Source organism: Homarus americanus, unplaced genomic scaffold (genome assembly GCF_018991925.1).
Source record: "Homarus americanus isolate GMGI-L3 unplaced genomic scaffold, GMGI_Hamer_2.0 scaffold25827, whole genome shotgun sequence".
In the NCBI taxonomy this organism is placed as follows: domain Eukaryota; kingdom Metazoa; phylum Arthropoda; class Malacostraca; order Decapoda; family Nephropidae; genus Homarus; species Homarus americanus.
Window position 1 is genome coordinate 4611294 of NW_024738300.1, and position 72089 is coordinate 4683382.

The 72089-nt window shown below is 40.8% G+C and overlaps 1 protein-coding gene across 1 annotated transcript; it reads right to left on the reverse strand.

The window, feature by feature from the left end:
- Nucleotides 1-11801: 11801 nt before the first annotated feature.
- On the reverse strand, nucleotides 11802-54656 carry LOC121873941. The gene is made up of 10 exons (XM_042377820.1): nucleotides 54566-54656; nucleotides 53276-53367; nucleotides 47765-47869; nucleotides 44171-44403; nucleotides 31903-32031; nucleotides 17728-17914; nucleotides 16828-17064; nucleotides 13366-13631; nucleotides 13105-13242; nucleotides 11802-11862 (listed from the first exon to the last, which is right to left on the reverse strand). The coding sequence occupies exons 1-10, from the start codon at nucleotides 54645-54647 to the stop codon at nucleotides 11802-11804; spliced, it is 1530 nt and encodes a 509-aa protein (XP_042233754.1). The 5' UTR covers nucleotides 54648-54656.
- Between the last annotated feature and the right edge of the window lie 17433 nt (nucleotides 54657-72089).

Here is a 72089-nt window from a genome sequence, read left to right on the forward strand (position 1 = left end):
AAGGCCTTTGACTCAGTCAACAGGGAAGCCCTCTGGCGGATCCTCAGCCGTTTTGGCTGCCCACCAAAATTCATTGCCATTATGAGACAAATACATGATAGCATGAACGGCAGTGTTGTTTTACAATGACACTCAGTTTTTCCCATTCAAATGCCCGTAAAACAAGGATGTGTACTGGCCCCAACTCTCTTTTCCAATTTCTTTGCCAGCGGGGTGGACATCCAGTACTGGATCAAGGGTCTTTTGAACATAAGACGACTCCAGGCAGGAACACAGGTGTCGACAGTTTCCATTGCTGAACTTTAATACGGAGACTACCTCACCTTTGTTGCTCATACTGAACGCGACCTACAGGAGATCCTGAACACCTACGCAGATCCGTCCGCAGCAGCCAAGGTCATCACGTCGATCTATAGCTAATTTAAGGCAGTTTCAGTAATTTTATGGAAAGACAGAGCATATTTTCAAGGTGTCAGTGACTGTGAGTGCTAGACTTGCGAATATATGCGTTCCAGTGGCACGATATCGTCGCACCGACCTGTTCCGGCTGAAGTCTGGTGCTGGATATCCTCCACACCACACCATCACTCTACTAAAGGCGCTGAGAATCTTTCACAACTGCGGCTGCAGACGGGGTCGCCGCATTCTCAGACGAATCCCTATCATCACGCTGAGCAAGCATAAGAAAGTCAAGCCAGTGCCAGAAAGACAGTGTGCTCGCTATGAAGTGCCGCGACTATGGTACAGCCTACCATCCGTATTGCTGTCCAATGTTACATCTTTATGCAAGAAATTGGAGGAGGTCAGTGTTACAGTGAAGTCAGTTGGTGCTGGTATTGTGGCGATTACCGAGGCGTGGCAAATTGTTCCTGAGATCTGTGCCATAGAAAACTATGAGTTATTTCACCACCTTAGAAAGGACAGGAGAGGTGGGGGTGTGGTAGGGGTGTGTCATAGGAGGAAGATCAGCTAAAACTAATGGCCCATCACTTTTTGGTAGATTTTAGTGTATATAAACAGAAAATAATTTCAGTTTCAATATTTTGCAACCTTTGCTAGGTAAATTTTAGCGTGAAATTTATCGAAAATCTAACGTGCAGCTGCATTAGTGCATTACACAATTAAATAGTGAACATTTTTTTCTGACTTCATTCTTTAACAACCCAACTAACAATATTTTTTTCTGTTTCAGATTCTGATGCATTTATAAGTTGATAATATTTGCGATGGCTGCTTGTGTCAGGACGAGGAACCAAAAATCCAGCCATCTCAGTCACTATCTTGGGTCTGGGAGAGAGCTCCTGAAGTCGGAGTTGCCTACATTGACAGATGCTTTGAGATACGGTGTTTTAATCAGGCAAATCAGTGAAAAGAACCAAAGAACTTACACAAACAAAGACATTGCCAGTGATATGACCAAAGCTGTCTTGGCACAGTACACCCTGGCTAACGCTCAGTTCAAGCCTCCAGTCATAACAAGTCAGAAGAAGATTAGTGAGAGACTGCTAGCCAGTTGGGAAAAGGCAAGAGATATCTCTCTTGGGAGAGGAAAACTTGCAGTTAAGGACAGCTTTGCCAAGCAACTGGACCAGTTATTTGATATAATTACTTGCAAGTGCCCAATTGTTCTCTGTCCTGAGTTTGGATGCGATCGTGACTGTAAATCCGAGGCCCACATCTCCTGTATTTGCAAGCATGAACTGAAGATTCCTGTGATCGAACTGGCATTTGTCAAAGCACAGAGAGAGAAGACTGGCAGTATAGGGGTTCTCATGATTTCTAGCCAAGATATTCCGGAGTCCAAGAGACAGGAGGCTGCCACAGAGAGACAGAAGAGGAGAAGAGTTGCCGAGGAAAAGAGACTTGAGAAGGCCCAGGGTGAGGTAAAAAAGGCCGATGATTGGAGTCAAGCTGATTCAGAGTTTAATGACTTCCCCATGGCTGATCCGAGTGTTGACCAGGAGAATGGTGACTTTGTCCCTAACCCAGAAAATAATGATCCCAAACTCCTTCCAGGCATAAGATTCGAAGGCCAGGGAAAAGATATCCCGAGCATAGCTCTGGCCAGCATGCGACACCACACTGGTCTCAGAGAAAACTGCAAGATAGCAACAGCTGCCTGGATTGGACGGTGGCTTGATAACACCTGATGATGTTCACCTGGTGATAGATCATAACAGTAAGGAGAGCTCAGAGAAACTTGTCAGTAACCTAGAAGAGGAGTTTGATATGATAAGAGAAAATGGAATCAATGTTTGTTCTTTGATGGGAGAAGGGATGACACTAAAGTGTTCATGAAAGTTGGAGATTCTGACAAGTTGTTCCCTCCCATGGTGAAGGAGGAACACTACTCCTGCTGCAGTGAACCAGGAGGGAAGTATTTGTGGCATTTCACTCCAGAGAAAGATGACATCAGGAAGCCAGCTGAGATAGTGGCAGATAACATTGTGAACTGGCTCAGAGAGAGGAACGTAGACCAGACCCTGCAGGCCATTGGAGGGGACAGCACCAACACGAACACAGGGTGGCAAGGGGGGTCATACAATGGATAGAGCGGAAGATTGGGAGGAAGCTGGTCTGGATTGTTTGTGACCTCCACACCAACGAGTTGCCACTCAGACATCTGATCCAGGAGCTGGATGGCAAGACTCTTTCAAACAACAGATGGTCTGGTCCTCTTGGCAAGATGCTGGACTCTGCCACTGAGTTAGAAATAAATCCGAGCTTTGAAAAAATCACAGTTGGCCCTCCACTCGTTGAGCTTGCACATACTGTCATTGACGACCTGAATACTGACCAGTACTATGGTTACATGATTTGCAATGCCATCAAAACTGGGGTCATGCCTGATAGACTTGCTTACCTGCAGATAGGTCCAGTCTCACATTCTAGGTGGCTCACAACGGCTCTCAGGTTCTGCAGAATTTGGTCGCTCATCATAAACTGAAAGGGAACCAGCTTCACAACCTGAGACTTATTGTCCAATTCATCGTGAGTGTCTACTTGCCAAATTGGTTCAACACCAAGGTCAAGTCATCGTTCTCCGAAGGTCCGAGGCATGTTCTCTTCCAGCTTGAGCTCCTGAGGAGTCAGCCAAGGAAGGTTGTTCAGATTGTGGAGCAGACTGTGAGGAGATCTTCCTGGTATGCTCATCCTAAGGCAGTTCTGCAGACAATGCTCTGCAGTAAGGCTGAGGAGGAGAGAAGAGTGGCAGTCAAAAAGATCTTGGATATGAGACTTATGAGAGGATCTGGGCATGACGAATCAGTTGGTGACGATTCCTTCAGGGTCAGGAAGACTCCTGAAGTCAATCTAGGTGCGAAGACCCTCACTGATCTCATAGATCTGGATAACATCCAGGCTGGCAGTGAGCCCCCTCTTACCTGCAGCCTCACCAATGTTCAAGTCAGAGCTTTCCTGGACAACCCCATGCATGTCCCTGCCTGGCCTGCACACCCAGAGTATAGAGCGTTGTGTGGCAGCAAGTGAGCGAGGCCAGCAGTCACGGTACAGCCAGGAGAGGAGGGAAGGCTACATCCGAGCTCAGGTGGTCAGCAGGGAGGTGATGAAGTAGAAACAGAAGCAAGAAAGACATGTTCTTTATGGTGTGCAGCAACACCGGGTCGTAGTAGTAAAACCGGTTTTGTATTTGATGAATTTGTTTTCTAAAGGAATATTAAATTTAATAAATGTGTCAAGATCATTCGTTTCACTATTCTGGATCATTTTCATCCTAATAAATTAACCTGATACATTTACTTTACTTTAAATAAGCTATTTAGTGGTGTTGGTAAAAGGGTGGGAATACTGAATTTTCATAAGATTTCAAGTTAAAATTTACCTAGCAAAAATGAAAACTTTTCAAATCTGAAGATATTACATGATTCTGCACATAGAACTACATCATTAATACTATGGGCCGATTTTTCAAACTCAAAAAAAAATTTGCCTGCATATGACACACCCTAGTGGTGTAGTGCTGTACTGTCGCAGTGACCTTAAACCATCACAACTAGGGGTTAATGTACCTTAGGATGTAGAAGCTTGCCTCCCTCATTGTTCATGTGGCTTATCACCTCCCCCCCGCCCGCGCTCACCTACCGCCATTGTATTGGTTACTCTTATAATAGACACTGCTGACTCCCTGAGATCCAGATTTCCATGTGCTAAGCTAGTGATACGCGGTGACTTTAATGAGTTAGACATCAGCAATATCACCCAACAGTACTATCCTCTCTAATGTTATCCACTTTCAGTATGTCAGTGGACAGTGATGAAGAGATTCAGCATCGTATCAGATGTGCATTTCAAGCCTTTGGCAGACTCTGTACCCATGTCTTCAGCTGGGGAGCTGAAAATTTTTACAAAGTTACACGTATATTGAGCAGTGGTCCTGCCCACCCTGCTATATGGCAGCGAGAGATGGGTCACATACAGGATGCACCTCAAGGAACTTAAAAAAACTTTCACCAACGTAGTCTACGTTCCATCCTCCGAGTTCGCTGGGAAGACAAGAGAACAAATGCCAGTATTCTTGCTGACACCAACTGTAGGAGCATCTAGACTACCATTATCCATGAACAACTCTCTGACTGGCCATGTTACCCGCATGGACGACAGTAGACTGCTAAAGCAGCTACCTTATAGTCACCTAACAAATAATAAACGTAACGCTAAGGGCAACTGAAAAGGTATAAGGATAGTCTTATGTCAAACCTGAAAAAAGTACCAAATCGACCCCCTCACCTGGGAGATGATTTCTCCACACCGTAACGCTTGCAGTAACACCACACGAGTAGGTGCCAATACATTCGAGTTAGCCCCACTGCATACCCAGGCAGACAAGCACTAATGCCGGAAAGATGCTGCCACCACCCCTCCCGCACTATATATACCCCTCCACACGTGTAGTATCTGTGGACGACACTGACAGTCCCGTATCGGCCTCTCTTGTCGCCTTTCAGAGCTCACCAACGAAGGTGAAATCCCTAAAAACTCATATCATTGTCTCATAGCTGGATGATCGTCATACTCGATTACGAGTGTCAGCAAAGTAGTAGTAGTATGTATTGTAAATTCAAAACAAGGACAGGGCTAGGATATGAAATTGAAACCGAAATAAATTTTTAGTTTTGTTAGAGGGTGACTTTGGTGAACAAGGATCAGGACAATAATTTAATAATTAGAGAGAAGTATTGTTAGAGACGGGAAAACTTATAGGACATGTGAGGAACTGGGCAATGAACAAGTGGATGACAAATGAAATTTTAGAATAAATGTATAGAAGAAGTGAGGCTTACCTAAAAATTAACAAATAAATTCAAAGGCAATACAGACAGGCCAAGAAAGGAAATGCAAGGATATTGCAGATGGTGACAGAAGGCAAATAAATAGGAAAATATACAGAAAGATTAAACAAATCAACCAGGAAAAAAAAGAAATAAATGGGGTGAGACAATTAAAAGCAAGACAAAAAATCCTATTTGAATCAGAAGAAGTAAACGAGAAATGGGCAGAGTACGTTGAAGAACGAGATTGATAAAGATAGAGTGGAGGTAAGAAACGAAAAGGATATAAAGATCGAAATGCCAATTCTGGAAACAAGTTGAGGCAGCTGTGAACAAAGTGAAGAATGGTAAAGCTTGTGAGGTTGATCAGTTTCCAGCAGAATTGATAAAACTAATGGACAAGAATGATTGACAACGTTGCACTAAAGTATGTAATTCTATATACTTCAAATGAGACCTTCCCAGTGATTTCAGAAAAACATTATTAGTATTATTACCTAAAAGGCCAGGAGTATTAGAGTGCACCCAGTTTTAAACAATAAGCTTCATAAGTCATACCTAGAATGTTTCATTAAACATAATTTTAAGTAGAATAACATTTAGAACAGAAAGATGAGTTATGTGAAGAGCAAAATGGAATTAGAAAGGGAAAATTAACTAGAGAAGATGATAATTTTAGTTTTAAAATTTTAAATGAAATGGCTTTAGAGGTCCAATTTTTTTCTTCTATTTTGTTGATTTTGAACAAGCTTTTGGTAAGGTAAAGCGCAATAAACTTAAAACGACCTTAGAAAAAAATAGGCATTAATGAAGGAAATATTAGAATTTTGAAGAATCTTTACTGGTAACAGGAGGCTGCAGTGTTAGTAAATAATGAACTTACTAATTGGTTCACCGTTAGACAGGGTGTCAGACAAGGCTGTGTTCTATCTCCAACATTGTATTATATATATATATATATATATATATATATATACTTCATTTTTAGTCCATATAACACGCGGACTTTGAACATATAATCAACGACCTCACCAGCAAGGAATGAACCCTCGACCTACTGGGTGTGACTAGGGAATGCTTACGGCTAGGCCACAAGGACACTAAAAGCAGTTCTAGACTCTGTTATATTTCACACAAAAGCCTGTTCATCGAGCTGATGGCGCCGTGAACCTCAATGGGAAACTGCCCGTGCCTCTTATGTGGTAAATGCTACTGACACCACATAGAGGCGCAGGCTGGTACAACCAATTCACAGCATCGCTCCTTGATAATGAAATATAACAGAGTCTGAGAACTTCTGTCACTATATTTAACCGACCAACTATCACACCAGCAGGTCGAGGGTCGGCTCACCCAGCTGAAATAGAATGATATATATATATATATATATATATATATATATATATATATATATATATATATATATATATATATATTCAGAATTCGTAATGGGAGAATTTATAAGTGATAATGAAGGACTAAAGTTAATGGTAAAATAATATCAATAAACGCTATGCATATTACACTGCTCTTATCACAGATAGTGACGAGGTATTACATAAACTCGTTAACAGATTGGTGAACAATGTAAACAAAAATATGGTTTAAGAGTTAATGCTGTAAGGACTGAAGTAATGGTTGTTTCCAAATTGGAAATAAATTCTAAAATACAAGTTATGGTAGGCAACAGGGAACTTAAACAAGTGAAATTTGTTTGTGCATTTGGGAAGTAACATTAGCTGTGATGGTAGATGTACGAAGGAAATCAAATCAAGAATGGGGCAAGCAAAAACAGCTTTGAATAATCTCAAAACCGAATGAAAAGGGACATTAATTTCAAATTGAGAAAAAGGCGGCTGGAAGGCTTTATATGGCAAGGAATGATGTATGGGTCAGAAGTGTGGGCAATTTCAGCAGACACCAAAGAGGAGATTGGAGGCCTTTGAAATGTGGTGTTATAGACGAATGCTTAGAATAAGCCTCACTGATAGGAAAACGAATGAAGGCGTACTAAGATTAGCAAAAACTTATAGAGAAATACTTGAAAAGTACAGACAAAATTGAGATAATTTGGTCATATAATTAGGGATGAGGGAATAATAATAACATTAATGGGCAAAACTGAGGATAGGAGGGACACGGGGAGGAAAAGACTGGGATGGATGAATGAAATTGAAAAATGGGTCCCAGAGAGATACAAAACCTTGGAGGAATGATTGGTAAAAACAGCCCGAGAACGATTAAAGTGGGGGACTATGGTGGCCAACCCTCACATACGAAGAAGGTACTCTGATTGATCGACTGTATGCGTGCGTGTGTGTTTGTATGTGTACTCGTTTATGCTTATTTAGTATATAATTATTTATGTGAGTGTGGACACGAGAACAATGCAAACAAGTTGGGCAAATTTAAGAGTTAAATCTTCTCTTCTTGTTTTTTTTCGGGGGGGAGGGGTTATAAATATATCCTGTTGGTTTTATTGTAACGCCCAGTCACATCTTTACAGACTCCCAGTTTGGATTTAGAGCTAGAAGGTCGACTGAGAGTGCTCTGCTATCCTTTACTAATGACATCTTAAATTCCTTTGATGACAGTCAGTTCACAGTCGGTATATTCTTGGACCTCTCTAATGCCTTCGATACTGTCGACCATACCATCCTACTTTGAAAGCTTGAACATTACGGCGTTAGGGGCCTGTCCCACAATTGGTTTACCTCATATCTGTCCAACAGGATGCAGTATGTCTGTTATAATAACCACCAATCTGACTCCTTGCCTATCTTGTATGGAGTCCCCCAAGGTTCAATTCTCGGTCCAGTACTGTTTTTGTTGTACATAAACGACATAGTCCACGCCAGCCCACTCATAAAATACAACTTATTTGCAGACGATAGTAATCTCTATGCCAGCAACTCAGACCTCCATTCCTTGATGAGAACTATGAACACTGAATTAACTAAAGTCGGGACCTGGGTAATACGTAATAAACTGACCCTAAATCTTGAGAAAACCCACTACACGATCTTTCACAGAAGAAAAAACTTACCTCCAGACTTGAACCCCCTGTACCTTGGTAATATAGTCCTCAAACGCGAACAAAATACTAAATTCCTCGGAGTTATTGTTGATGAGAAACTTAACTGGAGAAACCACATACAAGCCATTCACAGTAAAATCAATAAACAGTGTGGTATCATGTATCACACTCGACAGTCACTCACTCTCACAGCAATGAAAGAAATCTATCATGATCTTGTTTACCAACACCTGATACACTGTCACACACTATGGGGGGCCTCTGGCTCTTCAAAAACACAATCTCTGGTTACTGCACAAAAGAGAGTTGTACGGACAATGACCTACTTGAAAAAAACAGATCACACAACGAAAAATTTGCTATATTGAAATTTTTAAAATTCGAAGATATTAACACTTACTGCTGTGCCCTCTTTGTTTACAAATCTATCAACATAAGAACATAAGAACATAAGAATGGAGGAAACTGCAGCGGGCCTATTGACCCATGCAGAACGATCCGTTTACACCCAACCCCTATTGCTCATATAAGCATCAAACCTATGTTTGAAGCTATTCAGCGTATTCGAGTTAATGATGATATTTGGTAACTTGTTCCATTCATCCACTACTCTGTTTCCAAACCAGTGTTTACCTATTTCACGCCTAAATCTAAATTTGTCTAATTTAAAACCATTGTTACGAGTTCGCACCTGGTTGGATAGTTTGAGTACCTTTGTAATGTCCTCTTTGTTTAGCCCTGCCTTCCACTTATACACCTCTATCAGGTCGCCCCTCGCTCTACGTCTCTCGAGGGAGTGCAAATTAAGATGCTTTAGCCTGTCTCTATATTCAAGGTTCCTAATGCCCGGGATTAGTCTTGTCATTCTCCTCTGAATTCTTTCCAAGGATTCTATATCCAATCTGTAATACGGTGACCAAAACTGAACTGCGTAGTCCAGGTGTGGTCTCACAAGAGCAAGATACAGTTTTAGGATGACCTCGCTAGTCTTGTAACTAACACTCCTTTGTATGAACCCAAGTACTTTATTAGCCTTGTTACGAACAAAAACACATTGTTTACTTGGTTTAAGGTTCCTACTTATCATTACTCCTAAATCTCTTGACAATAATTACTTCCAGTTTCGGAATAATCAGAGTTACAACTTAAGGCACCCTGAGCTACTAAGACCACCCCCCATACGGTCCTCTCAGTCCCAGACCTCCATAAAATATCATGGTGTGAAGGTATGGAACAACTTACCCCCACCCATCCGAGCAAAGACTACGCTCCCTTCCTTTAAATCATCTCTAAAAAAATATCTATTGTCGAAGTATTAATATTTCTTGCAACACTTACTATATTTACAGTACCTGCTTTTATTGTACCACCAAATCCGTTTTATCGGAAATTATCATGTAAATAAATAAGTAATTACCATTGCAATACACATAATTGCTAACTAGACATAATCCTGAAAACATACTCTTATTTCAACCTTGTTACTACTGTAGGTTGTGCCTCCCCATTGCCTATAAGAACATAGAACATAAGAATGGAGGAAACTGCAGCGGGCCTATTGGCCCATACTGGGCAGTCCCGTTTACACCCAACCCCTATTGCTCATATGAGCATCCAACCTATGTTTGAAGCAATTCAGCGTATTCGAGTTAATGATGATATTTGGTAACTTGTTCCATTCATCCACTACTCTGTTTCCAAACCAGTGTTTACCTATTTCATGCCTAAATCTAAATTTGTCTAATTTAAAGGCAATTGTACAGGTTCGCTCTCCTGGTTGGATAGTTGAGTACCTTTGTAATATCCCCTTTGATTAGACCTGACTTCCCTTATACCTCTATCAGGTCGCCCCTCGCTCTCATCTCTCGAGGAGTGCAAATTAAGATGCTTTAACCTGTCTCTATATGGGACCTGTATTGCGGGATTAGTCTTATCATTCTCCTCTGAATTCTTTCCAAGGATTCTATATCCATTCTGTAATACGGTGACCAGAACTGAACTACGTAATCCAGGTGTGGTCTCACAAGCACAAGATACAGTTTTAGGATGACCTCGCTAGTCTTGTAACTAACACTCCTTTGTATGAACCCAAGTACTTTGTTAGCCTTGTTATGAGCAAAAAAACATTGTTTACTTAGCTTAAGGTTCCTACTTATCATTACTCCTAAATCTCTCTCGCAGTCAGATTTCTCAATGGCATCGTTGTTCATCTGGTAACTGGTTTCCTGTTTTATCCTAAATGTTTTAAATTCCTCTAATTTATATGTGTGTGTGTGTAATAATATATATATATATATATATATATATATATATATATATATATATATATATATATATATATATATATATATATATATATATATATATATATATATATATATATATATATATATATATAATATGTAGGTGCGCGTGATCTAGATATATGCTGATAACCACAAGGAAAGAAGAAAACACGAAGATTAGTAGGGTCATTACCTAATACCTGACCATTGTGGACCTGGTCTCACCCTCCTCTGTATATATACACCTTGATTTGTATTTCTCTCTCTAGTCTGTACTCACCCCTGAAGATGTGAACTACATGAACGCGCTTGGGAACTTCGTGTTTTCTTCTTTCCTTGTGGTTATCAGCATATATATATATATATATATATATATATATATATATATATATATATATATATATATATATATATATATATATATATATATATATATATATATATATATATATATATATATATATATATATATATATATATATATATATATATATATATATATATATATATATATGTGTGTATATGTGTATATATGTATAGGTATGTGTATATGTATGTATAAATAAAAAAAATAATAAATAAATAAATAAATAAAAATAATAAATAATAAAATAAATAAATATTGAAGTGATAACCGTGGTAGCACTATGAGATGTACTTATTACTACCATGCTATTGTACTATTCCAGATGATACTAAATGTTACATAATACTTCCTTGAGATAAATGTATAGTATATATCAGGTGCCTCAAAGAGAGCTCAGGTTCTCAACTGGCTCAGCCATGTTAATAGTGTTATTATTATTCACTTTGTATCTGTATTTTTCTGGCTAAATAAACTGTTACAATTCAATTCAATTTAATCTCCCAGTAGGTAACACAACGACCTTCAACACAATCTTGTCTCCATAGTTTAGTTTTTACTCTTCCTCAAGAAAGAGATGTATTTAGCTTCCGCATTCAATTATTAACACTTGGGATTATTTTAAATTAAATTTCGCCTTGAATCACCATATTTCTAATAGTGCAATGACTGCATCAAAAACACTAAGTGTCTTCATTCACAATAGTCCTACCTGTTACTGTTAGACAACATGCTTGTACAATGTAAAATTATACACTTCATCAACATCAGTCCATTACTGTCTCCATACCATCCATCTACCTTAAACAATCTGCGTCTTCATTTTATTATTCCTGATACTGTTTCATGGCCAGTGCATCAGTTAACTCCAATCCACCATTCAACCTTCTGAAATATGCATAAGCAAGTTTGCGGATGACACCAAAATAGGGCGGCAGATTAATTCAGGGCAGGATGCAAATGCATTACAGGAGGATCTAAATAAACTGCAGGGGTGGTCTGAAAAATGGCAAATGAAATTCAACACCAGCAAGTGCAGCGTACTTAATATTGGAAGAACAAATACTGACAATGTATACAGCCTTAACAACATCAACCTAGAGAAGTCGACTTGTGAAAGAGACCTAGGGGTACTTGTAAGCCCGGACCTACGGCCTAGAAAACAGTGCGTTAATCTTCGAAATAAGGCAAACAGAGTATTGGGTTTTATATCTAGAAGTGTAAGTAATAAGAGTGCAGAGGTCTTATTGCAACTATATCTTGCGCTAGTCAGGCCGCACCTCGATTATGCGGTTCAGTTCTGGTGCCCGTATTATAGAATGGATATCAATTCACTAGAGTCGGTGCAGCGAAGAATGACGAAAATGATTCCGGGACTTAGAAACCTTCCATATCAGGATAGGTTAAAGAAACTTAACTTGCATTCCCTAGAAAGACGAAGAGTGCGGGGAGATATGATGGAAGTATTTAAGTGGGTGAAAGGAATCAATAAAGGGGATATAGATAAAGTTCTTATAATATCCGAGCAGGATAGGACTCGGAGCAACGGATTCAAGTTGGATAAGTTTAGGTTTAGGAGGGAGATAGGAAGAAACTGGTTCACAAATAGGGTGATGGACCAGTGGAACAAGCTTACCAACTTTGTAGTAAGTGCTGGAACTCTGGAAAGTTTCAAAAGGAGGCTAGATGGATTCATGGATGATAGAGAGTGGTTGTAACTCTCGACAGGAGCTGCCATGCACAGGCCAACCGGCCTATTGCAGACTCCTTATTTTCTTACGTTCTTTTGTTCTTATTTCAATCTCAATCACATTACACGTCATTCCCTATTATGTCACTTCTACTCTGCGCAGCTTTCCTGTGTCTAAATTTCACCATCAGTCACCACATTTAGTCTTTGTATTTCCACGTTTCCGTCTCCCTACAACGTATTGCTCTTATATAATGCGTATTTGGCAAACCTAGCTTGAATAGAGGTCAGTTTATTTGTAATTCTGGGTTTCTAATGGGACCACTGTCATTTATACCCACAAAACACAAAATACAAGTAAACCGCAAATATTCTAATTATTCAGTATCTTATTTCTATGATAGATTTAGCATAAACTGTACAATTGACCTGGCACTTGCCTGTTATCACTGGCTTGCTGAAGACCAACTAAGACAGTAGGCACTATTGACATACGTTCAGCCAGGGCCCTGTACAGCACAGAATTCGATTGTTTGAAGAAACTAATAAATTCACGTCCAAACGGCGGCATTGTTATCCTGAAAGTTAAGGGAACCAAAAATAAATTAAATTTTATGAAGTGGCAAAAGAAAACCCATGACAGAGATTAGTAGCTGTGTTACATTGTATTAATTACTAAGTCAAAACACATAAATCCATACTTGTCAAATGAGTCTACGAGTTCCTCTATGGTCTCCGGTCTGGGCGGGTACTTGGGCAGTGTGAGGGCGGCGGTGAGGTTGCCGCGGTAGACAGTGCCCACAATGAAGGCAAACACCAGCCAAGCGGTCACCAGGACACGGGTTGTGTGGCTGCTGGGGAGCTTCCTATTGAGGGGCTGAGACAGAAGCGTCCCCAGGACCAAGTTAAAATTCGTTTCGGCATCGATCTTTCTTCCAAGGTTGCTGCTAACTTCCACCACATTTATCTTTGTGAAATGAAAGATACATAAAAAGGCTTAGCAATTCTGGGAGGACAATTTTGTAATTAATTCATTAATTCACCGCTATGAATGTTGATGAGGCCTATAACATTCCTGTCCGTCCGTCTGTGTGTCTTTACGTACGTAATGCACAGTACTACCTAAAGAAAGGAATATATAAAAAATTAAAGGGAGGGGAGGAGCAGCTCAGAAACAGGTATAATGAACTATATAGGAATGTTAAGAAAAATGTAAGGAAAGCAAAGAGAGACTATGAAATCAAAATAGCAAGAGAATCCAAGGCGAGTCCCAAGGGATTTTTCCAGGTATATAGGACAAAGGTCAAGGACAAAGTTGGGCCTTTAAAGTCAGGGAGGGGAGAAGTGATAAATGGCAATGAAGAAATAAGCAAAGCATTGAACAGCTACTTCTTATCAGTTTTCACAGAAGAAATTTGAGATGAAATTCCGGAGGTGGAACTGATATTTAAGGGAAAGCAAGAAGAGAAAGTAAAGAATATCACTATCAGAAAAGAGGATGTTCTTAAGAAGATAAATATACTAAAGAATACAAAATCCCCAGGGCCGGATGAAATTTTCCCTCGAGTCTTAAAAGAGTGTAGGGAACAGATTAGCGGACCCCTCGTAAACTTATTTACAAAATCATTAGACACTGGAGTTGTGCCAGAGTTGTGGAAACAGGCAAATGTAGTACCCATATTCAAAAAGGGAGACAGAGCATCAGCGTCAAATTACCGGCCGATCAGTTTGACGTCAGCAGTGGGGAAATTTCTTGAATCAATTATAGCAGATAGCATCCGATCGCATCTAGAGAAAAGCAAATTAATCTACGACTCTCAACATGGGTTTACAAAGGGAAAATCTTGTCTAACAAATCTGCTAACGTTTTTTAGGAAAGTCTTCGAGGTAGTAGATAATGACGAAAATTACGATGTTATTTACTTAGACTTTAGCAAAGCATTTGACAGAGTACCGCATCAGAGGCTTCTGAGAAAAATTAAGGTTCATGGTATCGAGGGGAAAGTTTTAAATTGGATAAAATCATGGCTCACCGATAGAACGCAGAGGGTCAGCGTAGATGGTGTTAAATCTGAGTGGGGCCGTGTAACCAGTGGGGTTCCCCAGGGGTCAGTACTAGGCCCACTCTTGTTCATAATCTACATAAACGATTTAGATACTGGGATCAGCAGTGACATAAGCAAGTTTGCAGATGACACCAAAATGGGGCGGCAAATTAATTCAGGGCAGGATGCAAATGCATTACAGGAGGATCTAAATAAACTGCAGGGGTGGTCTGAAAAATGGCAAATGAAATTCAACACCAGCAAGTGCAGCGTACTTAATATTGGAAGAACAAATACTTATAATGTATACAGCCTTAACAACATCAACCTAGAGAAGTCGACTTGTGAAAGAGACCTAGGGGTACTTGTAAGCCCGGACCTACGGCCTAGAAAACAGTGCGTTAATGTTCGAAATAAGGCAAACAGAGTATTGGGTTTTATATCTAGAAGTGTAAGTAACAAGAGTGCAGAGGTTTATTGCAACTATATCTTGCGCTAGTGAGGCCGCACCTCGATTATGCGGTTCAGTTCTGGTGCCCTTATTATAGAATGGATATAATTCACTAGAGTCGGTGCAGCGAAGAATGAAAAAATGATTCCGGGACTTAGAAACCTTCCATATCAGGATAGGTTAAAGAAACTTAACTTGCATTCCCTAGAAAGACGAAGAGTGCGGGGAGATATGATAGAAGTATTTAAGTGGGTGAAAGGAATTAATAAAGGGGATATAGATAAAGTTCTTATAATATCCGAGCAGGATAGGACTCGGTGCAACGGATTCAAGTTGGATAAGTTTAGGTTTAGGAGGGAGATAGGAAGAAACTGGTTCACAAATAGGGTGGTGGACGAGTGGAACAAGCTTAGCAATTTTGTAGTAAGTGCGGGAACTCTGGAAAGTTTCAAAAGGAGGCTAGATAGATTCATGGATGATAGAGAGTGGTAGTAACTCTCGACAGGAGCTGCCATGCACAATTGCACAGGCCAACCGGCCTATTGCAGACTCCTTATTTTCTTATGTTCTTATGTAAACTTAAGCAAGATGCAGGCTCTGTTCCAGCCAGCCCATGTTTCACTCGTACTCCTACCGTCCATCCAGGTTAACAATTTTCAATATATTGGGTCCCACCTGTCCATCACGCGGATATCTACGAGGTTATTCAACATAGGAATAGTTGTGCTCCTGGGGCCTTTAGAAGACTGCATGCATACTTGTGGCTTCAGCTATAAAGAGTAGAAAACAACAACACAGATGCAAGTCTATAGAACAAGGGATTCCCTTATCTTGCTGTATATTAGCGAGCCATGAGTCACACACAGGCCACTTTTACCAGGGAAGTCAGGTAGACAAATGGCATTACCTTTAGTGACACCAAATATAGGAACATTGGGATCGAAATTGTGCAGAACCAACTACGAAGGATAGACCAAGATAGAGAGTAGACTACCATGCAGCCCTACAACCATTAAAAGAAGACAAACGTAGAGCAGATGGGCAACCGAACAGATAATATAAGGAAACATAATGATAAACTTTAAAAAGTGCATATCGAGCAACCTTATAAGTCACAAACGAAGATGAAACCATTACAAAAATTCCATCTTTCTCTCTTCGTCACACTCGTTTCCAAGAGAGAGAGAGAGAGAGAGAGAGAGAGAGAGAGAGAGAGCGAGAGAATATATACATATGCATCACGATGGGTTAAGTTTTTGTGAATTTTTTTGTTTATTTTTGGCTCACTTTAGATAACTGAGCTCTGTTAGTCAATATGAAGATCGGGATATCCGCGTCTGTAAAACAAAAATGCTAGTATTCTATATTTTTTCCCAAACCCACTGCTTATATTCGGTTCTTTAACATTTTATATTCATCACTTCATCTTTTAACATTTATCACTCCTACAGTTTCGAACTTCCATTTAAGAAACCCCGCTGTAATAGATATTATCCAAATATAATAAGTCCATTCACTTGCATCACGACTTAAATATTTCTTCCCCAGTTTGCTAGATGTAAGTATCCTGATTTTTTTTAATAGATTACCTATCATTAATAACTAGTGCAGCAGTTCATGATTGTGTACAATAATTAAATTTATGAGACGACTTGTGTTAATCATACCAGATAAATTGCCATGGGCATGAAGAGCACTACTGCTAAAATGGCCAGCCAAACCCCGTCAGACAGCGGGTAGTAGAGACTCTGCCACTGGGGCTTCAAGGCAGGTTTGGCTGCACTGAAGTCAAGGGAGCCATACTCATAAGTGTAGGAGAAATCGTATCGGTGGAGGCGTTGAGGTAAAACGTTGTGGAACACTGTTGCCATAAAGGAAACCCGCTCCTCTACCAGTGACGCCACCTGCAAGAGAAACCAGATATCAGATGAACAACGGTGATATGGAGAAATCCGACTGTGAGAAAGATTAAGGGGTAATGATAAGTAGGACTCTTAAACCAAGACAACAATGCATATTTGTTCGAAACACGGCTAACAAAGTAATTGAGTTCATACTAGCGAGGTCATCCTAAACTATATCTTGCTCTTGTGAGACCTCACTTGGATTATGCAGTTCTGTTTTGGTCAACGTACTACAGAATGGATATCGAATCCCTCGAATGCATACAGCGAAGGATGGCAAGACTAATCCCGGGCATTAGGAACCTTGAGTACAGAGACAGATTAAAGCATCTTAATTTGCACTCCCTCGAGAGACGTAGAGTGATGGGCGATATGATCGAAGTGTATAAATGGAAGTCGAGGTTAAACAAATGTGATATAACAAAGGTACTTAAACCATCCAACCAGGAGCGAACTCGTAGTAATGGTTTTAAATTAGACAAATTTAAAATTAGGGCCGGAGTAGGTAAACACTGGGTTGGAAATAGAGTGATGGGCGAGTGGAACAAGTTATAAAACATCACCATTAAATCGAACACGCGGGCTAATAGGCCCGCTGCAGATGTCTTACGGGTAATATCATATATACGGAGCATTCAAAATCTAAACCATTTATTTCCTTACTTCGTCCCAGCTCTCGGTCTGAAGAACACGAATGGTAAAGTTGAGGGTCTCCGCTATGATTTCCAGCAGGAAGTAGTCAGTGCCTGAGTATTTCTTGACGAGGGTACCGTTCAGGGTTTGGTGCATCACCTCCTCCCAGTGTGGAGTGTAAGGCAGTGCTGTCACGTTCACTGTCTCACCATAGAAGCTAGGAAAAAGTATATTCACCTTACCAAATAATATCAGGTAACAGTGTAAACATGGGTTGTGTAATTTTATGTGTCTGGGGAGTTTTGTTTTTTTTTACTTCTTTTCACTGCTAGAAAGTTCATCCATTTTCATGGTAGAGTCAAAATGAAAGCAGCATGAGCAACCTGCTTTTCATAGAAGTAACATGACATAGAATCTTTTAGAGCTAAATTTGTTTCATCTGGTAAGTCCATGGACCATACAAGTGTGAAATGAATTCTGCTGTTCAGTTCTGGATTCATGAGGGCAATTGGTGTAAAATAGACAAACATGAGGAAATATGAACTGGAAAACATAATTTTGAGAAAGAGATGAAAAAAGCTTCAATAATATTTGTCTGTTCATACTTAAAAAGTACGTTGAATTCCTGTAGAGGTTCCTGAGGAATGTTATTGATAAGTTTCCACAGAAGTGTACGTGAATTAAATAGTAATATCTAGCATTCTGACTGTTGGTGTAAGATACATTGACGGTAAAATATATATTTTATATATATATATATATATATATATATATATATATATATATATATATATATATATATATATATATATATATCTTGATAAAATCACACGGGAAAATGGAAACAACGGAGTACCTTAGCTTTCGTCTTTATTCAAGACATCTTCAGAGGCAACTAGATTACATGGACAGAGAGAGGCTTAAATATACAGGGTGACCTAAAAACATGAGGTCATGTCATAATGATGACATCCACTAATCCCCACACCAACACAACCGTAGAGGAGCTTAAGAGAAGGGTGGTGACGTGACTAGACAGGTCAGGTCAGAAAAAAGGGACCCACAAAATAACTGTCATACATCAAGATCAAAGGTTTTCAAAGCAGTTTTAACCTTGGGCCACTGACAAATAAATTTATGTAACATATTATCAGTTTTGAACTGACCATCACTAAGGTTTATTGATTTTAATTCCTTAATCAAACTAGCTTCAACCAGAAGTCTTTCTGTGACACAAGATGATTTGAATACTTCTAAGCTTTTTTCCCAAGCAATGGGGTGATTATTATTCCTAACATGAACGAACAAGGCACTGCTTTCAGATGCAGTTCTGATATTATACTTATGTTGTTTGATTCTGAGCTGCAGTGTTTTTCCTGTCTGACCTACATAATTACAATTACATTGGCTACATGGAATACAATAAACACTTCCATTTACATTCAAACTTGGGCTATTCCTTATTAACATATTGGTAATGGTTGAGTCATACTTGAAAACAACATTAATATTTAGAAGCTTGAGGGACCGAACTAAAGGGACAAATTCATCACGATAGGGCAGAGTCAAAATATTCTTAAGTGTAGGAACTTGTCTGGTTAGAGAGGAATGAAAGGATTTTTTAGCCCTTTTAAAGCAACGATCAACAAACACAGAAGGGTACCCAAGTTTCTGTGCAATAGAACGAATGTGTTTAAATTCGTCGTCAATAAATTCAGAGTCACAAATACGCAGACATCGTAGGAACATAGCAGAAAAAACTGACATTTTGGTAGACTCAAGGTGATTGGATAAAAAGTGAATGAAACTGTCTACCTGTGTGGGCTTTCTATATACCTTAAATTTATAGTTTTGGCCATTTCTCATGATAAGCATATCAAGAAATGGAAGGGATTCACTTATTTCTCTTTCAATTTTGAATGTGATACTAGGGACAATATTATTAAGCTTGTCTAAAAATTCCAAAGGGTCACTGTTTTTAGGCCAAAGACAAAGAACATCATCTACATATCTATACCAAGGAGGAATACAGTCCACTACATTGGGGAGTAATCTAGACTCAAAGAACTCCATATAAATACAGGCTAGAGGAGCAGAAAGACAATTACCCATGCTCATGCCAAATACTTGCTTGTAGAACTTCCCATTTGCACTAAACACATTGTCAGTTACGCATAACTCTATCAATTTCAGGAAAGTATCATGTTCAATAGTTAAATCTAGCAGTTGTAATTTATCTTTAAGAAATGAAAGTAAGTCTTTCACAGGTACTCTAGTGAACAGTGAATTTACATCAAAACTTATTAATTCGCAAGGTTCGTTGTGTTTCTTGAGTTTATCAATTAAATCACTGCTATTGCGTATATGTGAATTAGATATTTGGCCTGTAAGAGGGGATATCATCTTTACCAGCCACTTGGATAATTTGTAAGTAACAGAACCCACAGAACTCACGATAGGACGTAATGGATTATTAAGCTTGTGTGTTTTGATCAATCCATACATATAAGGTAAAGTGGGATTGATTTGAGAGAGCTGTTTAGTGAGATCGGGGTTCTTTTTCAATAACATCTTCATTTTGGAATTAGATAACTTATTAATATTTTCCAGGGGATCTTTCGTAAGCTCACAATACGTGCTTTCATCACTAAGTAATGAATTCATCTTATCATTGTAGTCACTTTTATCCAAGATAACAATAGCATTAGACTTATCAGCCTTGGTAATATGGATATTCTTATTTCTTTTCAAGTTTATCAAGGCTGTTTCAAATCTTTTTGGAATGTTTGAAGCAAATTTCTTATTTAAAACACTATGTATACAACCTTTAGCTATGGAAATATCTTCATTTGTAACATCAGACGACTTCATCTTTTCCAGGTTGATTAAACCTTTAGCAATAGTAAGCGGATTAACGCACCGTTGAGTGATAGAAAACTTCCTACCAAAACCAAGAACAAGTTTCTCATTTGTCTGTAGATCATAAGATGATAAGTTTATGAACAAATTTGGATCACTCAATATGGTCCAGTAACTCTCGTCAAACAGAGCATTTAATTTGGCATTTAACCTTCTTTTTTGGGCTTTGTCAGTTTCACTAAGAAGTTGATATACAAAATCACGAATGGTGTGCCACTTATCAACACAAACACTGTTTTGCATAAGTATTTTACACTGAGCACTGTGCTTGAAGGCTAATTTCACACTATCACTTGAACTCTTGATAAGGGAATCTAGCAACACCTTATCCAACTCAGAGAATGCTTGATTGTCCAGATTTCTTAGTCTACTTGGAAGACAGGACTTGGGAACAATTTTATCATCTCTGCAATCTTTCAAAAACTTCAACTTGTTTTTGAGACTATGAGCCTTCAGCAAACTCTTCTTGTAGTTGCGGTAGATGGGGCGAAGATGAGGATGTTGTTGACAGATTAAGGACACAGCGTAAGAGAGACGTGTAAGTTCCATATTTCATGTAAATCCACAATGAAAACGTGGATAAGATAAATCTTGATAAAATCACACGGGAAAATGGAAACAACGGAGTACCTTAGCTTTCGTCTTTATTCAAGACATCTTCAGAGGCAACTAGATTACATGGACAGAGAGAGGCTTAAATATACAGGGTGACCTAAAAACATGAGGTCATGTCATAATGATGACATCCACTAATCCCCACACCAACACAACCGTAGAGGAGCTTAAGAGAAGGGTGGTGACGTGACTAGACAGGTCAGGTCAGAAAAAAGGGACCCACAAAATAACTGTCATACATCAAGATCAAAGGTTTTCAAAGCAGTTTTAACCTTGGGCCACTGACAAATAAATTTATGTAACATATTATCAGTTTTGAACTGACCATCACTAAGGTTTATTGATTTTAATTCCTTAATCAAACTAGCTTCAACCAGAAGTCTTTCTGTGACACAAGATGATTTAAATACTTCTAAGCTTTTTTCCGAAAATTTAAACATGATACCCGAGGCACCGACTCTATTCAGAGATAGTGAAGAAAACAAATTAAGCGACATAGTAGTGACAAAATAAAGCCTACTTAAGTCACCTGGTCCCGATGAGATATTTGCCAGAGTATTAAAGGAATGTAAGGAAGAGCTTAGTATGCCCTTAGCAAAGTTGTTTAACATGTCCTTAAAAACAGGTGTAGTACCAGAATCCTGGAGGATAGCGAATGTAATACCGATTTTCAAGAAGGGGGATAGATCACTATCCTCTAACTACCGCCCAATCAGTCTAACATCAATAGTAGGCAAATTACTGGAAGCTATCATTTCAAACTCTATTCGAAATCACCTGGAGAAGCACCGATTGATCAATGATTCCCAGCATGGCTTCACAAGCGGACGTTCTTGTCTAACTAATCTATTAACATTCTTTTCATCAGTTTTCGAATTGGTGGACGAGGGGCACAATTATGATGTGGTATATGACGAATTTAGCAAAGCCTTCGACAGAGTCCACCATGAAAGACTAATTTGAAAGGTAGAAGCACATGGCATAAAAGGTAACATCCTTAAATGGATTAGGGTGTGGTTACAGGACAGGAAACAGAGAGTGAGCATTAACGGAACCAAGTCCCATTGGAGCAACGTCACAAGTGAAGTTACCCAAGGCTCAGTACTTGGACCATTATTATTTATTATATACATAAACGACGTAGATATCGACATAGACAGCAACATAAGTAAATTTGCTGATGACACGAAAATAGGACGTGTATTAAATCTGACAAGGACTCCGCAAAACTACAGGAAAATCTAAACAAATTTTTCGAATGGTCTGAAAAATGGCAGATGAAATTCAACGTGGACAAATGTAAAGTACTCAGTATAGGAGATGTAAACAGGGAAACCAGATACCACATGAACAACGACGCCATAGAGAAATCCGACTGCGAGAGAGATTTAGGAGTAATGATAAGTAGGAACCTTAAGCCAAGTAAACAAGTGTTTTTGCTCATAACAAGGCTAATAAAGTACTTGGGTTCATACAAAGGAGTGTTAGTTACAAGACTAGCGATGTCATCCTAAAACTGTATCTTGCGCTTGTGAGACCACACATGGATTATGCAGTTCAGTTCTGGTCACCGTATTACAGAATGGATATAGAATCCTTGGAAACAATTCAGAGGAGAATGACAAGACTAATCCCGGGCATTAGGAACCTTGAGTATAGAGACAGGTTAAAGCATCTTAATTTGCACTCTCTAGAGAGACGTAGAGGGAGGGGCGACCTGATAGAGGTGTATAAGTGGAAGTCAGGGCTAAACAAAGGGGACATTACAAAGGTACTCAAACTATCCAACCAGGAGCGAACTCATAACAATGGTTTTAAATTAGACAAATTTAGATTTAGGCGTGAAATAGGTAAACACTGGTTTGGAAACAGAGTAGTGGATGAGTGGAACAAGTTACCAAATATCATCATTAAGTCGAATACGCTGAATAGCTTCAAACATAGGTTGGATTCTTATATGAGCAATAGGGGTTGGGTGTAAACGAGACTGCCCAGTATGGGCCAATAGGCCGGCTGCAGTTTCCTCCATTCACAGATAGAACGCAGAGGGTCAGCGTAGTGGCTCACCTATAGAATGCAGAGGGTCAGCTTAGATGGTGTTAAATCTGAGTGGGGCCGTGTAACCAGTGGGGTTCCCCAGGGGTCAGTACTAGGCCCACTCTTGTTCATAATCTACATAAACGATTTAGATACTGGGATCAGCAGTGACATAAGCAAGTTTGCTGATGACACCAAAATAGGGCGGCAAATTAATTCAGGGCAGGATGCAAATGCATTACAGGAGGATCTAAATAAACTGCAGGGGTGGTCTGAAAAATGGCAAATGAAATTCAACACCAGCAAGTGCAGCGTACTTAATATTGGAAGAACAAATACTTATAATGTATACAGCCTTAACAACATCAACCTAGAGAAGTCGACTTGTGAAAGAGACCTAGGGGTACTTGTAAGCCCGGACCTACGGCCTAGAAAACAGTGCGTTAATGTTCGAAATAAGGCAAACAGAGTATTGGGTTTTATATAAAGTGTAAGTAACAAGAGTGCAGAGGTCTTATTGCAACTATATCTTGCTAGTTAGGCCGCACCTCGATTATGCGGTTCAGTTCTGGTGCCCTATTATAGAATGGATATAAATTCACTAGAGTCGGTGCAGCGAAAGAATGACAAAAATGATTCAGGGACTTAGAAACCTTCCATATCAGGATAGGTTAAAGAAACTTAACTTGCATTCCCTAGAAAGACGAAGAGTGCGGGGAGATATGATAGAAGTATTTAAGTGGGTGAAAGGAATCAATAAAGGGGATATAGATAAAGTTCTTATAATATCCGAGCAGGATAGGACTCGGAGCAACTGATTCAAGTTGGATAAGTTTAGGTTTAGGAGGGAGATAGGAAGAAACTGGTTCACAAATAGGGTGGTGGACGAGTGGAACAGGCTTAGCAACTTTGTAGTAAGTGCTGGAACTCTGGAAAGTTTCAAAAGGAGACTAGATAGATTCATGGATGATAGAGAGTGGTAGTAACTCTCGACAGGAGCTGCCATGCACAGGCCAACCGGCCTATTGCAGACTCCTTATTTTCTTATGTTCTTATGTTCTTATGTTCTTATGTTCCACCTCCAAGGCCAGCCAATGACTGACTCGCTCCATACTCCAGGGGACTGCAACCCTAATACCAATATTAATCAACTCCCACATTAAGCTACAAAAATACCTACATACGCACAGAAATTTTGTTTAATGTATCAAGTACCAGCCCTGCTCACACACAATTACAAAAAATATCTTATTTACACTACTTAAGGGTAACATGTCTAAAAAATATTTTGCAATCTACAGTGCAATGAACCACTATACATTACGCCATGCATAACACCCCCCTCCTTAAAATAAAACCTATAGGGTTTTACATTGGCAACACACAGATATCACATCTGCCTAATATGGCCTACACAGAGTATCAGCAATAATGTTATCCTTACCCTTCTTATGTCTAATTTCAATATCATATGATTAAAGTGCCAAACACCAGTCAGATAAACGTTGGTAACTTGGAGGGGTGCTACACATACCAAATGGCATAACGGTATACTGATACAAGCAATAAGGATTAACAATTGCCGATATGCGTTTCGCTCGCTCTGACAAGGGTGCCTGAACACAAGGGAATGCCCGCTCACTGTCACTAGGTCACCTCATCATTCAGAATGCCAATTTTCAGGAAAGACCTGCAGTAGGGTACTTGTTTCACTAGGGCTACGTCGTCCACCAACATAACACCATGGGTCACCACTGGGCTAGGCTGTGGCACATCACAAAAGATGGGCTGGACTTCTTGTAGGAGACACAATACATCGCTTCTCTGGTCCTGTAGTAGACGGCACAATTTAAAAGAAGGATCACTTAACAAATCAGAATTGTTCAGTCTGATATGGGCTTTCAATTCCCCAAAGTCCTGCTTAGGTCACTCATCTTCCTCCACTCCATCACATGTCACTGTATTGCACACCACCTTATCAGGTCTAACAAAATAGGGTTTCAACAGATTCACATGTACTAGTCTTTTAGTCTTCATACGTTCAGGCGTGGCTATGACATAGTTAACATCTACTACTTTACTCAAAACTTCAAAGGGACCCTGATACTTAGCTTGTAGGGGAAACTTCCTAATGGGCAAGAACAAAAGCACTTTATCCCCAACAATAAATTTTCTATCTTCTTCAGTTTCATCGTCTTCTTCCCAATTCTCATGCAATAGTTTCAAGGGACCACGGATATTCCGGCCACATATCAGTTCACATGGTAAGAATCCCAAACTAGACTGTATAGTACATCTGATAACATACAATAGATGTAATATAAGCCAACATATAATATAATATAAACCAAGTGCACACACAGGTATAACTTCCGGAAAGCTAGTGGAAGCACACATCACCGGTAACAAATAATTATTATCACACTCAGTTTTAGGAAGAGGGTCCACACACTCAATGATTACTTTTGCAAATGGCTCATCAGCAAAGGGTATAGATTTTAAAGGTGCAGATAACAATAATTGATTGGGCTTACCAACTAGCTGGCATACATGACATGTACGGCAAAAATCTGCTATGCCTGAGGAAACACTAGATTCATAATGGCTCTCGGGTTCTGATACTGCCTTAGGAAATAAGTGAACCAACGACTGGTCAGACTCTTGAGCAGAAATCAACATCTCTCTTCTGACAGGAAGGCTACTGAAAACAACATTCACATGGTCCTTAGAATCTGTCTTTACATCACTTGACAGATCACTCATAGGTTGATCAACTATACCTGCATCTAACTGCTCTGGCTTAACATCAAACAGTCCATTCAAATAATAATCGGGCAGAACATCAACCCGATCATTCACATCTGTCCCATACGTCACCATTTTAGTTTGACTACGGGTTAAAGCACAAGAAGGGAATAACCCAACTAACTTACTCACAAGATCTGCAGCAGGGTTATTACTCAAAGGTGTAGAGCACACAACTGGATCTGGAAGAACAAGGCTACCAGATATATCATTTCCCAAGAACAATGTTACTCCATCCACTGGCAAAACCTCCTGAACCCCTCCTGCAACTTGCTGAGACAAAAGGTCCGTCTGAAGATACACTTTACACAAAGGAACGCAAGTGGTTCCACTAACGCCCCGCAACATAACAAGCTCACCAGTATAAGCCTCTTCCACAGATGGAAGAGAACTTTTCAACAGAATAATAAGTGAAGCACCAGTATCCCTCAAAATACTCACAGGGACAGCAGGACTACCCTCGGATACGGACACGAAACCAGGAAACTGAAAGGGCTGGAACAAATCCTCAGGATCCACGCAAACTGGGTCAGAAACCGCAGCAACATCATTTGCTGAGACAAATGCAAGATTAGCAACAGGCGTTTCATGGGACTCCATAGCTTTGAGCTTAGGACATTGGGCGATATAGTGACCAGGCTTTTTACAATAAAAACACACATAAGTCAAAACCCAGCTAAATCCAAAACCACCATGACCATCAGAACTTCTGCCAATATTTTCAAAAGAGAGTTTATTACCTCCAGTATGTTACCAACCGGGTGCTTACCACCTTGAGCTGGAGTTACGGCTGGGCCTGGAACCTCATTAACTTTATGTTTATGAATAAGACTGAAATTTTCCGTCAAAATGGCAGCTCTCTCAATAGTTGTAACTTCCTTCTCACAAACGTACGAATGGACGTCTGTGGGGATATCTCTAAAATACTGCTCTAGTGCCATCAATTCACAAAGTTCATCATAGGTTTTAACTCCACTAGCCGATAACCATCTGTTGCCCAATTTATTGACAGTGTGACCATATTCGATATATGACTGATCGGGCAATTTGAATATATTTCTAAACTTATCTCTATATGACTCTGCTGTCAAGTGGTAAGATTTCAAAATGGCTTCCTTGACCACAGAATACTCGTTTTGCTGAGAGCTGGCTAGGGACAAGTAAGTGGAACGGCCTTTGCCCACAAGGACAGACTGGATCAGCAAGGGCCAATACTGCTGAGGCCAGGAAAGAGGTGTGGCAATCTGCTCAAATTGGATGAAAAACTCTTCCGTATCATGTTCTTCAAATTTTGGTACAAACTTCGTCAGTTTAATTACATCAAACTTGACGTCACATGACTCCAGAGTAGCTTTCTTGTCCAACAACTCTAACTTGAATACCCTTTCTCTTTCCATGTCCTCCATTGCTTTTTCCTGTAACCTTAGCTTCATTTCCTACTCCAGCTTCTCTCTTTCTAACTGCAACTCTATTAACTTTACTGACGGACCTTCCTCCATCTCACACAGTTGGAACGCAGAGTCATCCAAAATTGACTTTTCCACCAATCTTTAATTACTGCATTTTTGATAGTTGTCTTTTTCCAGTTTGACTTAATCTCTACTTTATAAAGCTTAGCCAACGAAACTCAGTCATCTTTACGAACGGTACTACATACCAGACTTAACACTGAAGGTCCAACAATGAACTTAGATAAATCAAGAGGTTTCATTTTAAACATATATGGCAACTTACCGACTAGTGGAGAAAACTTGTACCAAAAAATTATTCGCAAACTTCTCTCTTGATGATTTTAACTGTTTAACTTAATTTAAGTTAATTTCATCATAAATCTCCTGGACAGGCACCCTTTTTGTTATGCCATAGCTTATCAACTTGAATTAATTTAAAGATTAATATACTAATGAGGGCACATATGGCACAACAAAAATAAAAACAAAAAACAAATTGGCAACTCAGCACATCTTATTCCTGGGTTCAAGCAGCCCTCTTTATCCCAAGAGTTCGGGAGTGAAGGTTTGGAATTATACACATTGCAAAAGATTTAAATGAAATTTAATAACAAAAAAATTACCATACTAAATGTGAAGGTTCCATCATGAAGAGATAAATTAAATCAAGAGAATAAATAATCAACATAATCCTGAGTAAACCACTGATATATGCACAGTAAATAAACAATAAACTACTTTGTAATATCACCATTGATTGCACTTTACACCCATAAATAATACTAGAGCAGCACTGAAAAATTATTTCTCAAATAAACCTGATTTGAAAAGGTATCCACCACTGACAAACTCAAACATCCTTCCAACTCCAAGGCCAGCCAATGACTGACATCATTCCATACTCCATTGGACTACATATCTAATACTAATATTAATCAACTCTCACATTAAGCAATCGAAGCCCCTAAGAAAAATAAGGATCTACATGTTACTAAAGCAGATAAAGCCAACCCAGTAGTGATTTTAAATAAAGATGATTATTTTTCTAAAATGAATGACCTTTTATGTGATGTTGCAACATATTCTAAGCTCATAAATAATCCTCTCAACACAGTTAACACTCATTTTAACAAAAAACTTAAGCCTAATATCCCAGCAAGACCCATCATTAGCTCAGTTGTGTCAATCACTTATAAGTTATCTAAACGGCTAGTTTCTCTACTAAATCCCCTAGTTGGCAACATTTCTAACTCTAATATTACGAATAATATGGATCTGGTTGATAAACTCAATAACTTACACGTTAATTATGATTTTAAACTGGTTAGTTTTGATGTAACATCACTCTTTATAAAGGTCCCAGTTGATGATTTACTGGAGTTCTTCACAGATTCCCTGGATAACATTTCGTTGCCTGTCTCGAAAGATGACTCTATCGAACTTATCAAACTATGTATTAAAGTTTGTAAATTTGAATTCATTAGAGAATATTATGCTAAAAAAATTCGGTATGGCAATGGGTAATCCGCTTTCACCAGTATTAAGCAACTTATTGTAAGGGCGGAAACGATCTTCCTGCTGGTTACCGCTGCTAACTCGCTCGTTTGCTGGTGCGGACGACACTTGGGGCGGTTGGACAGAGGTGAGAACGGCAGCTTCTATCTGGGTCACGGGCAGATTCAACCCAGCCGCCATAGTCACTATCTAGCTACCCCTCTGTTCGTCAAATTCTGGCTGTGATCTCATCATAGGTCCTGGACTCGTGGGCTGTGTCCCCAGACCTTCACCTATCGACTGTCAATTCTCTGGTCATCTACCACTACCACATACCACGACCGTCAGTTCATCTCATTCCGTCTGTGCCCCGGTGTTCTGCCATTTCAAGAAGTCGCTCGAGTGTGGAGTTGAATGGACGCTTCCCTACCCTGAGTGTGGATCACCTTGTTCCAGAACCTTACCCCAGGGCCACTGCCATAGGAAATATCTGTTCATTGTTTGATTCTTTCAGTTGTTGACTCCCATTAATTGTTTGATTCTATTAATTGCTGACTCCCATTAATTGTTTGCTCCCTTTAATTGTTATTTGATGTTTGTTGAGTGGCGTCAGAGTTTTGTGTTATATTTTTATAGTAAAGAGATGTCAATCTCAAACGGTTGTTTGTTATTCCTCAGAAAACCATGGTCCGTGACTTTCCTTAATTAAGAACCTGATTAGTCTGGTTAGGGATTTCTATCCCTAAGTCCCAGGCCTTTACACTTATATATGGAATTCTTTGAGAAGAAACTATTAAGTAATATTTTACCACCTTCAGCATTCTGGTTTAGATATGTAGATGATGTAATATGTCTTTGGCAATGTAATGAGGACCTAAAAGCTTTTCTACCACAACTTAACAACTTAGCCCCCTCGATCAAATTCACAGTAGAATTACCATTCCTAGACTGTCTGATTCAGAGAATAGGTAACACCTTTATGTTCAGCATTTATAGGAAACCTACTAATGTGTGTTCATACATTCATTATTATTCTGCCCGCCATGTATTTTCATCAATGTTTTTACGTGCTCTAAGAATATGCAGTCTGGAATTCATTGAAAAAGAATATAAATATATCTATAATATTGTCTTGAACTTTAGTTACCCAAGGTCTTTTATAGACAAATGCCTTAACATTACTATGAAATCTGTTTATAGAACTGAACCTAAGCCCACCCATGACAATAAGAATCTCTTAGTATTACCATTTAACAAAAATTTATCTCAAGTTCCTATACAACTGATAACCTGGAACGTTGATGTGACATTTAAAAACTCATACACTGTAAAATAAATGTTAATTAAAAACTTCCCCAACAATGCAGGCGGCTGCATTTACAAGGTTCCTTGCAAGGAATGTAATATGTTCTACTTAGGCCAGACAGGTAAAGATCTTATAACTAGACTTAAACAACATAAATATAGTGTTAGGACAGGCAGGAATCCAATGCTCTTTTATTCATATGAGAGATAATAAGCATTGCATTGACTGGGATAATGCCTCCTCAATATTACCTTGTAATTCAATTGACGGTAGGAACATTATAGAATCCAGTCTCATTAAACATACCGAATCTGACAACATGAATTTGAGTAATGGTATGTACAAATTGGATAATTTGGTGATTAAGAAGATTTGTAACCAGGTGAGAAGGTTGGGTCATCTTACCCTATGACCTGACTACGGACAGCTGCTGTGCTTAGAGATAGCATGGTAATTTTTTTTTTATTAAGAAGATTAGTAAGGGTCACAGTATTATGACCGGAACATTGTGGACACCTTGTCCCCTAGGGACTTGATCTCACTCTCATCTACAGTATGTATTAGCCTTGTCAAGTATTAATCCTTAGACTGTACTCACCCCTGAAAATGTGAATTACACGAAAGCGCTTGGGAACTTCGTGTTTTCTTGTTTCCTTGTGGTTATCAGCATATACCTAGATCACGTGCACCTACAATGATTTATATATATATATATATATATATATATATATATATATATATATATATATATATATATATATATATATATATATATATATATATATATATATATATATATATATATATATATATATATATATATATATATATATATATATATATATATATACACACACATATAATATACTTTACCGTCAATGTATCTTACACCATCAGTCAAAATGCTAGATATTACTATTTGATTCAAGTACACTCTGTGGAAACTTGTCAATAACATTCCTCAGGAATATATATATATATATATATATATATATATATATATATATATATATATATATATATATATATATATATATATATATATATATATATATATATATATATATGAGAGGGATGGGTAATAGAATACTCTACATATAAATCCCAGGTTGCTGATCTGACTTTCTGCCTCATTTACACACAGTTGCAGGTTCTTAATTGTTTCTCTTACTTTGACAACACAACATACAGATATCGTTTCCCACTATTAATCTTTTTATTTGTATTTATTTATTGTCCATTGATAATAATAATAATTTTATTATTATTATTATTATTTTTATTATTATTATTATTATTATTATTATTATTATTATTATTATTATACTTTCGCCCCCCAGGCCACGATATGGGTCATTGACCTGTGCCCCAGTGGGCTAATCCCGTAAACAAAAAATTCATCCCGAAAGTAATTATCAATACTGTGAAAGAAAATAAGTGAAATACAAACGACATTCAACAGTTAATCAATTTTTTCAATATAAAAAAAAGTGTAGTAGGTAAGCAAAACTAATGTGAAGGATTATTCTTATGATCTTGCTGTAATATAAAGTGCAAACTATGTTCTCTACTACTGACTTTAAGTACTTCTCTGGGAATACATTCACTGCCGGGTCAAATTTTAATCCACTCTCAGCTGTCCATGAGGCGACTTTCATCACCTGGGCACCTCGAGCACTGTAGGGCAGGGACACATACGCCGTACACCTGTCGAAGTAGAAAAAAAATGCGGTTATCACAGCCGCATCCGTATCTAGAGGATGCGGATGTACCGATTTGTAGAGCTTGGTATTTTTTAATGTTTTTATAATACAAAATATTTATATAATATATTGATATATCATCACACACACACACTACTTACTACCCTGATGTCACTCGGAATCGAGTATGACGATTATGTATGTAATAGTGCTATTACATACTGAACATAAACATTAAACACACACACACACACACACACACACTACTACTACTTTGCTGTAACTCGGAATCGAGTATGATGGTCATCCAGCTATGACACAATGATATCGGTTATCAATGATGTCACCTAGGTTGGTGAGTTTTAAGGTGGCTAAAGGCCGACACGAGACCGGCAGAATCGTTCACGGATGTTGCACATGTGGATAGCTCCATCTAGTGCGGGAGGGGCGGCAGCAGCGTCCTTCCGGCGCTAGTGCTTATCTGCCTCGGTTTGCAGTCGGGCTAATTCAAAAGCATTGACAACTTCTCGTGTGGTGATCCTCCAAGCGTTACGGTATAAAGTGATGTTCTCCCATGTAAAGGGGATCGACTGGCACTTTTCAGGTATGTCTTAAGACTATCTTTATACCTTTTTAGTTGCCCGCCAGCATTACGTTTACTATTCGTTAGATGACTGTAAACTAGCTGCTTTTGCAGTCTACTGTCGTCCATGCGGGTAATATGGCCAGTCCAACGTAGTTGTTCATGGATAATGGTAGCCTCGATGCTCCTACAGTTGGTGTCAGCAAGAATACTGGCATTTGTTCTCTTGTCTTCCCAGCGAACTCGAAGGATAGAACGTAGACTAAGTTGATGAAAGTTTTCAAGTGCCTTGAGGTGCCTTATGTTTGTGACCCATGTCTCGCTGCCATATAGCAGAGTGGGGAGGACCACTGCTCGATATATATGTAAATTTTTAAATAATTTCAGCTCCCTACAGAGGAAGACACGGTTTCGGAGTCTGCCAAAGGTTTGAGATGGACATCTGATCCGATACTGAATCTCTTCATCGATGTCCGCGGTGGTGTACAGGTGGGAGCCGATATACCGAAAGTGGGTAAATTAGAGAGGGTAGATCCGTTAAGATGGATGGACGGTGGAGGTGTGTCTGAAAAAGGGGCAGCTTGTAAGAGAATCTGAGTCTTACGTACATTCACCTCAAAGCCGAAGTGTGAATACACCTTTTCATAGGTCTTCAGGATCTCCTCTAGGTCGCTTTCAGTGTGAGGAACAAGAATGAGGTCATCTGCATACTGAAGTTCAATAATGGAAGCTACCGACACCACTGTTCTTGCCTAGAGTCGTCTTATGTTGAAAAGACCCTTCATCCGGTACTCGATGTCCACCACGCCGGCTAAATTGGCACTGGCATGAGTAAGGAAGGCAGCCAAGAAAATGGAAAAGAGAGTCGGTGCCAGTACTCACCCTTGTTTAACCCCCTTTCGGATGGGGAAGAACTTAGACTGGGTGCCATTGTGCAGGACACTGCCGTTCATTCCAATGCGTAATTGCCTCACAATGGCGATGAATTTTGGGAGGCAGCCAAAATGGCTGAGGGTCCACCAGAAGGCTTCCCTGTTGACCGAGTCGAAGGCCATGGTTAGGTCGATGAAAGCCATTTACAGGTCACGACGCTATTTTCAGCACTTTTCCTGTATCTGGAGGGCAGCAAAAATCATATCAGTGGTGCCACGTGATGGTCTAAAAAACACATTGAGATTCTGGGTGGAAATTTTCAGCCTCAGGAAGAAGTCTGTTTAGGAGGACTCGGGCAATAATCTTCCCAGCTACGGGCAGCAGCGAGATCCCGCGGTAGTTGCCACAGTCTGTTCGGTCTCCCTTGGGGGATTTCCTCCTTTCCCAATTTATTCTCCAAGAGAGAGTGGAGATGGCTGGTAAGTAGAGGTCCTCAAACTTTATGCACCTCGGCTGGGATTCCATTAGGCCCTGACACTTTGTTATTTCTCATCTGTTTGATGGCAGTAGCTACCTCATCCAGGGATGGAGGATAGCTGAGGTAGGTCAGCTCTGGATGCTGAGGGACCTGCTGGGTAGTCAGGACATCCACCTCAGTGTTTCGTTTGATCAGTGAATGATAGTGCTCTTTCCAGTACTGAAGGAAGCCTTCATCATCTATATTTATGGAATTACCGTCGGATGAGCAAAGAGGGGCTGCGCCACTAGTGATTGGCTCATAAAATGTTTTGGTGGAATATAAAAATTCGCGCATCTAGTGCTGTTCTGCAAAATTTTGTTTTTCACATGCATTATTTTTTAACCAGTCATTCTTTTGATTGCAAAGTTCCCGCTAGCCACAGCTTTCTTCTTGTGGAGGGTATAAGCTTTGGTCCGAAACTGAGGGCTGTTCTGCCAGTCAGTTAAAGCAACGCGTTTATCATTGATGAGTACATTGATTGCTGGGTCAATTTCATCAAACCAGTCATTGTGTATTCCTTCGATCTGGCCGTGGGTCTCTGCAGGTTTTGATGATGACAGTGTTGAGCATATCTCATTCGGCACTGGGATTTGGGTTTTTTCGTCGTCGGATTGTTAATCAGCCCATGTTCGAGTTGCTCTCTGAAAGCATGTGCTACCGCTGGATCCTCCAGACGCATAGTGTTAAAACCTCTTCTAGAGGCCTGTTTGCCTTCGCCGTTCTAGGGTAACGTGAAGTGAGAGCTTAGCTCTGACGAGCCAATGATCAGTGTCGCAGTGGTCTGATCCATGCATGGCACGAGTGATGTGGACATGCCGGCGACCTTTTTCTCTGACAATGATGTAGTAAATGAGATGCCAGTGTTTGGATCGTGGGTGTTGGCACGAACCCTTGAACTTATCGGCCTGCCTAAACAAGGTATTGGTGATAGTGAGGTTGTGTGCAGCATACTTGCTGAGGAGGAGTTGGCCTTTGGAATTACACTTTCACACTCCATTTCTCCCTACATTTCCCTGGCAAATGTCAGCATCTCTTCCAACTCTGGCATTGAAGTCACCAAGGGGCACAACCTTTTCTTCTCTGGGGATATAGGTTAGGACTCTGTCAAGGTCGGCGTAAGAAGCTTCCTTGATGTCATCCTCTGCATGCAGTGTTGGGCATATGCACTGATGAAAATGGCAAGACGTAAGTGATTCAGTGGGACTCGGGGCGTCATGAGGCGCTCGTTGAACCCAATAGGCATTCCAGTTAGCCTGTGTATAGGATGCATTGGCGTATGGCAAAAAAACTCCATAAATGCAATTTCTTTCCGCAGCAGGCTTACCCTTCCAGAAAAAGGTATAGCCAGACCCCAGTTCTGTGAGTCGACCCTTGTCTGGGAGCCGGGACTCACTAATGGCTACTATGTCGATGTTATACCTAACCAGCTCTTATACCACAAGGGCAGTTCTTCTTTCAGGACGCTCATTTGTGACAGTATCCAGAAGGGTCCTGACATTCCAGGTAGCGACCATGTGAAGTTGTATAGTTTGTTTTTGTTTGGATCTGTGATTTTGATTGTGTTTTCGACTGCATAAGGATGACCTTACTAGGTGCGTTTGCTGAGTGAGGTAGGTTTTTAGACAGGCTATGTTTAGGGCACCTTTTCTAGCCCCCTCCCCATGTGGGGTGAGCAGAGCGGCTCCTCGAAAGGGCTGTTCAGTCGCACAGACAGAACCTGATTGCTCTGCTGCCTAGATCCCAATGCATAAATGACCATGTTATCTGTGCCGCCCATGTGCAGAGTTGTGACTAAAGACTCCCGGCAGTCATCTCTGCCTGTCCCCATCGCCACTCGTCCGTCGCCATAGGACTTTTGGGGGTATAAGGGTTTAGATGATGATGAAAGGTATGATGAGCTGGATGATGGCTGCAAGTGAGTTGATTTATGTGGTAAGGCAGGAGCTCAGGCTGCAACCACACATGTTGGCTTTCCCTTTTCCTGATCCAGTTGTGCAAGTGTTGCAACGACTGGAGAGAGGGAGAGTTGCAATGGACTACTGCCAATAGCCCAGTTTGTTGGGTATCTCCTTAATTGCCTCTCCATTATGCATTGCCTTCATCCACTGGTGTAGTCGTTGTGTTCCCATGGTGGTCATGTCTTCCACCTATACCGCCGTTGGGGTCTTGTTGGAGCTCTGTAAGCATGTCTGCCTGATGCGAGGCTCCACCGCCGATTTTTTGTCTGGAGTTTACTCCCGTAGCCTTATACCTCCCAAGGTTAATTCGCAAAGGAGCGGGGCAGTAGTTGGTAGGTGCCAGGACGTGTTCACATGCCAGTGGGTCTATGCGCTGTCCCTCTGGGGCCCACTGCTACTCCAAGATCCCATGCTGGTCTAGCCTTGGCCTACGAGGCACCCAGTTACCGTGTGTTGCCGGATCCAAAGACAATTTCCGACATTTGTGTCGGTTCGTATTATGGTGCACCTGACGATTTTTACAGTCGTAAGTGATTCAGTGGGACTCGGGGCGTCATGAGGCGCTCGTTGAACCCAATAGGCATTCCAGTTAGCCTGTGTATAGGATGCATTGGCGTATGGCAAAAAAACTCCATAAATGCAATTTCTTTCCGCAGCAGGCTTACCCTTCCAGAAAAAGGTATAGCCAGACCCCAGTTCTGTGAGTCGACCCTTGTCTGGGAGCCGGGACTCACTAATGGCTACTATGTCGATGTTATACCTAACCAGCTCTTATACCACAAGGGCAGTTCTTCTTTCAGGACGCTCATTTGTGACAGTATCCAGAAGGGTCCTGACATTCCAGGTAGCGACCATGTGAAGTTGTATAGTTTGTTTTTGTTTGGATCTGTGATTTTGATTGTGTTTTCGACTGCATAAGGATGACCTTACTAGGTGCGTTTGCTGAGTGAGGTAGGTTTTTAGACAGGCTATGTTTAGGGCACCTTTTCTAGCCCCCTCCCCATGTGGGGTGAGCAGAGCGGCTCCTCGAAAGGGCTGTTCAGTCGCACAGACAGAACCTGATTGCTCTGCTGCCTAGATCCCAATGCATAAATGACCATGTTATCTGTGCCGCCCATGTGCAGAGTTGTGACTAAAGACTCCCGGCAGTCATCTCTGCCTGTCCCCATCGCCACTCGTCCGTCGCCATAGGACTTTTGGGGGTATAAGGGTTTAGATGATGATGAAAGGTATGATGAGCTGGATGATGGCTGCAAGTGAGTTGATTTATGTGGTAAGGCAGGAGCTCAGGCTGCAACCACACATGTTGGCTTTCCCTTTTCCTGATCCAGTTGTGCAAGTGTTGCAACGACTGGAGAGAGGGAGAGTTGCAATGGACTACTGCCAATAGCCCAGTTTGTTGGGTATCTCCTTAATTGCCTCTCCATTATGCATTGCCTTCATCCACTGGTGTAGTCGTTGTGTTCCCATGGTGGTCATGTCTTCCACCTATACCGCCGTTGGGGTCTTGTTGGAGCTCTGTAAGCATGTCTGCCTGATGCGAGGCTCCACCGCCGATTTTTTGTCTGGAGTTTACTCCCGTAGCCTTATACCTACCAAGGTTAATTCGCAAAGGAGCGGGGCAGTAGTTGGTAGGTGCCAGGACGTGTTCACATGCCAGTGGGTCTATGCGCTGTCCCTCTGGGGCCCACTGCTACTCCAAGATCCCATGCTGGTCTAGCCTTGGCCTACGAGGCACCCAGTTACCGTGTGTTGCCACGAGGATCCAAAGACAATTTCCGACATTCTGTGTCGGTTCGTATTTATGGTGCACCTGACGATTTTTACAGTAGTAGATTCTCTGAGGATATATTTGTAACATGTTCAAACGGTAAGCACTCCTAATTCAAATACATCCAGGATTTATTTTTAAGAATCTATAGCTGCAGTAGAGTATCAGATGGCGAGGAAGTGCGGTCTCTCTTACTACAGTGACTGGTGTCGGTTGAGGCCAATGAGAATAACATAATATTTAAATGTAAAATTTCATCGAAATCTAGATAAGAATTTACCTAAATATTAAGTATCAAAATGATGATATAAATTCACCACTGAAAGAGAGAGAATGTTGCTGATCACTTGTTTGCATCATCGGGTTCCTAGTCAATACGGGTGAAACGCCTGGCAATTCAAGTCTCCTTTCATAACGTTAGTCTGGCAGACGACTTGTGGAGTTGGTGAAGAATGGACTCAGGACTGGTTCATTAATTATAGCAGGTATTTGTTACTGCTTTGTTTCTTAATATTGGGTGCACTGCAGTTTTAATTTATGTGCATTCGTTTTAGTCAGTGCAATCGGAAAATCGCAATTTGTGATGGAGTTTTATGCAAATTGAATAATTACAAAGGAAGAGTTGAAAAATATAACAACTATGAGTAGATGCTGTTTATCATGGAAAGGTGAAAATACTATTCAGACTCAGACTAGAGTCCAAATAGTGTCTAAACTTTCGCTTCATAAAAACATGTCTTGAGGCCTAATGGTGACAAACTAGTGACAAAAAATAGTTTTTATATTGTTATTGAAGCCAATGATAATCTTATTCAGTGTATGTAACCTAAAACCCGAAAGAGCTTACAATAACAGTTGTATCATCTGAGTGCTGAATATGCCTGCCTACATGAATAGAATGTTATTAAAAATACCAGTATAATGTACAACTTAGACGAAAATCAATTTACAACCTTTCGGGCTACGTGACATTCCAAACCACACAATATAACAGATTCCATACTCCTACCAACACACACGTATATAAAATTATAAATTCACATTACATCCGCATATATATATATATATATATATATATATATATATATATATATATATATATATATATATATATATATATATATATATATATATATATATATATATATATATATATATATATATATATATGGTATAGATATATAGATGATGTTCATTGTGTTTGGCCTAGAAACAGTGACCCATTGGAATTTTTAGACAAGCTTAATGATATTGTCCCAAGTGTCACATTCAAAATTGGAAGAGAAATAAATGGATCCCTTCCATTCCTTGATATGCATATCATGAGAAATGGCCAAAACTACAAATTTAAGGGATACAGAAAGCCCACACAGGTAGACAGTTTCATACACTTTTTATCGAATCACCTAGACTCTACCAAAATGTCAGTTTTTTCTGCTATGTTCTTAAGATGTCTGCGTATTTGTAACTCTGAATTTATTGATGATGAATTGAAACACATTCGTTCCATTGTACAAAAACTCGGGTACCCTTCTGTGTTTGTTGATCGTTGTTTTAAAAGGGCTAAAAAATCCTTTCATTCCTCTCAAACCAGGCAAATTCCTACACTTAAGAATATTTTGACTCTGCCCTATCGACCCCTCGCCAGTAGAGAGGGGTCGGGGAAAGTGGGAGTCAAAAAACAAGCAGGTCCTGGGAAGTAAAATTAGTTGCTCAGGACAAGGGGTAAAAAAGGACCAGGGAAGAGTAGGTTTAAATGTATACTATACAAACAGTAGGGGCAGTTCAAAAGATATCGAAGTCATTAAACTGCTAAGAGAACATATGGGCACGTGGGTGGAGGAGACTGCAGTGGGAGCGGGTAAACAAAGTGAAAGACTACAGGGAAATAGTGTTAGGAATGATGACAAAACTAAATTAGACAGGGAGTTTAAAACTAAAGGCGGTAAGGGGAGGACTCAGAACACGACTAACTTAAATGTATACTACACGAACAGTAGAAGTATGAGAAACAAAATGGATGATATTAAGGCCTTGGTATGTACCGAAAAAATCGATATAATTGTATTCACTGAAACATGGATCAACCTAGACACACGTGAGTTACCAGTCGAATACCAAATTGCGGGTTAAAAACTGTTCCATACCGATAGGCAGACCAGGAAAGGAGGCGGAGTAGCAATCTATGTTAGGGATAATCTGAAGTGTGAAATAAATAAGGAAATAAAAACTGAGAGGAATACAGAAACAATTTGGATAGAATTAAGCGACGGTCGGGAAAAATTAATCACAGGAGTAATATATAGACCCCCAATCTTGATAGCGTCAATGAGCGACTTATCTGGAATGAAATGCTCAGGGCTTCCATACACAACAAGTCTTATAGTAGGCGACTTTAACCCTTGGCCAAATAGATTGGACTGACCTTCACGGGTAACTCAGAATCCACAGGATTTTCTCGAGACGATCCAGGACTGTTTCCTAAGTCAACATATAACTGAACCCACACGGGGTAATAATATACTGGACTTAGTTCTGTCGAACAGAGAAAACCTAATTAGCAATGTCGAGGCAGGGAACGAACTTGCAAACAGCGATCACAAAGAAATTCGATTCCAGTTAGATTTTCAGGGCAGACGTAAGGAAAATTCCACTAAAGTACCAGATTTCAGAAAGGCAAACTTTGACAGTTTAAAGAGGCAGCTGAGAGACGGGGTGTCGCGCTTGGCTGTGAACCTGACAGATGACACTGTCTGATGAATGAGATCTGGAGATTGCCGAAGTTCCACGACAATTTAAATATGAGTTACTTAATGCAAATGTATGCAGAAATATAACACATACAAAAAAAGTCATCTAGACAACAATGACCCAAATGGATATGTATTAAATGTTGAAGAACATCACACAAAGGGAAGGCTATAGGTAGAAGGATAAATCGTATAAAATTCACCTCCGACTATTATAGGTATTACAGTAGTTAAAAACCGAGATAAGGAAAGCAAAGAGGAATAATGAGGTAAGGATAGCGCGGAGGCGAAGACAAACCCCAAAGTATTCTACCAAACAAAATATCAAAATAAAACACGAGAAAGATTGGACTAATACGTCAGACTTCGGCGAGTCACTGATAACGACAGAAAAATGGAGCAATAATTTGAATAAATATTTTCAACAGTTTTCACCACCGAAAATTCTAAAGGATGATGTACCCGAGGCACCTAATTTATTCAGAGATAGTGAAGAAAAACAAATTAAGTGAGATAGTAGTGACTAGTAACGATGTTAGTAAGCAAATAGGACAAACTAAAGCCTACTGTCACCTGGTCCCGGCGAGATATTTGCCAGAGTATTAAAAGAATGTATGGAAGAGCTTTAGCTGCCCTTAGTAAAAGTTGTTTAACATATCAATGTTGGCAGGTAGTACCAGAATCCTGGAGAGCTGTTCTACCACTGATTTCAGCAAAGGGGATAGATCACAACTCTCTAACTACCGCCCAATCAGTCTAACATCAATAGTAGGAATTTTCTGAAGCACTATTTCAAACTTATCGAAATCATTCCGGAGAAGCAATCATTGATCACGATTCCAAAGTGTGCTTCACATGCTTGATTGCCTTGCCTCAATCAATCTATTAACATTCTTTCTATCAGTTTCGAATCGGTGGGCGGAGGGGCACACTATGATGTGTAAGTATCTCGACTTTAGCAAGGCCTTTCACAAAAGCCCAAATCTAGCACTCACTAGAAAGGTAGAAGCTCATGGCATCAAAGGTGACATCCTTAAATGGATTAGGGCGTGGTTACAGGACAGGAAACAGCGAGAGCATTAACGCAGTAAGTCCCATTGAGCAACGCCACAAGTGGAGTTCTCAAGGCTCATACTTGGACCATTATTATTTATTATATACATAAACGAAGCATACATCGGCAATGACAGCAACATAAGTAATTCTACATGATGACACTGGGGCTTAGACGGCATCAACCTATTTGAGAATTCTGCAACCACAGGAAGATCTAAAAAAAATTTTTGGAATGGTCTGAAAATGGTAGATGAAATTCAACGTCGATAAAAATGTAAAGTACTCACTATAGGAGATGTAAACAGGGAAGCCACAGACACTAGATGCTGAAACAACGATGCCATAGAGAAACTGACTGGTGAGATATTAGGAGGAATGATAAGTAGGAACCTAAGCCAAGTCAACAATGTGTTTTTTGCTCAGAATAAGGCTAATAAAGTACTTGGGTTCATACAAAGGAGTAAATGAAGTAAGATCTAAAGGTATCATCTTAAAACTAGACTTCTGTTTTGTGAGAATAATAATTGACACAGTTCAGTTCTGGCCACCTGATACAGAATGAATATAGAATCCTTGAAAGAATTCAGAGGAGAAATTGACAAGACTAACCTGCTATTAGGAACCTTGAGTAGCAGAGACAGGTTAAAGCATCTTAATTTGCACCCTTGAGAGACGGAGATGAGGGCGACCTGACAGAGGTAGAGGCGGAAGGTAGGCCTAACAAAGGGGACATTACAAAGGTACTCAAACTATCCAACAAGGAGCGAACTCGTAACAATGGTTTTAAATTAGATAAATTTAGATTTAGGCGTGAAATAGGTAAACACTGGTTTGGAAACAGAGTAGTGGATGAATGGAACAAGTTACCAAATATCATCATTAACTCGAATACGCTGAATTGTTTCAAACATAGGTTGGATGCTCATATGAGGGGTTGGGTGTAAACGGGACTGCCCAGTATGGGCCAATAGGCCCGCTGCAGTTTCCTCCATTCTTATGTTCTTATGTTCTTATGTAATGAATTTGTCCCTTTAGTTCGGTCCCTCAAGCTTCTAAATATTAATGTTGTTTTCAAGTATGACTCAACCATTACCAATATGTTAATAAGAAATAGCCCAAGTTTGAATGTAAATGGAAGTGTTTATTGTATTCCATGTAGCAAATGTAATTGTAATTATGTAGGACAGACAGGAAAAACACTGTAGCTCAGAATCAAACAAAATAAGTACAATAACAGAACAGCATCTGAAAGCAGTGCCTTGTTCGTTCATGTTAGGAATAATAATCATCCCATTCCTTGCGAAAAAAGCTTAGAAGTATTCAAATCATCTTGTGTCACAGAAAGACTTCTGGTTGAAGCTAGTTTGATTAAGGAATTAAAATCAATAAGCATTAGTGATGGTCAGTTCAAAACTGATAATATGTTACATAAATTTATTTGTCAGTGGCCCAAGGTTAAAAATGCTATGAAAACCTTTGATCTAGATGTATGATAGTTATTTAGTGGGTCCCTTATTTTTTACCTGACCTGACTAGTCACGTCGCCCCCTTCTCTTAAACTCCTCTTCGTGTGTGTTGGTGTGGGGATTAGTGGATGACATCATTATGACCTGACCTCATGTTTAATAAGGTCACCCTGTATATTTAAGCCTCTCTCTGTCTATGTAATCCAGTTGCCTCTGAAGATATCTTGAATAAAGACGAAAGCTAAGGTGCTCCGTTGTTTCCCTTTTCCCGTGTGATTGTATCAATATATACATATATATATATATATATATATATATATATATATATATATATATATATATATATATATATATATATATATATATATATATATATATATATATATATATATATATATATATATATATATACTCACGTTCAAAGTCTCATGGTTTTGATGAAAATATAAGTCAAAGTTAAAAGTGTATTCAGCTAAACAATTGTCAAATATCTCTCATACGCCACTTTTGCAGTACCCTTGTTGAGGTGGTATACAAAAGTCAAGGCCACAGCAAAGTGACACAGTAGACAGGCATATTACTTGTCCTGTCCACTGTATACAAACTATTGGATTGGGATCATTGCTACGCTTCATCGATCAATATGATAACCACCGGCGTGGTAGAGGGACTTATGAATGCATCAATAATAAAGAATAATGAGACATAAACACAAAATATAAATTACTTGCTACGAAGAATTTAAAACATTTTTGTTGTTGTTTGTTAGGTAACGTAACTAAATTAATAAATTAGTATCTAACCTAACCAACATTAAACAAGAAATATCCATAATAGTTCAAAAGTGCGGGTGACCATAACTCACAAACAACGATCATGTTGTCTTGCAAACAGGAAAACGGTAATTCCACTTCATAAGGATTTATTTTTTCATAAATTTATTACAATCACAATTGACAAAGAATAGGACTAAGGTATCACTAAAGGTGACTAGTCCCTCCATCTGCTCCACCTGCTTCTTGCTGTGAAATACTTCAACATTAAATTTGGTTAAATCCATTGCTATGCGTTCGTGTTTTCGTAATCTGACCTCAAGGCTGTATGGGTGCAGGGTCGGACGCATTTCTGATTCACACGCCGAGGAAGCAATGAGACAAATAAATTACCTGAAGGTTCCTGCACTTTCCTCCAAGCTGAGCAACATGGCGTTCATCATGGAGAATGTCCAGAAGGTGCTCAGGAGGTCACGCACCTCCGGGAGGGGCAGGTGGGTAACGGCGAGGAGCTTCGTTGACCACACCAGGAGGCGGCCCTTGAGGGACCACTCTGCGAAGGCGGCGAGGAAAGCTGGGTCGTCGCTCACCACCACCACCGTCACGCACCATGACACCTGCCGCAGCTGTTGACGTAAACATGGTAGAAGTATTGTGAGAGTGACCTACCCACCTCATTAGTAGTGTGAGAGTGACCTACCCGCTTCAGTAGTAATGTGAGTGACCTACCCACCTCATTAGTAATGTGAGAGTGACCTAGCCGCCTCAGTAATAATGTGAGAGTAACCTACCTACCATGTGTGGTTTGCAGAAAGGGAAACAATTGTCGGAAGCCACATGGCAGGGAGGTAACACAGGAGGCCTCAGTGGATATCGCCGGACCCAACCGCCCGATGATATCCTAAATGATAGCAGTGAGTCTACTCAACCTGAAAATGTAGCACTAATAAACGCTGCTCCAATAGTAGCAGATGTCCACGAGGTGAATGAGAGACAGCCACCACAGTGGAATGGCATGCCGATGGAAAATGCGGACATATGGGTTAAAGAAACTTACTCAGAAATTGTCAGGTGGTCGCCAGCTAACCTGTTTGAACCACCCAAGTGTGCGGCCACCAAAGTAATGATTCGGGAGATGATTCGCCTCATAACTAAGTACACTCAGGACTGCTTCCTTGCCTCTTTGGCTCTTCAAATACTGGCAATAATACCGCAGCTATTCTGTCAGAGGACACACACAAAGACTAAGCACAAAGAAAATGCGGCAGCAATGAAGAGAAGATTGACAATGTGGCAGAATGGGGCCCTTGATGATCTCCTATGTGAAGCGAGAACACTGCAGGAGAGACTAAAATTTAAAGGAGACGGAAAGCAAAACACCGATGACGTTGCAAGAAAGTTTGGAAACAAAATGAGCGTGGGAAAAGTGTCTCTCGCGGTAAGATCTCTCACAGAGGAATCCTCCGGTGGGGTTCTACCAATAAACAGAGAGACATTAAAACAACTGAAAGAAAAACACCCCCCTGCAAGGGAAGACAAAGGCATCAGGTTACAAGGTGACTATATCCCACCAAATGCTGTCCTGTTCGAGAAAATAACTGGAGGGATGGTGTGGAAAAAGGCACTAAAGACTCAGGGAGGTGCAGGCCCTTCAGATCTGGATGCAAACGGTTGGAGAGTCATCCTCAGCACTAACAAGTTTGGCCCCGTAGCAAGTGACCTCTGCACTGCCATTGCCGTCCTTGCAAGAAAGCTGGCATCCTCGTGCTGCCAACACCTCCATGCTCTGACGGCCTGCCGCCTCATTCCCCTGGATAAGAATCCAGGATATAGGCCGATAGGGGTGGGGGAAGTGCTGAGGCGGATCTTCGGAAAATGCACAATAGGGGTGGTAAAGGAAGATGTCAAGGCAGCAGCAGGGAACCTGCAAGTTTGTGCTGGCCACCAAGCTGGAGGGAAAGCTGCCATTCACGCAATGAGAACGATATTTGAGCAGTACGATTGCGAGGCCGTTCTCCTGGTGGACGCTTCAAACGCATTCAACAAACTTAACTGCAAGGCCGCACTGCACAACATCAAGATCAAGTGTCCAAGCTTTGAAATGTATGTTGAAAACTCCTATAGGAATCCATCAGGCCTTTATATAGTAAACAACAAGGCTCTAAGAGGTGATACCATCATACAGTCAACCGAGGGAACAACGAAGGGGGACCCTGTTGCAATGGCAATGTACGCAATAGGCCTATCCGTGCTCCAACACACAATAAAATTTGAAACAACTGAGATCAAGCAAGTGGCGTACGCTGATGACCTTATAGGAGCAGGAAAAGTGGAGGACATCAAAAAGTGGTGGGACCTGGTAACATCACGAGGCCCACAAATAGGGTACCACCCAAACGCCAGCAAGTCCTTCCTCAATGTGAAGCCAGAACATTATGAACGGGCAATGGAGGTGTTCGGTGGAAGTGAGGTCAAAATAACAAAGGATGGCCGAAGACACCTAGGCGCAGTAATCGGCACGACAGACTTCAAGACCGAGTACGTAACGGGAAAGGTGAATGAGTGGGTTAGGGAACACAAGCTCTGTCTGAGATTGCTAACACAGAGCCACATGCGGCTTTTGCGGCATTCACCCATGGAGTCAAGCATCTCTGGAACTACCTGATGCGCGTTATCCCTGATATCGGACCCCTCCTCCACCCTCTGGAAGAAGCTATCAGCGTCAATTTCATTCCTAAATTAGTGAAACACCCTCACTTAACCCCAACAGAAAGATCATTCCTTGCACTGCCAAAGACTGGGAGGAATGGGATTGACCAATCCAGAGGAGATTGCTGTCACAGAACATCAAAACTCAAATAAGCTCACGGCAGCCCTAACGGATCACATAATAGCTCAGAAAGCAACAGGGGAGGTGGATACCAGTGAAGTAAACAAGATTCGAAGGTCCATTACGACAGAACGACAGCACGGCCAATGTGATAAGTTGCAGCAGCTGTTGCTGCAGGTACCAGAGAAATTGAAAAAAAAGTAGCTATAGCGCAGGAGGTGGGCGCCTCGAACTGGTTAACTACGTTACCGATAAGGGCAAATGGTTTCAGTCTCAATAAACAAGAATTTACAGATGCCATTGCTTTAAGGTACGGTAGGCCAGTAGAGGGTTTGCCTTCGCAATGCGTGTGTGGCTCTTCCTATGACGTCAATCATGCCATGGTGTGCAAGAAAGGGGGCTTCATATGCATGAGGCATGAGGAAGTAAGGGATCTTACAGCAAATATGTTGAAGGAAATCTGCCGTGATGTCAGGGTAGAATCGACCCTCCTTCCATTGGACGGTGAGAATTTCCAACATAGGACTTCAAACACATCCAACGAAGCCCGTGTTGACGTCAGTGCTCGAGGATTCTGGACGCGGGGGCAGTATGCCTTCTTCGACATCAGAATTTTTGATCCCATGGCCGCATGTCACCGTAACTTAGCTCTTGATGCTGCACCCAAGAGGAACGAGAAGTTAAGGGCATACGGGGAGAGAATTCAAAACGTTAATCAAGGCAGCTTCACTCCTCTAGTGTTCATAACCTCTGGTGGGATAGGACTAAGTGCAAGATGCTTCTACGCCAGACTCGCGGAGGTGCCATCTGAACAGAAACAGCAGCCCAGAGGTTATGTTACAGACTGGATGAGATATCGACTGTCCTTCTCTGTCCTTAGGTCGGCTTTGCTCTGCCTCAGGGGAACGAGAGCATCGGCCCCAAAGCCGACAACAGTTGCAGATATTGACTATGAGGCAACAGTCACTGAAGGCCGCATAGATCTGCGGCTCAACTAACTCAACACAGCTAGGATAGCTACTTATGTATTAGGATATTTAAGTTTAAGGTAATGAAATGGCGGCGAAGGTGTGGCTATAGAGGGAGGCTGGAGGCCACGTTAAAAAAAAATGTAAGAGTGACCTACCCGTCTCAGTAGTAATGTGAAAGTGACCTACCCGCCGAGCTTCGTTGATCACCCGAGAGAGCTGCTCCTGTGTCACGTTAGCGTCCTGGCTGTCAACCTCGAATACTCCCAAAGGATATTCTAAAGGGCCAAATACCTGAAAGGCGATACGTAGAATGCTTCAAAATGCAGTAATTTCAACGAACAGAGAAATGGTAATCGCATAGGTAAATTTTTATTCAACTTATTTAAGTAATAATTAATAGGATTTTTCTTAATTATGAATGAAATTGCTAATTAAAACTATAGCTTTGAGGAGAAAAATTATGATACCTGAGAGATACACTCACATCTGTGAGCGTGTGGTGGTTATATTATTTTCTCGGCTTAATGAACTCTTCTCATATACTGTAGACTAGTGGTAAAATATTGAAATTTAACTTCAGGAGTGACGGTAAGTTAGCAACTGTTATCCATGCCAGACAGTTAATATAACAGGTACTGAACACATTTCAGGTAGATGACACTCAGTCTTATCTTTTATTGTTGCATTAAACGAAAAAAAAGGCCGCTGAACGCGTATTTGACAGATTTCAATAAAATCTGATATCTCGAAATAAACAAGCAAGCCTCATGAAATTTGGAGAGAGAAAGGCTTTTAATAATATAGAAAGAAAAGTGAGACTGTTAGTAAAACAATTCCAAAATCATTTAAGCAAGCAAAAATATAGCTGCCCAAACCCATGTCCCCGTTTTAAATAAAACTTGATGTCTGAAAATATACAATCTGATCTCATTCGGTTTGGTATGTATGAATATTTTAATAAACTAGAAGAGCAAAGTAAACATTGAGCTCGAAAATGACATCTCTCTGATTTCACTCAAACATGACATCTCTTAAACATACAATCTAAAAGGAATTGTGTTTATAGATGTACATAAGACCACTTATATCATAAAACAATGTAAAATGGCTTTGATTGAATAAGCAATATTCAATAATTTAAATATAAAGTACATCTTTTGACGTATGTAGACTAGTCGAAGTCATCATTTGCACTATTAGGTGGATTTTGACAGGTTCCACCACTTCAGCCACACACAGCAGTACATCTTTGGTCTTTTGCATGACAACTGCATCTTGTTGTTTCACAGTTCTTGCACTGACATTGGGTAAGCTTAAGGTAAACACTGGGAAACGATTCTTCACTCATCAGAAGAGGAAGTATGTTTCCAGTTTAAGGGTCTTTCTACCAACCATTGTCAATATGTGTACTTTTGATGTTTTGTAAAGAGGACTGGGTTGGTCGTAATTTTTTCAGATTCCTTTGTACCTTTGATGAACATCTTGTAAATTATATCGTTGATCTTCGTGTCATTTTCGTTCGAGGAGTAAAGCCTGTAGATACACTTTTTCACGTTTTGCTGTGATCGTTTCATTCAGATAACCTCGTCCGAGGCTAATTAGCAAAGTTCAGTGCTTCTTGAATATTTTCCAGGCTGATGTTTTTCAATGCCACATAACTAGCTGACTATGTCACATCCAGTTAGTGCATGAAAACCTGAAAGATTATTGCGGAGAACTGGTTCAATTTCTGTGTCGTGTACAGTAACGGACCTTAGTTGTTTCGATGGGGTCCTCGTAGTATACTAATAGTACGAAGAAATTAGTGTTTCTTGAGTTGACGACTATTTGTTCATATCCTTGAGTTGCTAATGATCTGGCATGAGGAATTATTCGGGTGTCTGCTTCATCATGGTTAGACCTGAGTGAACTAACATCTGTCCCAAGAGAGGACTCCACAGCAGTCATTTCGTGGAGTCCCCCAGATGTTACAATTTCACAATTCTGCAAGATTGGTTTTGATTGAACAATGAGCTCCTTACTCAAGAAAGTTTCCAATTTTTTTTTCTGGAAGATCAATGAACTGTTTCAATGTACTGGTAAAGATACAGTCGTGGTCAAAAGTCTTGAACACTTAGCAATATCTGGCATCTAGTTCTGAGTTATACATATATGATTGGGATATACTAATAGCACTACTTGTCATCACATATTATGCCTGAACCACAAAATGGGATAAAACTCTCCTTAATACCCAAAATCTTCGGGTACTTACATGCCAAATACTGTCAAGTGTTCAACACTTTTGACCCCGACTGTACATCCTTGTTTTCAATCTTTCGCCGGATTGGTCTCTTTTTCTCCACCCTGTCAATATGCGTTGTATCTTTGATACATTTTCTTCATCGCGGTCGAGGACTACATCAACTCAAGAACGTGCATCACTCAAGTGACCGAACTAATATGTTTTGAATACATTTGCCAGATTTCAAAAAGTAAAAAAAAAAAAAGAAAATTTCCAATTGCTTGAACAAGTGCGTGTCCATTAATGATGACACGTTTTGAGATTTGTGAATGGAAGTTGTATTTTCAACAGTTGTATAAGACTGGAGAATTTCTCCAAAACTACCTTATTTGTCGGTCGTAGAACTCTTGATGTTCCAGCAAGAGAAAGAGGTACAGTTCTGGTGCCCCTATTACAGAATGGATATAAATTCACTAGAGTCGGTGCAGCGAAGAATGACAAAAATGATTCAGGGACTTAGAAACCTTCCATATCAGGATAGGTTAAAGAAACTTAACTTGCATTCCCTAGAAAGACGAAGAGTGCGGGGAGATATGATAGAAGTATTTAAGTGGGTGAAAGGAATCAATAAAGGGGATATAGATAAAGTTCTTATAATATCCGAGCAGGATAGGACTCGGAGCAACGGATTCAAGTTGGATAAGTTTAGGTTTAGGAGGGAGATAGGAAGAAACTGGTTCACAAATAGGGTTGTGGACGAGTGGAACAAGCTTACCAACTTTGTAGTAAGTGCGGGAACTCTGGAAAGTTTCAAAAGGAGGCTAGATAGATTCATGGATGATAGAGAGTGGTAGTAACTCTCGACAGGAGCTGCCATGCACAGGCCAACCGGCCTATTGCAGACTCCTTATTTTCTTATGTTCTTATGTTCATCATTTTTTGAAATTAGTCAATGTTGAACAAGAGTTCTCTTTGCTTTTCCGCCTTTTTCTTTCAATGCTGGATCTTTGGTTTGCACGTGCTACATGTGAGAGTGAGTGTTAGGTACATTAAATGTTTTTGCTCTTTATGAAAACCTAAATCCTTTTTGATGAGGCGCAAATCAACAAAATGTTGCATCTTTTCTTGTCCTCAGGTATGTACTGTTAACAGAGAGTCAGTGATATGGTGTGGAACAACGTCTGCAGTGGCCAGACAAAAACAATACTTGGATTTTCATGTCGAAAGATACCAAACCTGTTAATCTGGTCAACAATCTTCTGAATATCCTGCTTGTCACATTGTATCCTTGCTAGTCCCACTTCTTTCATATTTTATTTTGTCTCAATTTCTTTTTGTCCCTTTATATATTATTAAAGCCTTGAGCACAGCAAATTTCATGAAGTTAGCTTGTTTATTTGAAGAGATATCAGGTTTTATTTAAATATTTCAACTACGGCTTGGGCAACCATTTGTTTTTCGTTTAAAAATCTACTAAAAGATTCAATGCACGAGTTGACGATTCTGGGTAAACACAAAAAATACACTCTGCCACTTTCGTAGAGTGATACGGTATATATAATTTGCATTAAAAGTTTAAAGTCCTGCTAAAATAGTCGAGATAAGTTTATTCCTCTAGAAACAGGACCGCCATTTGTAATGACGTTAATCCCTTCAAACTCATTGCTGCAGTCGGATGTAGTAGAAAGGATGTCCTCTTCAGACTCCAAATGCCACGTTCAGGTAAGTTTTAAAGGGTTTTTTTTTGTGGTCTAAGTCATGGACATTTCGTAAGTGAAGAAATGTGCTGTGAACCGCAACTTCAAACATAAGTTGGATGGATATATGAGAGATAGGGGTTGGGTGTAAATGGGGCCAAAAGGCCCGCTACAGTTTCCTCCATTCTTATGTTGTCTTGGACACCAGCTCAGCTGTCATGTACTCTTACCTGGTAGACTTTCTCTTCTTTTTTTTCAGTTCATTTACAGAGCATATCAGTACTAAATGGAGATAAAAGTTAATTTTCAATAATGACATTGTCTGTACTTTGTTTTGGTGTTTCACTAATGAACTCCTGGGGTATATAATTATTTATATTATTTAATGGGTAAAATTTTACTTTAACTACCAAAAGTATCTGATGTTTAGATTCGAGATAGGCTATATTGGGTAAATTTTAAGTTTTGTCATCCCTGTACTTAGACATGCAGACTAAGTTTTTTTCTGGTGGTTTGCGATTTGTTACGAGCGATCTACACCTTCATTTCTATCGGAAATCACTAGTTTTGAGTTAATACCCCCCCCCCCCCCTTACCGTTAAGCTAACCCTTACCTAACCTAACCTAACATATGATCTGTATCTTCTTATACGATCGAAAAATGTTTGGCGACAAAAATCCTGTAGAGATAGTGTGTCTTATTGTTTAGAGTAGGTGCTGGATTCTGTCATGGGGAAGTGCCGTCGAGCAGCAAGCAACCATCTCTTCGTTATCTTTCGGTACTGTGATGAATATTTTGCCTGATTAGGAATTGTAGGTACTCTTGCACATTGGCACGAGGCACTAACGACACTTTCTCCTTTGCTTGAACATTGTATATGGCCATAAGTCCTGTATTTATGTAGGTAACAACACATATTCCACAGCTGTCACGTGACTTTTTTAGCAGCTTTAACCCTTATTTTTTACCCTTTTTGGCTCAATTTATTTAAAAATATCATTGCCATTGATAATTTAAGCGTTTTCTTTACCCACTGACCTGCCATCTTAAGAAAAAATTCCGACCATCAACTCGTCCATTGTCATCCACCTGAAATGTGTTCAATATAGTTCATATTAACTCACTGCCATGGATGACAGTTGTTAGCAATATGTAACTCCTAAAGTGATTTCTAGAGGGTTTTTCAGGTTTTGCCTCTAATCTAACAGCAACGGATTCAAGTTGGATAAGTTTAGGTTTAGGAGGGAGATAGGAAGAAACTGGTTCGCAAATAGGGTGGTGGACGAGTGGAACAAGCTTACCAACTTTGTAGTAAGTGCGGGAACTCTGGAAAGTTTCAAAAGGAGGCTAGATAGATTCATGGATGATAGAGAGTGGTAGTAACTCTCGACAGGAGCTGCCATGCGCAGGCCAACCAGCCTATTGCAGACTCCTTATTTTCTTATGTTCTTATTATTATTATTATTATTATTATTATTATTATTATTATTATTATTATTATTATTATTATTATTATTATTATTATTATAAATAATTCGTCTCGTATCATAGGCTCTATACTTTACGTTCAGGGCACCCACTTTTACTCTACAATATTATTATAACATTACCTATCACTTGCATTATCATAATCATTAAATTCAATACAACTACTATTTTTTATCACTTTATAACCTTTAAAACTACAAAAAGTGCTTTTGCAAAAACTACAAGAATTGACTCATAGCTTACATATTCTTCAGGTAATTTCTTAAAAAGTAGTAGCAATGCTGTACCTGGTAAAGAGTTTGGTGGGAGGTGGTGCCGTCAGTAAGGAGAGCGAGAGTGCATGTAGGCCGGGTTGTAGTCTCCAGCAACGCCCTCACTGCTGCTGTCACATGCGACCATAATTACCATGACAATCCTCCTCTCCAGTGACCTCTCATGTGTAATATTGCTATAAATTCACACTCTTTAGTGAACCATGTGATTATATTACTATATTCTTTTCTTGAATAATACGGCCTATTACCTTATAACTAACCGTTATTTTGAAGAGTTCAAAACTCGAAATATTTAAGTATCATTCGAATCAGTTTCATAAAAAGGAATATCAATGAAACAATACTCGAGACACGCTTCATAACAGTGAGACAAGGTGTGTGTGTGTGTGTGTGTGTACAGACATTTTATAAAAATATGTGAGTTAATAGGGCAAACATTAATAACACTGATAATATTACAATATATACAAGGTAATATTATCGTAAACGGAATGCCTTACTGCTAGAAGACTTTTTGAGAGCTTCATGGGTTCGAATACCGTAAGACACCCATATTCATACCTACGGTTGGCACCTAAGATAACGAAACACCAGCAGTATTTTGGTGATCTGTTGGTGTATAATTTGTAAGTCTGTCGAATCAAACTAATGGAATGTGTCAAAGGTTATGACGCAGTGGTATAATGCAAAATATTGTCTGTATATTATGAATTTCCGAGGGAGTAAAATCCCAAAAGGGGTAATATAAAACTCACAGTGACAACATTATCAAAACTCCCCTCTCGTTTGCTTTAGAATCATAACAAAATATGGTATGTAAGGTTGATGACGGAATTTCCATATTTTGAGTTTGGTAGTTATTTTTGGATATCTAAATGAACCTGTTTACATTTGTTTACATAGAGTGTGATGACTGTGAAATTGTTTATTAGGTGCACAGCTTTATGTTGTTTATTTTTTACAGCCAATATAAACTGTCAATATACAATAAAACAGAGAGAAAATATAAATATATCTTCATTAGTAATAAATCAATACACGTACACGCCTTGAGTGGAATGACTGGGTCCTGAAAGTCCTTAACTGTGTGATATGAGGTACTCAGCGGTTCATGTCTAACCATTACGGCACACGAAATCGATGGATAATAATGACAAAACACGCTTCAGATTTTGAAGGTAACGATTATGACAGGTAAGTAATGTTATATTCATGAGACGCTGTTCATCAAGTGTATGAACTGTACCTACTTTTTCAACGTCTCTCTCTACACTTAACATGAGAAAACTACCATCCACTGACCTGAAGAGCTATGGGTGGTGACAAAAGCCTTGGACACGTCAAGAATCATGAAGAACACCAGCGTCACTCCACACACGCTCATCGCCGTAAAGTCGTCACTGGGGATACAACATATACAGTATATATATATATATATATATATATATATATATATATATATATATATATATATATATATATATATATATATATATATATATATATATATATATATATATATATATATATATATATATATATATATATATATATATATATATATATATATATATATATATATATATATATATATATATATATATTGTTTCGCCTAATATAATTATAATTATACATAAAAAGAGGTGTGAGACAGTGAGGCACATCAGTCAGGAAACAGACGTGATGGAGCACGTACCTTGTCAGGAACAAAATAGCCTCCATAATGTCTATTTAATGTGCATTATAAAGAGGTCGTATTAATGCTGAACGCGAAATTGGAGCTTTACTTAGGAATCTATAAAAAAGTAATTAAGAGTAATTAGAATTAGTCACGTAAGACTGCAGCTCCCTTGAATAGACACCTACATAAACACATTTAGATTTTTGTGTTGAAAAATAATATCGTATCATAATCCAATGGAAGTAAATAAGATAAAAAATATTACGTGGGATATGAATTTTATTAATCTATTCTTATTATTATTATTATTATTATTATTATTATTATTATTATTATTATTATTATTATTATTATTATTATTATTACTATTATTATTATTATTATTATTATTATTATTATCATTATTATTATTACTTTTATTATTTTTATTATTACTATTATTTTTTTATGTGAGGCGCGTCAAAGTTTCTAGGAATGTCGCCCCAGACTAAACCTCTTCAAGAATGTTGCTGTCTCAGTGGTGTAACTAAGAGTACTTTTTGTGTTCAACCGTGAGCGATCAATAATGCCGCAACTTTTCTTCTACTCTTTTCTTCACTTGTCCAAAGTCATTTTTGTCACAGCCAGTAAATAATATACAAAATATAAACAATTTATGTTTATAAAATCGTTTCTGCAGATGTAACACAAATATTTTTATAGGAAATAATGCCTGCTGAATAAAAAACATTATTAAATATAACGATTTTTGTTGACGCACACATGATAAGAACAGTAATCTATATTGAGACACTGTATAAATAGTAAAGATTTGAAGATGATAAAAGACTGATAACTGAGAGGTGGCCAACTACTTATTAATTTTCTAAAATATGGTTACCTAATGTTTATTCTGAAATATTTTGTCAAGTACTGCAAATGTATCAAATGCTCTTATTTTTAATTAAACCCTTAAGTATTAATGAGCATATAGACTTTCATCCCGACAAGTCATATTACAGTTGCGAGCACTCAAGAAAATTACAGCTTCTTGCAATTGATTTAGTTATGAGAAGTATAATTCTTGAAGCATTGGTCGTAACATAACCTAAAACACATGTTTACAATTATCAAGTCATTCAAATTGCTAGTGTGATGAAGGTCTTGATATTGGTACACACACGCATAATAATGGAAGCCCCTTGAAATCGAGGATGGCCGGCCCAAGGGCCACCAAGGCGTGAATTTGTTTAAGGTGTAGAAGCTGTCGCCAAAACAACAACCACACCCTCAGTTAACGAGCTGCATGACCCAGTGTCAAGGAATAGTCGGAGAAGACCGGACAACTCGCCAACTGCACTGGCTAACCATTGCCCTGGAATATGATCAGCAAATCGATTAACATCCAGGTTCCCGTTCTGATTTTAATGATTTATTATGTCCAAACGGCATAAATTATTTAAAAGCAGTTTTTTGCTCCCTCACTCCACCACGGGAAACATTGATTATCTGTCATGTTTCTCCAAGACTTTCTCTCTTTTCCTACACGATCAATACACCCCATGAACTTCAAGCCTCAGCCCCCTCCTCCTCTAACATACAGTACATTCCCTTAACATGACATTTCTTAACTGAAGGTTCAATGTCAGATTTCAAAAAACTTTAACTAAACTATTTTTTTTTAAAGGCTGTGTCGCTGGTCAGTACTTAGGTAAACGATGTTTGCTTTTCCACAGTGCCCCGGCCTAGATATGATAAACACCAAAGTTTAAGGTTATTGAAAGTCCAGCACTAAAACTCCAATTAAATATTGTCCGATCAGGGGAATGTGTGGGTGGCTGAGAGCTGATAGTAGTGGTGGGTATTGATCGTGTTGGTGGAACCGGAAGACGGGAGGAAACCACAGCAGGTAATTAATGTTTCTCGACGAGGAGGGTCGTACGTCGCCTGTCCAAGGCTGCTAAAACACATTGTTATACTATGTGAGTATCTGTGTATCAGTAATGAGCGTTCTATCATGACGTCAATTAATTTAAGTGCTTTCTTCAGTATTTTGCTGTCACTCGGAATCGAGTATGATGATCATCCAGCTATGATACAATAGTATGAGTTATTAAAGATGTCACCCTTGTTGGTGAGATCTGAGGTGAATCGAGAGGCCGATACTGGACCGGCAGGGCCGTCCACAGATGTTGCACATGTGGATGGCTACATTTAGTGTGGGAGGGGCGGCGGCAGCGTTTTTCCGGCGCTAGTCCTTGTCTGTTTCGGTATGTCGTCGGGCGATGTCGAAAGTATTGACACCTTGTCGTTTGGTGCTCATGCAAGCGTTAAGGTGTGGAATGATCGTCTCCCAGGTGAGGGGGTCGATTTGACATTTTTAGGTTGTCTTAAGACTATCTTTATACCTTATCCGTTTTCCGACAGCGTTTTTTTTACCATTCGTTAGGTGAACATAAAGTAGTTGTTTTGGCAGTCTAGTTCCATACGGGTATGCAAGTCCAAGGTAGTTATCCATACATAATGGTAGCCTCGATGCTCCTACAGTTGGTGTTAGCAAGAGTACTGGCTTTTGTTCTCTTGTCTTCCTAGCGAACTCGGAGGATGGATCGTAGACTACGTTGGTTAAGGCTTTCAAGTGCCTTGAAGGTCCTCCTGTTTGTGAACCATGTCTCGCTGCTATACAGCAAGGTGGGGAGGACCACTGTTCGATATACGTGCAACTTTATAGATAATATCATCTCCCTACAGCTAAAGATACAAGTACTAGTCTACCAAAGGGTTGAAATGAACGTTTAATCTAATGTTGAACCTCTTCATCAATGTCCACGGTGGTGTACAGGTGGGGGCCAAGATGATGAAAGTGGGTAACATTAGAGAGGGTAGTACCCTTAACCTGAATGGATGGTGGAAGTGGTGCTGAACTAGGATACGTGGATAACATAAATCTTGATAAGATAAAATCACACAGGAAAAAGGGAAACAATGTCTTTATTCAATACATCATCAGAGGAAACTGACCTCTTCTGACCTCACTAGAGGAAAGGTCACAGCGGCTTAGCTCTCGGGGATCATTTGTCAATAATCGCTAGTGCTACTTGTGAACAGGGCTGTGCCCTTCTGAGGGCCGAGTTGGAGAGGGCCAAGGAAGATATCTTGAAATTAAAGGAAGAGATAGCGAGAATGAAGGAAGAAATGAGGCAAGGAAAGCCGGTGTCTGACGAAAACTCAGGCGAATGGAAGGTTGTGAGGAGAGGGACGACTAAACTGGTGGTGAAAAAACACACCAAGGATACGACAACAACGACAACAACAGCTAAGTGTACCAACACATTCTGTCCCTTGATAGATGAATTGGACGTTAGTATAATCAGGGACAAGGCTGACAAGGAAGGTACGAAAGTCTTGATTGTTAGCGACTCCCAGGTACGGTACCTGGACAGAGCTTTTTGTGATAAAGATAAAAATAGGATGAGGGTGTATTTGCCAGGAGAGTGAAGAGCGTTTTGATAAGTTCAAGACAGCTATAGAGAGTATTAGGTCTAAGGGAGGGATCCCTATCATATGTGGTGTCCTGCCTAGAAGGAGAGTTGGCAATAAATGGTTGTCAAGGGCAGTTGGTGTCAACGGCTGTCTTGACAGATATTGCAAGTCAATATAAGTCCCATTCATTGACAACCGGGACAACTTCTATGGCAGAAGGGACCTTTATGCTAGGGATGGGGTGCATCTGTCTAGGGATGGGGTGGTAACCCTGGCTGGGTCTCTCGAGAGGGCAGTTCAAAAGATGTCAAAGTCTTTAAACTGCTAGGGGAACATATGAGCACGGAGGTGGAGGATACTGCAGTGGGAGCAGGAAAACAAAGTGAAAGGTTACAGGGAAATAGTGCTAGGAATTATGACAAAACTAAATTAGGCAGGGAGTTAAAACCTAAACTCAACAAAGAGGGGACTCAGAACACGACTAACTTAAATGTCTACTATGCTAACAAAAGAAGTATGAGAAACAAAATGGATGATATTAGGGCCTTGGTATGTACCGACAAAATCGATATAATAGCATTCACCGAAACATGGATAAACCTAGACTCACGTGAGTTACCTGTCGAATACCAAATTGCAGGTCACAACATATTCCATACCGATAGGCAGATTAGGAAAGGAGGCGGAGTAGCAATCTATGTCAGGGATAATCTGAAGTGTCAAATAAATAAGGAAATCAAAACTGAGCGGAATACAGAAACAATTTGGATAGAATTAAGCGACGGTAGGGAAAAATTAATCACAGGAGTAATATATATAGACCTCCTAATTTTGAGAGAGTTAATGAGCGACTTATTTGGGACGAAATGCGCAGGGCTCCCATACATAGCAAAGTCTGAATAGTAGGCGACTTTAACATTAGGAAAATAGATTGGATTGACCTTACGGGTAACTCAGAATCAGAGGATTTTCTTGAAACAATCCAGGACTGTTTCCTAAGCCAACATATAACCGAACCCACCCGGGTTAATAATAACTCGATTTAGTTCTATCAAATAGAGAAAACCTCATTAGTAACGTTTTGGTAGGGTACGAACTTGCAAACAGCGATCACAAAGAAATTAGATTACAGTTAGAATTTCAGGACAACAGTAAGGAAAATTCCACTAAACTTCCAGATTTCAGAAGGGCAAACTTTGATAGTTTGAAGAGACAGCTGAGAGAGGGGGTATCATGCTTGGGGGTGAACTACATAACCTCACATGAGGTGACCTCACTCAATGTACCCACAGAGGGCGACCTCACCCTACCCGAAGACCTGAAGGTCGAGAATGACCTGATAACGAGGTCTGAGGTTGCCGAGTTCCACGACAATTTAAATAATTAGTTACTTACTGCACAAAGGCAGAACATACCATACAAAATACTCAGATCAGACCAAAATGACCCTAAATGGATAAATAATTATTTAAAGAACATTATGGCCACAGGAAGGCTATAGGTAAAAGGATAACCATTGGCGAAATTTACTTCCGGGAGTATTTTACCGTATTGGCCGGTAGGGTTAAGACCGAGATAAGAAAAGCAAAGAGGAATAATGAACTGAAGATAGCAAGGGAGGCGAAGACAAACCCCAAAGGATTCTACCAAATGTATCAAACCAAAACAAGAGATAAGATTGGACCAATACAGTCAGATACCGGTGAGCTAACTGATAATGAGAGAGAAATGAGCAATAATCTGAATAAATATTTTTCAACAGTTTTCACCACCGAAAATTTAAACATGATACCCGAAGCTCCGACGCTATACAGAGATAGTGAAGAAAATAAACTAAGGGAGATAGTAGTGACTAGTAACGATGTTAGTAAGCAAATAGACAAATTAAAGCCTAATAAGTCACCAGGTCCCGATGAGATATTTGCCAGAGTATTAAAGGAATGTTAGGAAAAGCTTAGTTGTGGCAAAATAAGCAAGAAATTTTGACTGTGATAAGGGAATCCTGAGTCAATACTGAGGAAAGGCCCCAAAACTCTTAAGGGAGATGTTTAAAGTAAGAGGAGTTTCTATTCGAATAATCGCGCGAGGAGACTCCTCGGGTCAAATCCAGGAAAAAAGTCACAGGAAAAAAGGTCACAGAAAAAAGTCAAAGGAAAAAAGTCACAGGAAAAAAGTCACAAGAAAAAAGTCACAGAAAAAAAGACATGGAAAAAAACCTAACCTAACCCAACCCAACCTAACTTAACCTAACCTAATTTAACCTAACCTACGTACATAATATATATATATATATATATATATATATATATATATATATATATATATATATATATATATATATATATATATATATATATATATGCTGATAACCACAAGGAAAGAAGAAAACACGAAGTTTCCAAGCACTTTCGTGTAATTCACATCGTCAGGGGTGAGTGCAGAGTCTGTACTCACCCCTGAAGATGTGAATTACACGAAAGCGCTTGGGAACTTCGTGTTTTCTTCTTTCCTTGTGGTTATTGTAGGTTAAGTATCTATGCTACTGTGCCAAGTAGCAACCTTGTAAATAAGCTACTGTGCCGAGTAGCATTTATATATGTAATTACGTGGCAACACTGCACGTGTTATGTGGTAACATTGCCTCGAGGCTGCCATATGGCAAGGCATTCTCAGTCTGACTCAGTGGGTCGTGCAAGGCACACGCTAGTCACCACTTGTATTTCTCCTATCCGTTTATAAATGGACTTCAGCGTTACCCAGTGTTTCCCTACCCATCACTGCCTTCTTCAGGGAACACTTGGAACCTTCATGGCGCAGTGAGTAGGATCTGTGGACTTACAAGTGTGTGAACAATGGACAGTTAGCCGGCGATGTGCGTGTCGATGTGCGTGTCGACTCTGTTGTGTTGTGTTGCGTTGTGTTTCGCCGCGACGTGCAGTGTTGCACCGTCACAGTGCGTTTTAGTGACGGTGGCAGTGTTAGTGTCAGTGTATTAGTGTGTCTAGAGCTGAGAGTTGAGCATTGGCCTCTTTTTTGTGGTACCCACGGAGCACACAGGAGTACACCCTTCTCGTGTGACATCCGGGGAGAAACTAACATTCTCGCCTCCTCAGCGGCTCCAGCCACCAAGACCACCCTCATCTGCTCTCTCAGACACACACACATACACACACACGCGCACACACGCACGCACTCACGGACAGAACAGTCTACCTCCGTGGGTCGTGCAAGGCACACGCTAGTCACCACTTGTATTTTTCATATCTGTTAATAAATGGACTTCAGTGTTACCCGGTGTTTCCCTACCCATCACTGCCTTCTTCAGGGAACACTTCGAACTTTCAGTTATCAACATATACCTGGATCACTCACAACTACAGTGATTTACTTGCATGTATGTATATATATATATATATATATATATATATATATATATATATATATATATATATATATATATATATATATATATATATATATATATATATATATATATATATATATATATATAAAACAAAGAAGTCTGTCTGTGTGTGTGTTTGTTTGTGTGTTTGTGTGTCTGCATGAGAATCTCGGAAACTATTTTACCGATCTGTAGTGATGATGGATGGTGTTATATGTAGTGATGATGGATGGTGTTATATGTAGTGATGAAGGATGATGTTATATGTAGTGATGATGGATGTTGTTATATGTAGTGATGATGGGTGGTGTTATATGTAGTGATGATGGATGGTGTTATATGTAGCGATGATGGATGATGTTATATGTAGTGATGATGGGTGGTGTTATTTTAGTGATGATGGATGAAGTTATATAAGAACATAAGAACATAAGAAAATAAGGAGTCTGCAATAGGCCGGTTGGCCTGTCCATGGCCGCTCCTGTCGAGAGTTACTACCACTCTCTATCATCCATGAATCTATCTAGCCTCCTTTTGAAACTTTCCAGAGTTCCCGCACTTACTACAAAGTTGCTAAGCTTGTTCCACTCGTCCACCACCCTATTTGTGAACCAGTTTCTTCCTATCTCCCTCCTAAACCTAAACTTATCCAACTTGAATCCGTTGCTCCGAGTCCTATCCTGCTCGGATTATATAAGAACTTTATCTATATCCCCTTTATTGATTCCTTTCACCCACTTAAATACTTCTATCATATCTCCCCGCACTCTTCGTCTTTCTAGGGAATGCAAGTTTAGTTTCTTTAACCTATCCTGATATGGAAGGTTTCTAAGTCCCGCAATCATTTTTGTCATTCTTCGCTGCACCGACTCTCGTGAATTTATATCCATTCTATAATAGAGGCACCAGAACTGAACCGCATAATCGAGGTGAGGCCTGACTAGCGCAAGATATAGATGCAAATAGACCTCTGCACTCTTGTTACTTACACTTCTAGATAAAAAACCCAATACTCTGTTTGCCTTATTTCGAACATTAACGCACTGTTTTCTAGGCGGTAGGTCCGGGCTTACAAATACCCCAAGGTCTCTTTCACAAGTCGACTTCTCTAGGTTGATGTTGTTAAGGCTGTATACATTATAAGTATTTGTTCTTCCAATATTTAGTACGCTGCACTTGCTGGTGTTGAATTTCATTTGCCATTTTTCAGACCACCCCTGCAGTTTATTTAGATCCTCCTGTAATGCATTTGCATCCTGCCCTGAATTAATTTGCCGCCCTATTTTGAAGTCATCCGCAAACTTGCTTATGTCACAGCTGATCCCAGTATCTAGATCGTTTATGTAGATTATGAACAAGAGTGGGCCTAGTACTGACCCCTGGGGAACCCCACTGGTTACGCGGCCCCACTCAGATTTAACACCATCTACGCTGACCCTCTGCATTCTATCGGTGAGCCATGATTTTATCCAATTTAAAACTTTCCCCTTGATACCATGAGCCTTAATTTTTCTCAGAAGCCTCTGATGCGGTACTCTGTCAAATGCTTTGCTAAAGTCTATGTAAATAACATCGTAATTTTCGTCATTATCTACTACCTCGAGGACTTTCCTAAAAAACTTTAGCAGATTTGTAAGACAAGATTTTCCCTTTGTAAACCCATGTTGAGAGTCGTAGATTAATTTGCTTTTCTCTAGATGCGATCGGATGCTATCTGCTATAATTGATTCAAGAAATTTCCCCACTACTGACGTCAAATTGATCGGCCGGTAATTTGACGCTGATGCTCTGTCTCCCTTTTTGAATATGGGTACTACATTTGCCTGTTTCCACAAGTCTGGCACAACTCCAGTGTCTAATGATTTTGTAAATAAGTTTACTAGGGGTCCGCTAATCTGTTCCCTACACTCTTTCAAGACTCGAAGGAAAATTTCATTCTGCCCTGGGGATTTTGTTTTTTTTAGTTTATTTATCTTCTTAAGAACATCCTCTTTTCTGATAGTGATATTCTTTAATTTCTCTTCTTCCTTTCCCTTAAATATCAGTTCCACCTCTGGAATTTCATAGCAAATTTCTTCTGTGAAAACTGATAAGAAGTAGCTGTTCAATGCTTTGCTTATTTCCTCACTGCCATTTATCACTTCTCCCCTCCCTGACTTTAAAGGGCCAACTTTGTCCTTGACCTTTGTTCTATATACCTGGAAAAATCCCTTGGGATTCGCCTTGAATTCTCTTGCTATTTTAATTTCATAGTCTCTCTTTGCGTTCCTTACATTTTTCTTAACATTCGTAGATAGTTCATTATACCTGTTTCTGAGCTGCTCCTCCACTCCCTTTAATTTCTTATATATTCCTTTCTTTATTCCTATGTAGTGATGATGGGTGGTGTTATATATAGTGATGAATAAACAATAAAATAATAACAGTTTAATGCTATAAAAATCTTTACATATTTGCTGCTAATGGCAAAACCAAAAATGTGGTCTACCCTAATGCACTACAGTGAGACAATGTGGAGCCTCCCGGAGGGTGGTGTCCTACCGTGGCATTACAATGGTCATTGCTGGAGACTTTCGCCAGACCCTACCTGTCATTTCTCGAAGCACTCCAGCTGATGAACTGAATGCGTGCTTCATGGCATCATACCTTTGGAGAAGTGTTAAGACACTCACCCTATCCACAAACATGAGAATACATCTACAAGGAGATCAGGATGCTGGACAGTTTGCAAACCTTCTCCTACAGATTGGGAATGGAACTTTCCCTGTTGATTCAGAAGGACAAATAATCATTCCTCAAGGATGTGGAAATGTTGTAAAGTCCTCAACTGAGCTCACTAACATGGTCTACCCAAACATTTTCACAAGTGGCTACGTGAATGCGCAATTCTGGCACCAAAGAATGAAACAGTGGTTGAAATCAACATGACTCTACTTAGGCAGCTTCCAGGCAATGTGACTGTATATGTTCTGGGTACCAAGTTCTATCTACAGGAGCGAACACAAACACCTGTAGAGTTTTCGTAGGTTCTATTTACTGGACAAACAGAGATACACAAGCGAAACGGCTCTCCCTACTCTGTCTGGGGGTCAACTGGCCTCTCAGGCGACAAGTGGCAAGTGATACATTAGCAGCTTCCATATGTCGCCAGGCACATTAATTAAGCGTGTGGGACATGGTAAATACATTGCCACACGCTGCTAGCTAGGCTGAATAAATAATGTATATAAATGGAGCACATACATAATATACATACAGCATACATGATGTACATACACCTCCGTCCCCCCCTATACGCTCATAGCAAAGTCTTGAGCGGACCTTTTCTTTTGGATCCGTTCTGAGCGTCGAGGGACTTCATCACTGGGGAGGGTATGGGACTCAACACTGGTGGTGGGGTCAGCAGAAGGCATTGTTACGGGGCGGAGAAAACGGCGGTTCCTCCACCACACACGACCACTGGGTAACTGCACCTGGTAGTCCCGTGACCTACCGAGACCCATGACTACGCCCACTTTGTCCCAGCGTAGGGAGGTCGGGTCCTGAACACGGACTTGGGTGCCAACACTCAACTTGGGAATAGGACGGGCGTGGTCGTTGTAGCGGGCGACGACATTATGAACACGTTCGGCGGCTCAGCGATCACAATCCTCTGTCTTGGCCTGCCACTCCTTGGAGAAGGATTGAGGGTGAGCAGGGACACAAGAACGAAGGGGGAGTCCATACAAGACCTGGGCAGGGGAGCGTCCAGTGTAGTTAGGTGTGTTGCGGAGTTCAAGAAGACCCCGGTCGAAGGCCTCGCAGTCAATATTCTCAGAAGGGGCCACCTTAAGGATGAGGTGCTTCAGGGATTTGACAGCAGCCTCAGCGTGACCGTTGGACTGCGGGTAAGGGGGTGATGACAACACATGCCGGACTCCCCATCGGTCAAGGAACACAGCAAAGTCCCAGCTTGTGAACTGGGGCCCTCCGTCGGTTCGCAGGCGCACAGGAACGCCCACGTCACGGAAGTAGTGGCGGAACTTGCTGATGGTGGCGGCAGACGTCGTGTCATTACCACACTTGATGACAACCGGCCAACCAGAGAGACGGTCAACAATAACAAGGAAGGACTTTCCTGACACACAGAAAAAGTCGGCCGACACAGACTCAAAGGGGCGGGTGGGGTTGTCGTCACTCATGAAGGGTTCCTGCTGCTGGCTGGGTTGTAATACTTGGCAGGGCTCACACGCACGGACAACATTGAAGATGTCGGAGTCGATGCCGGGCCAGAACACAGTCTGTCTTGCACGTCGTTTGGTGGCCTCAGCTCCACGGTGACTGTCCTGAAGGCGAGCCAAGACGTGGGGACGTGAGGCAGCAGGGACAACTACACGTGCTCCGTACAGAACAAGGTCCCCGTCACAGTAGAGTTCATCGCGGAGTTTCCAATACGGGAGCAGGGTGTTGTGAAGTTCGTAGCGGTTGCTAGGGAATCCATTCCTCACACACTCGACGAGTCGGACATAGGAAGGGTCATCTCGGGCCGCTGTTTGAAGGTCCTCCATTGCCTTGTCGTCATCTGGTGACAGGTCCGAATGAAGGGATTGGACGGCGTGACCACAGTCCTGACGGAAAGAGCGAGGTCGGCGTCGAGCACATGGTCTTCTGGAGTAGGGCGGCTGACAGGAGAGCGGGATAAGGCATCAGGGATGCAGAGCTCCTTACCAGCACGCCACACTGCTGTGTAGATGTACGCCGAGAGCTTCTCTTTCAGACGCTGGAGGCGAGGGTTCTCAACGGCGTCGAGCGTGTAGTGGTTGAGGATCGGGACAAGCGGGCGAAAACCGGTCACTAGGTAAAAGTGTTGCAGGGCAATGAGGTAAAACCTGCACTTGGACATCGCCCAAACCACAACCAACAGCTCCAACTCAATAGTGGCGTAGCACATCTCGGTGTCAGAGGAAACGCGAGCCACACTGGATGAGCCGGAACTGCCCTCCACCATGATCCTGCAATAGGGCGTATCCCACGCCGTACAAGCGTGAGGCATCTGTCTGCAGAACCGTCGGCAAGGCTGGGTCAAACGTGGCGAAGACAGGTGGACTAGACAGGGCCTGTTTCACTTGCTGGAAGGCCTTGTCGTGGTCGGGAGTCCACAGGAAAGTCCTCTTGGGGCTCATGAGGGGGCGAAGTGGTTGGGCAGCTGCGGAGATGTCCGGCGAAAACTCTGCTAACTTGTTGACGAGTCAGATGAAGGACCTCAAGTCAGTGAGGTTAGCAGGGGTGGGGAAATCCGTGATGGCGCGGACCTTCTCCGGGTCAGCTGCAATACCATTTCCTGAGAGGGTGTACCCACAAAAGTCCACTGAAGAGCTGGCCAGAACAAACTTGTCGGCATTTAGGGTGATGCCGTGCTTCTGGCACCTGTTGAGTACCTCGTAGATACGGCAGAGGTGATCCATGTAATCCTCATCGTACACGAGTATGTCGTCGACCACTTTCACGCAGTTTGCCAAACCTTGTAGAGCCATATAACCTCGAAGGCAGAAAGTATCTCCTGTAGCGGCGAATCCCATGCGGCCACGGCAATAACTGTAACGTCCATGCGGGGTGATGAAAGTTGTAAGTGGTCGGTCTTCATCGGCAAGCTCTATCTGCCAGCACCCACACAGGGCGTCCATCGTCGTGAAGAAGCGCGCTTTCGGGTTCACACTGCGTATAGCTGCAAAGGGCGTAGGAGAAGGGTGAGCAGGACGAGACACCTGGTTGTTGAGCTTGGAGAGGTCAGTGGTGATCCGAACACCACCTTTGGGTTTTGCGACGACTACCTTAGGGTGATACCATGGAGACGGGTCATTGCCGGCTGGTGCAATAATTTCTTGGGCGACCATGGAGTCCAGCTCGTTTTTGACCGCATCGCGGAAGGCCAGGGGGACCAGTCGAGGGGTGTAGATAGCGAAGGGCTTCACGTCGTCCCTCAAGTGGATCCTCATGGGGGGGCCTTCCATCTTCTTGAGAGGCTTCAATTCCAGAGCGGACTTGGTCACCAGAACGTCACTGAATTCCTTCAGGAAGTACTTCCGAGCATCCGAAGGAGAGGTGTCACTGGCAAGAGATAGGGATAGGGCGACAGCAGGGTAGTTGCTGCTCCCTTCGTGCACCCTGTTGGCCTGCTTTACCTCGAGAATGGGTTTTGGGAAGTCCTGGGAGATGATGGCCAACTCTTGACAATGTCTGTAGGACAGCAAATGAGTCGGGACACCATTATGCACATCAATCTAGGCTTGACACGATCTGTTGCCAAAGGTGACCTGTGCTTGGAGTGAACCTAGGTCTGGAGCCATCTGTGAACCATCTGCCGTGAAGCGGGGATCCTTGGGGGGCGGTCCTAGATCACTTGGAGAGAGCCCCAAACATTGCAAATGCTGGGGACCGATGACTGTAGCATCAGCGCCGGTGTCGGGCAACATCTGAAGACGGGATGACACACTGCCGTAGGTCAGGATGACACTGATGTGCTTGGGAACTTTGGTCCTGGGACGCGAGGGGGAGTACACCTTCCTAATATGGCTCGAGCGTTGTCCAGGGTCGTCATGCTTCTGAGTGGACGACTGTGGGCGGCCCTCACTGGTGGAAGAGCGTTGCTGCTTCTGCCGACGCTGTCCCTTGGGTTTGTTGGGAGGGCAACACTTGTCGTAGTGGCCCAGACGACCGCACACATTGCACTGGACGCGTTTGGCTGGGCACCATACTGTGAGTGACCAGTGGCCCTTACGGTCACAACTGTTGTAGGTAGACTCAGCAGCTGGACACACCTGTGTTCCGTGCTGCTTACCACAGTTGTTACAAAAGGAGCCGGGCGTGGACGTGGTGGGCGAAGGCATTGGAGTAGACTTCTTGTCCTTCTTGTACCGGGACACAGCACGTACAGCTGTAGGGGGAGCTCGGATGGCAGAGGTGGCACACCTGGCAGCCTCATGGGAGCGACATATCGTCAACACATCCTTAAGAGAAGAGGAAGAGTCGAGGGAGGTGAGGCGTTGGACAAGCTCCTCGTCTTGAACACCCATCAGGATCACCTGCTTAAACTGGGTCTCCTCGCACTGCTGGTGGTTACCTGGGCATATACCTACCTCTTCCGAGGCTCTCTTGAATCGTACATAAGAGGCATCAAAAGTCTCGCCCTCCATATGTCTACAGCTAAACAATTCCCTCCTGCGTAGAACTTCATTCCACTGCACTTTGATGTGTCGTTGTAGAATATCCAGTACCTCCTCTACAGACAACGAAGAGGTCGGAGGTACCTGCAACGTATGTTACAAGACACGCTGAGTTTCCAAAGACAGGCACATATGCAGCTGAATGAGTTGTTTAGGTTGTGACAAGCTCTGGAGATCCACCATTGTAGCATAATCAGTCCACCGTCACCGCCATTCACGAAAAGTCTGGAAATTCACATCAGGCTTCAATTTGGGTGGTGTTTGAGCAGCCGCTTTAAGTGGGGCTGGGGGGGCGTGAAGAAAGCATTGATGAGGTATCTGAACCAGTCGATACCGAGGCAGTGTTAGAGCCAGGGGCTTGGTTAACAGTGAGGCGAGATATCAAAGCTTCAAACCGTGCACTGTCTTCCAATCTCCGTTGGTGGTCTCTCTCTGTCTCAGCTTGCCTTCTTTCTTCATCCTCCACACGTCTTCTAGCTTCGTCCTGACGCCTTTCATCCCTCATAAACTTCATTAAAGCAATTATCTCTGAAGACAGTGCTGAAGATCGAGGTGAAGGGCTGTGCGATGTGGTGGGAGCTGGAGCGTCCTGTTCAGCCTGGTCATCCATCTCTACAGAGCTGTCATCCGACTGACTCATCCAGGCGTTGGCTTCACGACTGCGTAAGGCACGAGACATAATTACTTAATCCGTGTACTATGTCTTAAATCAGTGAGACAAAAAAAAATAATTAAATGCACAGATAAGTAGATTATATATATATAAAGTATATATAAAGGAATGACTACAGTCAGTGTGTTCGTGCGTGTGTGTATGTGTGTGCGGTCGGGCAGTGTCTCGGTGGGAGGGGGTGGAGGCGAGCTGCTCACAGTCACAGTCAGTTACCCTCTAAGCACGGCCGGAGGAGGCTGCACTGAACTCTACTCCTCACAAAAGCCCTGAACATGCCTTCCACCTTGGGAATCCTTTAAAACAAGATCACACACTTATGGCACTGCACACACAATGCACTTATACACTTCACAGGAACTTGCTGTCACTGACACTGCTCAAAGTTGCTATAAATTCAAACAAATTCTTGGAGGAGGCGGCTGCTAGCGGTTGACGACAGAGCAGGGGTCTATAAGCCGGTCTTGCCACAAACTTTACACACTTCACTTGTATAATGATCCAGTTAATTAACACACTGCGCCATGTATATGTTCTGGGTACCAAGTTCTATCTACAGGAGCGAACACAACCACCTGTAGAGTTTTCGTAGGTTCTATTTACTGGACAAACAGAGATACACAAGCGAAACGGCTCTCCCTACTCTGTCTGGGGGTCAACTGCCTCTCAGGCGACATGTGGCAAGTGACACATTAGCAGCTTCCATATGTCGCCAGGCACATTAATTAAGCATGTGGGACATGGTAAATACATTGACACACGCTGCTAGCTAGGCTGAATAAATAATGTATATAAATGGAGCACATACAAAATATACATACAGCATACATAATGTACATACAGAGACCTCATTCAAGTCTGTTGATACAGTAATCGACCAGGATCAAGGAGTCCAGTACGCTGCAGAATTCCTTAATTCTTTGGAGCCCACAGGAATGCCTCCTCATCACCTCACTCTCAAGATTGGAACTCCTATAATGCTCTTAAGAATTCTTGAACCACCAATCCTCCGCAATGGCACAAGACTGGTGGTGAAGAACATGATGCCACATATAGTGGAAGCTACAATACTGACAGGAAAAGCTAAAGGAGAGAACGTGTTTACACCAAGGATACCTCTTATCACCACTGACCTGCCATTTGAGTTCAAGCGACTTCAGTTCCCGGTTAAAGTGAGCTTTGCCATGTTCATCTACAATAGCCAGGGACAGAGTCTAAAGTTGGTTGGCCTAGACCTGGTGTTTCCATGCTTCTCTCATGGACAGTTCTATGTTGGATGCTCCTGAGTGCGAACTGGCAAAAATCTGAATATACTTGCTCCTAATGGCAAAACCAAAAATGTGGTCTACCCTAATGCACTACAGTAAGACACCATGGAGCCTCCCGGAGGGTGGCGTCCTACCGTGTGTGTTTGTGTGTTTGTGTGTGTGTGTGTCTGCCCGAGAATCTCGGAAACTACTTTACAGATCTGTAATGATGATGGACGGTATTATGTGTAGTGATGATGGATGGTGTTATATGTAGTGATGATGGATGATGATGTTATATGTAGTGATGATAGATGATGTTATATGTAGTGATGATGGATGATGTTATATGTGGTCATGATGGATGATGTTATATGTAGTGATGATGGGTGATGTTATATGTAGTGATGATGGGTGGTGTTATATGTAGTGATGATCTATCTATATATATAAAACAAAGATGTATGTCTGTGTGTTTGTTTGTGTTTGTGTGTGTGTGTCCGCACGAGAATCTCGGAAAATACTTTACCGATCTGTAGTGATGATGGATGGTGTTATATGTAGTGATGATGGATGATATTATATGTAGTGATGTTGGATGGTGTTATATGTAGTGATGATGGATGATGTTATATGTAGTGATGATGGGTGGTGTTTTATGTAGTGATGATGGATGGTGTTATATGTAGTGATGATGGATGGTGTCATATGTAGTGATGATGGATGATGTTATATGTAGTGATGATGGATGGTGTTATATGTAGTGATGATGGATGATGTTATATGTAGTGATGATGGGTGGTGTTATATGTAGTGATGATGGATGGTGTTATATGTAGTGATGATGGATGATGTTATATGTAGTGATGATGGATGGTGTTATATGTAGTGATGATGGATGATGTTATATGTAGTGATGATGGGTGGTGTTATATGTAGTGTGATGGATGGTGTTATATGTAGTGATGATGGATGATGTTATATGTGATGATGGATGGTGTTATATGTAGTGATGATGGATGGTGTTATATGTAGTGATGATGGATGATGTTATATTTAGTGATGATGGATGGTGTTATATGTAGTGATGATGGATGGTGTTATATGTAGTGATGATGGATGGTGTTATATGTATGATGATGGATGGTGTTATATGTAGTG

Bases quoted from the DNA above. Each gene is read 5' to 3' on its own strand.
- LOC121873941 (XM_042377820.1), bottom strand. From the start codon at position 54,647: ATGAGCGTGTGTGGAGTGACGCTGGTGTTCTTCATGATTCTTGACGTG. The intron at 53,368-54,565 runs GTCAGTGGATGG...ATGTGACAGCAG, and splicing joins CACCACCCATAGCTCTTCAG to CAGTGAGGGCGTTGCTGGAG. The intron at 13,243-13,365 runs GTATGGATTTAT...CTTAACTTTCAG, and splicing joins CTCGTAGACTCATTTGACAA to GATAACAATGCCGCCGTTTG.